This window comes from Triticum aestivum, chromosome 2D (genome assembly GCF_018294505.1).
Source record: "Triticum aestivum cultivar Chinese Spring chromosome 2D, IWGSC CS RefSeq v2.1, whole genome shotgun sequence".
In the NCBI taxonomy this organism is placed as follows: Eukaryota; Viridiplantae; Streptophyta; class Magnoliopsida; order Poales; family Poaceae; genus Triticum; species Triticum aestivum.
Window position 1 is genome coordinate 365194863 of NC_057799.1, and position 72089 is coordinate 365266951.

Genomic DNA, 72089 nt, shown 5'->3' on the forward strand with positions numbered 1-72089 from the left:
TATGTGGTAGACCAAGCATAAGTCATGCACGCAAACCTGGATCACGGTGGGCTTCTTCCTCTCTTCGTCCTTTAGATCCTTCTCTCGTCCCAGGACTGTGGTGTACTCAACATCTAGCCCAGCGACCCACTCATCATCTGAGTCTTCGAACATGCGTCTAAAGCGAGAAAGGCATCCTTTCACCGTCGCGGAAGAACGGGTGTAGATGACGTCGAACTCATTGCCGGTGATGGTTCTAACCTTGCACTCACCGCCGATCGGGGAGATTTGGGACGCCATGGATTTGGGAGGAGGGTTAGGATTAGTGGAACTGCCGTAATGTGAACGGACGGGATGACTAGGCGCGAACCGCCGTAGTATTGAAGGACGTGCGGGGACGAGTAGGAGCGAACTGCCAGCGTGCGAACGGCAGGGTAGTGTCTTTCCATTCTCCCTTGATACGGGCTTCCGAGAGCCCTTGGATTTGAGATCGAACGATTGCATGGCGTGATTCTAGACCTATGGGTGAATATCCTATCTTGGAGGGTTATTCTGCAAATTTCCAGCAACTTAGCATGCGACCGTTTGATCTCAGATCCAAGGGCTGCCAGCAGCCCGTATCGTGGTCGCGCCTACCACGACCGTCGCGTCGCTCGTGCGGTCGCGCCCTTGGAGATTTAACACGGTGCGTTAGGCTATCTGATGTTGGCATGTCATACATAGTCATCACTTAGTCACTCATACTACAACAAGGTTTTGGCTATAAGGTTGGCTATAAGTGTATTTTTTTACTTCTCTCTATCTCTTTCTTCGTACTCCCTCCGTCCCATAATATAAGAACGTTTTTGACACGAGTGTAGTGCCAAAACGTTCTTATATTATGGGACACAGGGAGTACTAGTATTTATTGCATTTGCCAAGGAGTGACCTCTTCCAAGGAAATGGTGTTGCTAAGTTTGCTTCATTTAATTAGCTATAGACTCAAAATTGTCTTTTCACCTAGGTACACGCGCTTAGCACCGTTTCTTCCTTGGGTCACCAAACTAGTCTCTCTCTTCTTGATTAACTTGCCACATCAGACTTTATGTCTATGTGGCAAGCTTAAGCACCTGTAGGAGCAAGTAAGTACAATAGTGCGCTTTACATGGCATTTTTGCATATGTGGAGGAAAGAGAGGCAAGGAAAAAGTGGAGAAGTGGGCTCTCATGCAAGAGCCAGCCTCTACTACATGGTGGAGCATTGGGAGAGGCACCTGTATGGAGGTGGTCAAGAATCGGGAGACTCACGCCGGTCGTAGCGCCACAATTAAAATGATAATGGCAAGTCAAATCACGGGGCCCCACCTGTCCAGCAGTAACTCGCTGTCAAATCACACAGCCCTACGTTTGCAGCAGCCTACTCCCTCATCTTCTCGCGTCTCTGTCGAACCGACTAGGCGGAACTGCCCCGCCTACCGCGCAGGAAAAGCCCGCGCAGTATACTCCCTCCATCTAGGTGACCAAGGTGGAGAGGAATTTTGATGAGGTGTCATAGAATTAAATGAAGAAAGAGAGAGAGTTGAGTACTATGAGTCATACATGGCAATAAATAAAGTACTACATGATACTAATATATGATACATGGCGCAGGAGTACTAAGTATTATTAATACAGTTTTGCTAGAACTCATCTAGATGAGATATAATTTGGTCTCATTCATCTTTTATAGCCATTGGATGTGATGCTATATAAGATGCGTGTGTGCTGACGTGGGTTGTATTTGTTCTTGTGCAACGAACTGACCACTGCATGTCATGTTTGATAGTCTCAAGTCATTAAAAGCATACAAGCCCCACATCTCTTCTTGGTTGATTCCTCTATTTATGTCAAAAAATAAGAAACAACGTGAGAGTTAATGCACCACGCCTATGTGTTTACTATTTGGTTTTCGTAAGATGACTTAATACTCACCTAGACGGAGGGAGTATTCGATTTGACAGCGGGCGCCGCAGTTCCCGATACGGCTTTAATGCAGACGAGGGAGGGAGTAGCGGTTCCCGATATGTTGAACGGCCAATGCATCCTCCTTCAATTAATGCATGAGGGAAGTAATGGGAGGAGGTCCGGGAAAAGAGGCTGCACGATGTGAATGCAACGCAGTTTGCCCTCATTGCCCTCATATAAAGGCACCCCTCCATTCCAATGCATCTACCACATTGTACGCACCTAAGCATTTGCCTAAGCACCTACACTAAGCACAAAAGAGCTCACTCCAGACCCATGGCGGCGATGCGCGTGAGCGGCCAGCGGCTGCGCCAGATGGTCCACGATGCCGGCCTGCGGCATGGCGCCGAGGATCGTCTCCAGACGGTGTTGGAGACCGGCTGGTGGATGGCCGCCGTCGACGCCAACTACGACTCTCAGTTGGACCAGATGATCATTGCCACCAGCAACAAGTTCACCGTCCTCAAGAAGCTCGCGGACGACATCGCCGTACTCCTCCAGCCCGCGCGGCCGGGCTCCTCATTGCGTGCCACCCTAATTGGCCCCATGGCCTGAACCTCTTTCAAGCACTGGTGGACCTGCAACTGCCCGCCGACGCCACGAAGAATGTCCACCAGGAGGTCGCGCTCATCGTGAGGCGCCTCGCCCTGCAATAATTCGTCGACCTACACATCGACGTGTACGAGCAAATCGTGTACATAGGTATCTACAAGGCCAGTGAGGACGCTACGACGTTGGCCTTCCTCAACCGGCTGGAAGCCTTGGATGCCTTTGCTGAGAAGCACCTCGACCTCGCCACAAAAGCCGCCGCTCCTTAGCTGCCGGTCGGTGGCCCGGCGCACTAAGTTGAGGAGGAGGAGGTCGTACGTTCGTGGATCCGTCTTTCTTCTTGCCTTCTGTAACCACCACTGCGATCGCATCATCGTGGCCTTAATTCTTATTATGCTGTTGCATTCTCGTTCCAGTCAATACCGACATGTGCGATCCCTTTGCTTAATTATATGCATCACTGTAACTAGTACTCCATCCGTCAATTTATAAGTTGTGCTTACCTTTTCCATCAACTTCGTGCAACGCGCGGGCATCTTGCTAGAAACACTAGAATATGTCTATATAATCCATATGTGATAGTCCATTTGAAATCTCAGAAAAGAAAAATATTTAGGTACGGAGGGAGTAATATATTAGGAGTATATCAAAACAATAGTGATTTCTTTCAAGTTTGTGAACAAATACTACTATTCTACTACTTTGGATCCGTCGCAACGCATGGGCACATTGCTGGTAAAAGGAAAAGGCCTGCCGCGTTCACGTCGCACCCCCACACGCCCGGGAATCGGGAGTACAACACGGCCCGTCCGGCACGACACATAGCTTAGGGAAGGCGGGTTGCCTAGCATTTTCACTTTCATGTGGGACCGCCGTTGAGCAAACCGACACCCCGCCCGCCGCCGGGTTGGAAAACAAAAACGAGGGGAAGATCTAGCTGTAGCACAGAAGCCAAGAAATTTGGTGTCAGACGGGGCTCGTTGATAGAGTAGGAGCATTCCGTACTAGTACTACTCCTACTAGTACCAAGTTTGTACTCCTAATACTATATTACTAGTACTACCACTATACAACTAGTAGGTACGTGCACGGCACAACATCGTAGGAACAAAAAACGGGAAGATCTTGTTTTGGGTGATTTATCTTTTTTTCAATCAACGTAGTATGAATAATATGATGTGGGGGCACCCATGAAGCTTATGTGGCTTGGTTGCATGGCTACGGAAGGTTAGAGAAAAATAAATAGATAATGTGTTTAGATATACTTTGGATCCATTGCAACGGACCGGCACATCTATATCTATACCCCCTATATAGTGTGTGAAAAACATTGAAAGTTGGTCGTTGGATGAAGCCAATCCGACGGTACAAAGATGGCAAATCCGAGCATTACTGGCCGTTGGATATCATCCACCAGATTCTGCCACATGTATAATGTAGAAGACTCCATGGTTGAACTTAATTCATGATTAACTTTGCCACAACTAAGCTTAGGCAAAGTTATTAGTTCTTCAAAATGAGAGCCACAAGTTGGCAAGCCTAAGGGAATCTTGCCACATTTTTTGTGTGTATGTCATGTGGGGCCTTAGTGTGGCTTGCCTAAGGTGTGGCTTGAACCAAACACTCACCTAAGTTAATCAAACTTGCCTAACCTTACATTCCACCAGATTTTGCCACATGTTAGAATCCAGAAAGCTCCACATGTAGAAGCATAATGCACAAACCACCAGAATCTCATGCGTGCAATGCACGTGTACCTTACTAGTACTAGCTGGTAGTAGTAAGCACGAGCTCGTACTGCGGGAGCACCACAATGCCTGCCGCAGGAGTTACATTTCCCTCTCGGGGCCCACGGGACCGAACTTCAGTGGCCTAGTGCCTCGCCTATGAGTCAATGACATGCGGACCTTAAATGCGGCTGGCCCACATGTCATTCTCATGGTGGTGGCGTGGTTCGCGACTCACTCGTTCAAGATGAACCGGCCGGTGGTGGCAGGGCCGTGGCGAGGGTGCCACAGCTGGGCGTCAGGGCGTTACGAGGCGTAGATGGCCACACCGGCGGGTACTACCTGTAGTACATAAGTACTCCAGCTGAGGATTGATGCCCGGGACAAAATGTGTCACAGCCGCTGGATGAAAATTCGATGGTGCGGGAGTACGGATTAGAGCACAACAGCGGAGTAGGCAAACCGCGTCCAATCGGGTGTGTCTGTGGTAGAAAGGTGATGGTCGCCGCAGTTCAGCTGGCCCGCATGTCATGCACACAAAGGCAGAGGAGTGGTGGGGCCGAGAGGGATGAGGGGCACGTCGGGGGATGAGGATCCCCTGACGCGAACAATCCTACCATTCTGTCACTGACATGTGGGACCCATAAGCGTGGGTCCCAGCTGTCAGCGAAGGAAAGGCAGGGCAAGGCAGTGATAGCCATGTCAGAGGATCCATGTCCACGTCGGGGGACGTCGTGCCGTGGGTTGGAGCGGCGTCGTGGGAAACGCGTGTGGGTGTGGTAGTGGTAGAAACAAGAAACGTGATGGTCGCCGTGGTTCAACTTCCATGGACAAGCTGTCATGTCTGCTGACACATGTATATCAAAACTAGAGTGTTTATATTTCAAGCATGTGAAGAAGTATTATTCTACTACTTTGGATCCATTGCAACGCACGGGCCAGCACATTGGTAGTAGTAGTGTCCATCTCTATCTCTAGAGGCCTTCCCTCGTTCATCCTTTTCTCCCACAAGATAAACTACTCATACAAATGCATCTTGATGTTCCGTGGAACGCACGAGGATGTTTCCTTGGGGGTCTCTCCAGCGCAGCGTGGCCGTAGTTGCAAGTTGACGCCCCTTGAGATGCCGACGTTGAGGGGCACTCGGATTTTCTCCGATGAGCAGGTAAGATGAGTTTGCTCACGTAGTAAATGCATTCTAAAGACTACTTCCGTGTCCATTTCCTAATTCTCCCCCTGCCCACTGTTTCACAGGTTAGGCTTGGTGCGAGTGGAGATTGGCTTGCATATGTACGGGAGGGTACCAACATCAATTTGCAAAACATTTACAACGGTGACACCGTTCCCGTAGAGCCTTTGTCCAACATTGGGATCAGCAATGCAATGGGCCATCGCATGAATTGGTACGATGGAACCATGGTGAGATTGAATAAGATAGCACGAACCTTGCACATGGTGGTCAAATGCAGACCATGCTGTCTGCGGCCGATTTGTTGCCGTATGAGTAGGAAGACGCTGTGCTTCTTTCTAACCGCATCTTCGCGGTGACAAACCAGGGGACTTATTTTGTATGGGACACATCCTACGATATACTCCTCTCTCCTAGTTTATTTGTTTTGAATCTTTTCGTTTTATAAGTTACAAATTCAAATTTAGAGCTCCCCATCACATGTTGAGATTACAATGTCCATTAAATCGTTGCGTGCATGTATAGTAAAGAAACAAATCTCGAGTTTGGCACGAGTTCGTGCTGCGGGAGCACCACAAGCCCTGGCGTAGGAGTTACATTTCCCTCTCAGGGCCGTCAGGACTGAGATTCAGTGCCTTACTACACCTACCTTTGAGTCAATAACATGTGGACCCGATAGGTGGCTGGTCCACATGTAATGCTCCCATAGGCAGAGGGGCAGTGGGGCCAAGAGGGGTGAGCCACAGGTCCGGGGACGTGTGGTTTCTTGGGTTCGAGCGGCGTCGTATGAGGGGTGAGCCGCATTTTAGGTGGCCCACGTGTCATGCACACAAAGGCAGAGGGGCGGTGCGCCCGAGAGGGGTGAGGCGCACGTCGGGGGGCGTGGTGCCGTGGGTTGGAGAGGCGTCGTGGGAATCGCGAGATGAAATGTGATGGTCGCCGTACTTGAACTTCCATGGACAAGCTATCATGTCTACGGACACATGCACTGCATACCGATCACTGGAAGGAGTAGCAGAGAAAGCTATATATGCGGATAAATAGTTCCTTATAGTCAAGCGGACCCATGCTACTACTCTGTTCCAAAGACACGCACACCATCGAAATAGTCCATCTATATCAATATACACCGAGAGGGAATAATTTTTTTTACAAGAGATGAAATAGTTCATCCATCCATAATGCCCTCCTGCTGGTGCAGCCTTTTCTTCTTCTTCTTCTTCTTCTTCTTCTCATTCTCTGTGGGAGACGGCTTCGCAACAAGCTCTTTGGACCTTGCAGCTATCTCGAAACTCACATGGGCATCGAGGGCAGCATATTTTATCCGCTCGTACGTCAAGGGATAATTCTCCCATCCAGACGACCTTAATGCCACCGTGTCGTCACCCTTCTAAAGATTTGTACCGAGCACAAAATTTGCTACGTCGAATAGGGATGGTGTCCGTTTATCACAATCTTCTACATGAATTTTGATTCTGGTTTGTAGGTCAGCGATGCTTTACAAATCAAGGTTGTACGGCTCCAGCTTCTGTTTGTCCCCTTCGATGGCTGCCTCACAGAAGTATACGTCCTCCCGAGACAAGAAATCGTGAAGCTCACCTGGTATGGAGGGCGAGTGTATGGTGTGGTACACCAAAACATCATCTTCGAGGCACAGCTGAAGGACGGCGGCGCGCTGGATCTTCCCAGGGGCACGCTTCGTGTACTCTGCGTCGAGACCGATGACCCTCGTCTCTACCTTTTCGAGGGAGTTGGATAGATTGTTGATCCACTGCCGAACAACCCTTGGGTGGACGGTGACGGTGGAAACTATGCGAATCGAGCCTTCGACGAGGACATGTTGGACGCTAAAAACCTGCATCTCGATCTCTTTTGCCATTTGGAACCGCTGGAACGGAGGGCTATGGTTTGGAGAATTAGGACTAGATGGCTAGTCTAACTGAAGTAGTGGATGATTATTTAAAGAGGTTAAAACAATGTGAACGCAGTGGGGTTTGGATGCAAATGAAGACGAAGGGGAGGTGAAGAAGCCGAGGAGAATCGGTTCCCGATGGAGAAGTAAATGGGAGAAGTGGCATGCAGGCAGTTGATTAGACGGCTAGGTAGACTAAACGAAAAGGCTATGCGGGTAGACTGATGAGTCGTACCTATTCGTGTACGTGCCCATCCTTGCTGATAGGTGGGACCTAGGCAAACAGATAAAAAAATGTGTCATAGTTTTTTTTGAGCGCGTGAGTGGGAGACACAACATTCTTTGGTTAAGGAATAGTCCCTCCGTTTAGGTGAGTATAAGTCACCTTATGAAAATCAGGTTTTCCCAAAACCTTTAGGCGTGGAGCATTAACTTCCTGCTCGATCCCCTCCCTGCCTCGTTAGCCAGCGTTCTCTTCCTCTGCTGCTGCGTTCTACCTTTCCAATTTTCCTCTTCTCAAGTGTGGAACGATCTGCATGCCGTCCTTGATGCACCAGAACAACCACTGCATGCATCGTGGCAGGGCGTTGATTGGGCATGCACAAGAATTTGGTTCTGCTCGCAATATGGATGATACCTGAAGATGAGGTGAACAGGCATGCTAGCGCGGGAGACCTATTTCCGCTATACAATACTGGAGTACTCATGTTCCTACTACTACTACTACTACTACTACTACTACTACTACTAGTAGTAGTAGTAGTAGTAGTAGTAGTAGTAGTAGTAGTAGTAGTAGTAGTAGTAGTAGTAGTACAACTGTGGTACTCCCTCCGTCTAGGTGTGTAAGTCATCTTACGAAAACCAAATAATCCCAAAACACTTAGGCGCGGTGCATTAATTTCTATCTCGTTTCTTGTTTCTTGACATATGAACCAATAAGAGATGAGGTGTGTGCAAGCTTTTAATGACTTTAGACTACCAAACACAACATGCAGTGGTTAGTTCATTGCATGCAATGCTATTAATTAGCAAATAAACATTAAGGTCTCTTGTTTTCCCCACCTCCTTGGTCACGGCGCACAACCTAAGATGACTTACTCACCTAGACGGAGGGAGAACACTTGATGGTCAAAATACTATTCATCCGGTCCTCACAGTGAAGTGACAACACCTTGCGCCTGACACTAGTCCAGGCGGCGTGTTCGGGTTACCAAAGTCAGCCTCACCCTGTGCACTGTGCAGTCTGTCACCGCCATTGTACAGCACACTGGCGCCTCGCCTCGTCTCCCTCTCCGCTCCCATAGCACCACTCCATCTCCATCTCCGTCTCCGTCTCCATCTCACTGTGCCCCCGTGTACCGTCGCCTCACTCGCCTCCCCCAGTACCACTATTCCCTCGCTAGCTGCTCCAGCACCGACATCCTTCTCCCCCGTAAATCAAGCCCCCTTCCAAACTCCACCATGGCCGAACGCGAACCGCGCATCATCCATATGAGCCGCTATTGGAGCAATCTCCCCGGTGACATCCTCGACCTCTATTGTTCGTGTATGGATATGTTGAGCGCCCTGCGGCTGGCTGCATGCTCGAGGGACATGCACACGGCCATCGTCGAAGCGAGGCCTAAGCTTTTCAAGACACCCTGCTTGCTGCTATCTGGTCTTGCGAGATTGGCTCACCATGATACGGAGGCGTGCATGATGCCCCTCGACTTCAATCCGATCTCCATTAGCCGAAACTTCTTTGCTGGTACGTAGTGGGTCACCGTACATCATTTCCCTCGACATCGATCCGATCACCATCGCCCGAAACTTCTTGGCAGGTATGTACTAGGTCGGCATGAACTCCCACTGGATGGCTTCCTTCAGAGAAGACGGTAAAAAGTTGGTGCTCGTGAACTTCCAGACCTCCCATGAGATTATCCTTCCTCCGTTGGATTATATAGGGTATTACCATCGCGGTCCAAGTCATCTAGATTACTACGTCAGTTGGATGGACCTTGTTTTGCAGAAGATTGTAATCTGCCAAGTGCCCACACGACATGCGAATTACGCAGACTTCAAGCTAATTGCCTTGTTCGACCGCGGACTCGCCTATCTTTACGCCGGTGCCTTCTTTAGCTGGAGACAACTCGGCTCGTAGTGGATCATCGTCAAAGCTGATACACACTTCTGTGATGCTATTGAACACAACGGCATCATCTACGCGATCGACAAAGCAGATGGCACCACGTATTGCTGGGACGACGCGTGTAAGTTGTTTCCGTCTCATGTTAATGATGACGCCATGACACTGTTTGAACATTTTGTGATGATTGGCATATCCCTGTTTGAGCAAAATTTGAGTAGAACTATGGCAATGTATTAGAGACGCCATAAATCAGCTATATTTGGAATGAGTTAATTCATGCGATTGTGACCATGTCATTACAGCCAATTTGTACCCTGAATAATCAAACGGTTAGGAATATATGGATATTATCCTTATTTTACAGTAATTTATATACTACTACTAAATATGAGTGTGTATCAATGGCCATGTTAGTTTCCTCATTTTCATGATGTAGAAACATGCACCACACTGTTGGTTTCATCTAACCATACATTAGGGAAGTAAATGTGCATATGGAGAACTCTATATTTGGAAGTAGTGAAATCCTGCAATGCTTACCATGTGTGCATAACTATATTCGCCCTTCAGCAATCAATGGCTAGAATAATATCCTCACAAAAATTTTGCCCACAGAACACGAGTATATAACAATGCATGGTCTATTAGTTACCTTGAAGAATTTGTTTGTGAGGACAGAACAGGATTACTCCTTCCGTTCCCAAGTATTTGTCTTTCTAGAGATTTTAACAAGTGACTACATACGGAGCAAAATGAGTGAAGCTACACTCTAAAATATGTCTACATACATCCATATGTTGTGTCTATTTGAAATGCCTAGAAAGACAAATATTTGGGAACGGAGGGAGTACATAACATGCATGACATGGTAGTTTCCTGTGAAGAATTGATTGCGAGATAACATGAGTATAACCATGCATGGCACTTCTATATTTTCGAACCCAGTATACATTTCCCTGTATTTTCCTCCCAGTTCCAACAGGGACATATCAATGCTGTTTCTTGCATTATCCTACTCATACTCTGAACTATGCTGATCTTACATTAACAATGCCTGTCCTTTGTGATATGATGCAATGTCCCTACACACTACAGGAAACAGGTAATTTGTCGTCTGTGGATCACAGACGGCAAAGACCTAAATCTAGACGGCAAAGACTTTGGCATCAGGAAGTAGACGGCAAACTCAGACGGCAAAGATAAGTCGGCAAAGAATAATTTGCCGTCAGCTTTTTATCGGGAAGACGGCAAAGACTTTGCCGTCTGCCAATCCCAATAACACACGGCAAAGCAATATCTTTGCTGTCAACCGAAACAGAATCTTTGCCGTCAGTTGATCTAATTTACAGACGGCAAAGATTTTTTTAATTTAAAAAAAATCATTGGACATTTTTTTGAGGGAACACAGGACATTTTCTAAAACATTTCTCATGGCATTCTTCATAGATCAATTTACACAAGTCTATTACAATCGGTTCACAAAACACCTGGCCATAAAAAATTGGCAGCTACAACATTGTTTGTATATACATTTACAAAACTCAACATCAATATTTTCAATAATCTATACATTCATGATACAGAGAAAAAGGGACAAGCAACTCTGTCGCCCTGCTGCAGACCGCACCGGGCACGGGCCAGCGCCTGCCGGCAGCCGGTCGGTGTCTTGCACCCAATGGAGACGAGCAGCAGCAGCCCTCCGTGCCCGGCGCTGCTCCATGCGACGGCCGGTGAGGCGAGTGAGGCGGGCTCCGGCAGTCGGACAGGACGGGCGGAGGCGGGCACACGCGGGCGGCGCTCAGTGGCGCGGGCGGAGGCAAGCTCCGACGGGCTGCGTCCAGTGGCGCGGGCGAAGGCAAGCTGCGGCAGGCGGAACCCGGTGGCGCGGGCAAAGGCAAGCTCCGGTGGGCGGACACGGGCGGAGGCGGACGCGGGGGCGCTGTACCTCCTTGTCCTCCTGGCCGTCGACGTCGTCGTTGGCGCCATCGTTGGAGATCGCCGCTCCCGGTTGGCCTTGGCCAGCGTGGCGTCGAGGAGCGCCCTCATTCCGGCGAGGGGACGCCGCGGGGTCCGGCGAGGGGACGAGGCGGGGTCCGGCGAGGGGAAAGTGGATGGGGCCGGCGCCGAGGTGGTGGCTGGCAAGGCGAAGTGAGGTGGTTGCGGGCGCTGCCCTTCTCGATTTGGATCGAACAGAGAGAGAAACGAGAGAGAGAGAGAGAGAGAGAGAGAGAGAGAGAGAGAAACGAGAGAGAGAGAGATCGCAGTGGGGTGGGCCGCTCGGGTGGATAAGGACAGAGCAGTAGCACGTGGGTGCGTGGGGCGCGGGGGCGCGTGGGTGCGTGGTGCGTGGGGGGCACGTGAGGATGTGTGGCTCAGATCCTGCCATCTCATCGATCCATGTGATCGATCCGTGTATTGTGTTTCTTCTTGGCCGTCTGCGTTTTTTAATATAGATGGCAAACAGCATACTTTGTCGTCTGTAATAAAAAACGCAGACGGCAAAGATCTTTGCCGTCTGTGTTTTTTTATTATAGGCGGCAAATAGCATACTTTTCAATCTGTAATAAAAAACGCAGATGGCAAAGAGTTTTGCCGTCTGTGTTTTGTATTACAGACAGCAAAGAATGCTCTTTGCCGTCTGTATTTTTTTCGCAGACGGCAAAGTCTTTTTTGCCGTTAGTTTTTCTTTGCCGTCTTCTCATGACGGCAAATCCACTCTTTGTCGTCTGCTCGACGAAAAGCTGACGACAAAGACGCCTCCTGATGGCAAATTAGCAGTTTCCTGTAGTGACATTACTGCCCTTTGTAATCACGCCACCTTTGCCAAAAACAGGGAAGCACAATTGGTTCCTCGCTACGGCAAAAGACTGATGACCATTCGGACCCATGAGCCGGAAAAGTTATATTGCAAAAACCCCACTGTATACAAGCACCGTGTAATACGTGAGTATCCAGACAGTGGCTGCTACGTCTATGAGCAGGATACTAGCTTGCTGGGGCCTTTAGGATTTTTTAGTTGGAGGCGGGTAAACAGCCTTGGTTCAGACTCTCTGTTTCTCGGACTCAATTATCGGATTAACCAGGAGATCACCGTTGGCAAGGACCTTGATGGCAGAGGGGCTCTGTTTGCTATGGAAAACTGTGTCTACACGGCGAGCCCTAGGAGTTCGGGAGCAAACTCCCCTGATTGTCAACGATACAGCCTGCAGCCAAAAGAAGGTGAGAATGACAAAGGCATCCGGATTAACTTTGATCCTTGGATGTCTCAATTACGACAGGAAGTGATGTGGTTCAAGCCTTCAGGTTGATAGGTAATTGGGCTGTTGCATCGAAAGGTTGGAGTACTGGTGTCTCCGGATCACTGGTCGCTGAAGCGGGGCTGCAAATTATGATGGTGTTGGATCATCTCTTCGAATGACTTTGTTGTCTTTGCTGCTGGTTCTGGATGGGCAGTTCTTTCTTTTGTTATGCATATTCCTTGTCATTTGGCCATCCTCGTCTATGTCACTCTTACTATGTAATAGTTGCTTCTGTTTAGAATGTCATTCTCGTCTGGATCACGAGAGTCTGAGCGCTGCAGATGGGTGTGTTTTGGTGGTGTAGCAAGACTTCTTATGAACTATCATGTCTTGCTGTTTATGTCAGTAGTAGTCACTAGTCAGTGTTTGAATGTTGTATATATTGTTGTTTCGAACTGTTTATTGTCTTGAACTAATGGTGGGCTAAATGAGGGCATCACCATTCTCCAGTGTTCATAGTATATCTCCTTTTTCAAGTTATATAATTTGAGCTCAGTGTCTTTTCGATGATGTACACTTGCTTGGGCCAGTGAGGTGTCATTGAATATGGGCCGAGTAGTAACGCAATGCCAAACAGGTCAATTATGACTCTCAGGCCGGGCTCTCAAAAGATCCTGAAAAAAAAGGCCGGGCTCTCCAAAAAAGAAAGAATAAGGACTCTTAGGCCGACATGTGGGCGCCACCGGTGTTTTCATGCGCTTGCACGCCGAGAGCATATTGGCGTGTGCTGGAAATTCATGCTACCTTTTCATCCCCAGTGTCCCGCCCCTCCCCCACCTCTGGAATCTCGATTCCTACTCCAGTTCCCCCAAATCCCCCTCCTGTACTGCCTGTACTCAAGCGCACTATCATGTCGCCGGTCAACGCGGATCTCCGAGCCGGAGATCCTGAGGTCCGTCCTGCCTTCGGTCGCTGCGTGTTGTCGCTCAACAGTAGCATGGCGGTGCTTGACGACCAGTTTGCCGGCAAAGTGCTGATGGTAACCATCAACGGCGACCAGCCTCCCGTCTCGCCAGACGACCTTGTCAAAGCTCTTGGCATTGCGCACGGCATCCAAATAAGTGACTTTCTCGTCGAAGTCTAACCGCCACCGGCTGATTTCTTCGTCAGGTTCTGGACAACTTTCGACTGCAGTCGTGTGTTCGAACCTTCCCGGCGTTTGTTCTGCGATGGCGCGCTGGTGAGCTTTGATCGGTGGCACCCAGGATGGGGCTCGGTGCCCTCTGAGCTTGAGTTTTTAACAAAGCTTACCTTCCACGGCATGCCTCGACGTGCTTGGAACAGCGAGTCGATGAATGAGCTTATCAACGACCTTGGAGGTGAGCTCGTAAGTATGTTTGTTCCTCCAGACAGCTGGGCTCTGACGGTTATGGCATGGATGAAGAAGCCGTCCACCATACCGAAGGTGATTGGTGTTGAGATACCGGTGCAGGAACCGGGGTTTTACTATTCGTCGCCACCAAGGGCACTGCGGACCACGTTAGGGATGTACCTGTATCGAGTGTTCGTGCATGTCAAAGAACTGGTGAATCCATCAATCGAAGTCCGGCGGCCGCCACTGGTGCCAGGGTCCGTCGACGACGTCCATTACAGGAGTCAACGTCAGACTTTCCCCGTGTTGCTCGGAATGATGGATGGCACAAGGCCTACTCCATCGCGCGGCGGAGGCCACTGCTTCTTTGGGAGAAGAGGCAGGGATAGCTGCCTAGATGTGCTCTAATTTGAGGTAACAACTGAATATTGTCAGATACTAGTTAAATCCGAGCTATGGGTGTGAAGCACTGATATGCCAGTACATTTGATTGTGACCTGTTCTAATTTTGTACCTGAACTTTTTTTAGAAAGGGCTGTACGTCAACTTAATGTGCTAGCAGAACTTATTGTGTTCTCTGTCTGTTTTCTTTGCACAACATTCAAGATATTTCCCCGTCATTGATAAAGATGACGAACCATTATGTACGACTTCGTTGGTTTCAACATAGCCCTTCCCGTAGCGATCGAATGCTTCCATCCTGATTGTGCCGCCTGCGTGAAATTTTTGTATGCAAGTTCAGTGTGCTATGATGTTCTATATGATTGTGTCAACTATATAAGTTTTTACTGAGCATCAGCAATGCATATGGCTGAAAGATGTATTTACGAGCATCGACCGATGGGTCTCTCTCTCTCTATCTCTCTCTCTCTCTCTCTCTCTCACACACACACGCACACACACGCGCACACGCACAAGTGGGACCCGTTGAATTATTTATTTGCTCGTGATAGCTTTTAATTGGGTTCCACTGTAATCTAACTTTTTTCTTAAGTTATTAATTGAGCTCAGTGACTTCAAAAAGTTGTATAGAAGCCTTGTTTGGGCCTTTCCGGCGTCACTGAATGTGGGCTGAGTAACCATGTTAGGTTGTACTGTATTACACAGGCCATTTTTTCAACATCAGCAATGCAACTGGGCCGACAGTTGTACACAATATCCGGGTCAACTTGTTATTCTCCGCCCCGCTGGGCTGCAAACTTTCCTAGGAGATATGCATTAGGCTGAACAAGAAAATGGACTTTAAGAAATAATAAATGGGATGTAAGTATAATAACTGGACAGTTACTATGCACCAAACACGTAATTAATTTGAAAAATATATTATTTTTGGAATTTGAAAATTTTAATTTCATTACTTGTTGCGCGCGCAATATTTCGTTGGATTTTAACGTAATACAACTTATTTTGAAATTATATATAACCTGACTAGAAATTTCGGATAAAAATATTTCGGATCCCATCAAAATGTGGGATTTTTTTTTAATTCTGTTTTGAGCGGTTGTTTGAAATTATTAATCGTTGTCCTAGCTAGAAGTTGGGCTGTACTTTTAACAAACTATAAATGGGCTGTAGTAAATTCCATTAGAATTAAAAAATGGGATGTACATTCTTACAAATCGCAAATGGGCTATATGTTCTCTGCCAAATCCGAGCTGTGGGCCTACTAAGTTGACGCGTACCAAGGGCTTTGTCATATTAGTCAATATAAATGATTCTAGCTGCAGTGATCGTACGATGTCCATCCAACGGCCGTAGTACTTCTTCAACCTCTGGTCTTCTTGCTCCAGCCGCCCAAAGCAGCGCGGGTCGTGTCGCGTGCTCCTGCATCCCGTGGCCGGCTGTGATGCCGCGGAGGCCTCACCGCCCCGTACTACTCCCACCGCTTGCCAGGCCATCCCTCTACTCACCCACACCCCCTGTTATTCTGCGGCGACGGCAGCCTCACACCGCAGCCGAACCAGTGAACCATCGTACTCCTCTCCGCGCGGGCTTCCACTGTTGCGTCTTCCCCGGCTCCGCATCGTCCCCTTCCTAGGCCTCGCCGTTGTCCAGACCACCGCCCTGGTGCTCTTGGCGCGGCGTGGTCAACGTGGTCAACGACCAACTTCCATCGGAAGAGTACTGTACATGGAGAGGCTGACAGCTGGGTCCAGGCGGCCGCAAGGAAGTGCCTCCTTATTACGCGCAAAATAATTATTCCTCCACCTGACAGCAGGGACCCATCGGACGGGCCACCTCATTTTGCGAAAAAAACGTTTCCCCCCTGACTACTGGGACCCACCGGACGGGCCAGCGTATTTCGCGAAAAAACGTTCCCCCCGCTGTCAGCTCGGACCCACCGGAAGTGCCTCCTTATTACGCACAAAAAATGAATACTCCCCCTGCTAGCTGGGACCCACCATGGTGGGAGGCTGACTTGTGGGCCTACTAAGTTGACTGGGACGGGGGCCATTGTCAACTTTAGTGAATATGAATGATTCTAGCTCCAGTGACCGTAGGATGTCCATCCAACGGCCGTAGTGCTTCTTCAACCTCTGGTCTTCTTGCTCCAGCCGCCCAAAGCAGCGCCGGTTGTGCCGCATGCTCCTGCCTCCCGTGCACGGCTGTGCTGCCGCGGAGGCCTCACCGCCCCCTACTATTCCCACCGCTGGCAAGGAACGACTTCCATCGGACGTGGACTGTACGTGGAGAGGCTGACAGCTGGGTCCACGGCCGCAGCAAGGAAGTGCCTCCTTATTACGCGGAAAATAATGATTCCTCCACCTGACAACTGGGACCCACTGGACGGGCCACTGTATTTCACGAAAAAATGTTTCCCCTTGACTGCTGGGACCCACCAGCTACATCTTCGCACGCAAGGAAGTGCGTCCGGGCAAAAAAAACGATTCGCCCCCTGACTGCTGGGACCCACCAGCTACATCTTCGCACGCAAGGAAGTGCCTGACAGTTGGGACCCACCTGGTCGAAGCGTACGTAGCGTTGTCATTCTGGTCGCGAACGTGTACGTACATATATACTGGTGGATGTAGAGGCGCGCACGTGTCGTAGTAGAGGCGCATACGTGTCGTAGTAGAGGCACTCACGTAGCATGTACACGTACGTACAGCGGCCAGGGTGCAAGAAAGAAAATACGGCCACATATGTGTACATACGGGCGGGGTCTCGAACGCCTACTCGCGCATACGTGTGGCCAAGGCTCGTGTACATGGCTGGGTCGGAACGGAGAAACAACGTCGTCGTCATGTTCATGGGGAGGCAACGGAATGCGTCGTGTTCATGGGGAGGCAACGAAATGCGTCGTGTTCATCGGGAGGCAACGGAACGCGTGTGAGCCAACCGGCTGGGTCGGAATGGAATGCGTGGTCGTGTTCATCGGGAGGGCTTGGACGGAACAGGCAATGGAAACGAGGCCTGGCGTACCGCACAACGAAGGAAACGGACCTCCTACGTTCGGAACGGGGTCCTGTTGATCGGGAGGGGTGTGGCGTACCGCAAAATGGACGAAACGGACCTCCTACGGTCGAAACGGGTGTCCTGTTCATCGGGAGGGGTGTGGCGTACCACAAAACGGGACTCCACAGGATACTGTTCACCTCCACCGTCGACCTCCTCCAGCCTCGATGGGCTACCGTCGACCTCCTCCAGCCTCCACGGGCTCCTCTTCATCCAGACTCCACCGCGCGCTACTCCACCGGCTACTGTTCAACCACCCCTCCACGGGCACCCCTCCACCGTCTACTGTTCATCCAGCCCTCCACACCACGGGGTCCTGTTCAACCACCCCTCCACGGGCACCCCTCCACCGTCTACTGTTCATCCAGCCCTCCACCACACCACGGGGTCCTGTTCATCCAGAGGCAACGCCACTGCTCACTGTTCATCCACCCGCCCACGCAATGCTCACTGTTCATCCACTCGATCGGCTTCAGTTAGCAGCAGTAGAGAAGGAATCGCTCGATCGGGTTCAGTTAACAGCCATCGATTGATCGCTCAGGTTCAGTAACGCGTAGCCTGCAGTGCAATCGCTCGGGTTCAGTTAGAGCCCAACGCCTCGCTCGGGTTCAGTTAGAGCCAACGCCTCGTAGACACGCGCGTACGTGTACGAGAGAAACGCGCATCGCTCGGTCCCCGACCTCCCACCATAACCGGGAACTCCCCGAAATTTTCCTCCCCCTCACCTCTACCACGGTTTTTTCCGTCATGGACGGCCCAAAGAATGTCATGCAGCTGCGTCTCCGGCCCGCCCAGGACGAACAACCCATTTTCTGTCATGATTTTTTGTCATAGAAGTAGGAGCCCACCACATCTATGATGATACCGGGTTTTGTCACAATTATCGTCATAGAAGTGTCATATGTATGACAGAAAAAAAATTCGTTCGGCCCAAAATGTCACGGATGTGTCTTTTTTTTGTAGTGGTGGCTACTAGAACTGGTAAAATGACTCAGGAACCTTTGTATCCTGAAGGCCACCCTAAGAGAATTGAGCAGGATTCTCAGAGAAATAATTTAGATGCACCTAGTCCTTCTAGAAAGAAGAAAAAGAAAAATGATAGGACTTTGCATGCTTTCCGTCAACCTGTTGTTGACACACCTAAGAATCCCAATGATATTTCTATTTCTGATGCTGAAACACAATCTGGAAATGAGCATGAACCTAGTGATAATGTCAATGATGATGTTCATGTTGATGCTCAACCTAGAAATGATAATGATGTAGAAATTGAACCTGCTGCTGATGTTGATAACCCACAATCAAAGAATCAATGTTATGACAAGAAAGACTTTGTTGCTAGGAAGCACGGTAAGGAAAGAGAACCATGGGTTCAGAAACCCATGCCTTTTCCTCCTAAGCCATCCAAGAAGAAGGATGATGAGGATTTTGAGTGCTTTGCTGAAATGATTAGACCTATCTTTTTGCGTATGCGTTTAACTGATATGCTTAAAATGAATCCTTATGCTAAGTATATGAAGGATATTGTTACAAATAAAAGAAAGATACCGGAAGCTGAAATTTCCACCATGCTTGCTAATTATACTTTTAAAGGTGGAATACCAAAGAAATTAGGAGATCCAGGAGTACCCACTATACCATGCTCCATTAAAAGAAACTATGTTAAAACTGCCTTATGTGATCTTGGAGCCGGTGTTAGTGTTATGCCTCTCTCTCTATATCGTAGAATTGATTTGAATAACCTGACACCTACTGAAATATCTTTGCAAATGGCCGATAAATCAACTGCTATACCTGTCGGTATTTGTGAGGATGTGCCTATTGTGGTTGCAAACGTTACTATTTTAACGGACTTTGTTATTCCTGATATTCCCAAGGTCGATAGTATGTCTATTATTCTTGGAAGACCCTTTTTGAACACTGCAGGGGCTGTTATTGATTGCAACAAAGGCAATGTCACTTTTCAAGTTAATGGCAATGAGCATACGGTACACTTTCCGAGGAAACAACCTCAAGTTCATAGTATAAATTCTATTGGAAAAATCCCATCAATTATTTTTGGAGGTTTTGAATTTCCTCTTCCTACTGTCAAGAGGAAATATATTCTTATTATTGGGGATGTGCATATCCCCGTTGAGGTAACATAGTGTTATTTGAAATTTCTCCGGTTCCATGTTATTCGGAATGAGTTTGTTAACAAGATATGATCAACCTTGTTAGTGGATTCCTTTTGATGAGCATGAGATGGATGAAGTTAGAAAGCACAACCTTGTATACCCTCCTTTTACTTTATGTTATTTAGAATGAATAAAGTAAAAATAGTATTTTCTGTTAGTTTTCTGAATTATCCGTGCAATAAAAAATACCCCGAAAATAAAAAGTTCTCCAAATGCCCCAAAATTGAAATATGATTTTTTTTGGAATATTTGAGATTATCTGGCACTGAGAACACAGCAGGGGGAGCAAGCACCTGGCCACGAGGGTCCAGGGCGCGCCCCCCTGCCTCGTGGGCCCACGGTGGCTCCCCTCCACTTATTCTAGCAACCACACACTCCTTCTTCCTCCCAAAAAAATCACCAACCAGCTCAAGCACGAGTTCTAGCTCATTTTGCTGCGATTTTCGATCTCCTAGCTCAAAGCACATCTCACAAAACAGCTTTGGGGGATTGTTCCTTGGTATGTGACTCCTCCAATGGTCCAATTAGTTTTTGTTCTAGTGCTTTATTCATTGCAAATTTGTGCTACCTAGGTGACCATGTTCTTGAGCTTGCATGTCAAATTCATATGGTTCCAAGTAGTTTTAATGCATGATATAATCTCTAGGCACTTGTAGGAGTAGTTGCTTTCAATTTTGTTGAGTTTGGTTCACTTTTGTTTTGAAGTTACTAAAAATTTCAGAAATTTTCAGAAAATAATGAAGAGATTTTTGAGGGGCTCTTCGAGCCGAAGCTCGAATGATAAGGAAAGTGAAGAAGAAGAAGAGAGGCCCAAGTATAACCTCCCTCGCATCATGGAAGTTCGGCCGTGTGAATGGCCTTGTGATGATTTCTTGAGAGCAGACGGGATTTATAATGATTTTTTTGAATTGGCTGAGAATGCAGGCCTCACCGACTTCCTCCGCGACAAACGCGAACAGTACCTCTTACTCACTAATATCTTTGTGCAAAATTTTCATTTCCATTCTAGGAGGTCTCCACCTTTGGTGGATTTCTATTTATATGATGAGTACAAGGAGATGCCCCTCTCTGAATTTTGTGAGGTTTGCAAGTTGCCTTTTCCGGGCAGCGTAGAGGAACCACATCGTGACGATGTGGAGGGGTTTATTGATACAATTGCTGGAAATGAGGAAAGTTTTCGATGCAAGAATCACTAGCATACATTTTCCTGTTTTATGTTATTTTGCATTATTTGCTAGTAGATGCTTAATTGGTTGCGGAAACTGTGGCAACCTAAGTGCCCCTGACATTGTTATTTTGTGCCATGCCTTGTTTCGTGATGACTCATTTAGTATGGGTGCTATTGTTGCAAAGCGGTTAAATCTTAACCGTACAAAGGGCCCCATCTTAGTAGGCATCTTCGCCTCGCGCCTCGCTTCATACTTTAATATACCTATTAGGCATTATGAGAAAGAAGAAAAATTGTTGCCTACTGTTCTTCTAGATTACAAGAGTATGGTTGCACATGATTTCATTGTTAAGAACAGGAAAAAGGAGCTTAACTATAGACTATTATTTGATAAAAATCACCCTGAGATTATTACCTTGCCTGCTCCTTCCTTGTTTGATTTATCTGCAGGTGAGTACCTTGTTCCTTTGGAGGCCATTCACGCCTACCAGAAGCCCACATCAGCTACAGAGCCAGATCTGGAACCACAATTTGTTCCCCCACGCCAGTCTGTTTACCGGTGGGACCCGGAGGAGGTTGCCAACCAGTGGCAACCCGAGGCTTCATCTCAGTACGACCCCAACTATAACTTTGGATATCCGCCAGGCCAGCCATGGCCATAGACCAACTTAGGCCAAAAGCCTAAGCTTGGGGGAGTACGCATTTCTCACTGACATTACATTCATGTTCACACACTCATTGCTAGTTGTCGGTGCTCATACTTTTTCACTGTAATATCCACGCTAGTTTATTTTCCTTCTCATGCTTTCTTCTTGTGTGTTTGATAAACCATAAGAAAAACAAAAAATTAGTTGTAGCTTTTAGCTAGTTTAATTTCTTGCTTTAGTAGTAATAATTAAAAGAAAACCCAAAAAGATTTCTTGTTCTTCTTTTGCTTGTTGGTAGCTTTCTCGTGTAAATAGTTTTATTTCTTTAATTTTCTTTGGGGGTCGATAGGAGAAGACCAAAATGAAAATGTTGAAGCGGCTCTTATATGCATTATTGTTGATTTAACCAAGAGCCCATATTATCTTGTCTTCTTCCTTGAACTGAATGCTTGCAGATTCCAGCTTAGTCCAATGCACGTGCACTATTATTATTATTCACATCATTCGGTCGTGCAAGTGAAAGGCCATAATGATGATATATGATGGACTGATTGAGATGAGAGAAGCTGGTATGAACTCGACCTCTTTTGTTTTTATAAATATGATTAATTCATCGTTCCTGATTCAGCCTATTATGAATAAACATGTTTGCAATGACAATTAGAGATTGTAGTTACTTATGCCATGCTTAATTAGCTAGGAGTTTATAATGGTTTACCTTGCGTGCCAACATGCTATTAAAATGGTTGTGATGTGGTATGATAGGGTGGTATCCTCCTTTGAATGATTCAAGTGACTTGACTTGGCACATGTTCACGCATGTAGTTGAAACAAAATCAACATAGCCTTCGCGATATTTATGTTCATGGTGGATTATATCCTACTCATGCTTGCACTCAATGTTTATTAATTTTAATGCATGTTCATGACTGTTGTCGCTCTCTAGCTGGTCGCTTTCCAGTCTTTTTCTAGCCTTCACTTGTACTAAGCGGGAATACTGCTTGTGCATCCAATCCCTTAAACCCCAAAGTTATTCCATATGAGTCCACCATACCTTCCTATATATGCAGTATCTACCTGCAGTTCCAAGTAAATTTGTATGTGCCAAACTCTAAACCTTCAAATGAAATTCTGTTTTGCATGCTCAAATAGCTCATATCAACTAGGGTTGTCTGTATCTTCTATGCTAGTCGGGTTATTCTCAAGAGGAGTGGACTCCGCTCCTCATTCACGAGAAAATGGCTGGTAACTGGGATGCCCAGTCCCATGCTTTATGCAAATCAAATCAAAATAATTGCAAACAAAACTCCCCCGGGACTCTTGTTAGTTGGAGGCACTCGTTGTTTCGAGAAAGCCATGGATTGATGCTTGTTGGTGGAGGGGGGTATAAACTTTACCATTCTGTTTGGGAACCGCCTATAATGTGTGTAGCATGGAAGATATCGCCTTCTCTCGGTTGTTATGTTGACAATGAAAGTATGCCGCTCAAAATATTATTTATATCTATTTCAAAACCGAGCTCTGGCACCTCTACAAGTCCCTGCTTCCCTCTGCGAAGGGCCTATCTATTTACTTTTATGTTGAGTCATCATCCTCTTATTAAAAAGCACCAGCTGGAGAACACCACTGTCATTTGCGTCCATTACTATTAATTTATATTGGGTATGACTATGACTGGATCTCTTTTACCATGAATTACAATGTTTAGTCAGTCCTTGATCTTCAGAGGTGCTCTGCATTTATGTTTTGCGGTCTCAGAAAGTGCTAGGGAGATACCATCTTGTTATATCATATTATGATTGTTTTGAGAAAGTGTTGTCATCCGAGATTTATTATTATTGCTCGCAAGTTGATTATGCCATTGATATGAGTAAACATGAGACCTAAGTGTTATTGTGAATATGGTTAGTTCATAATCTTTGTTGAAAACTTGAATGCTGGCTTGACATATTTACAACAACAAGAGCAAACAGAGTTTGTAAAAGTTTTTCTTTATCACTTTCAGTTTATCAACTGAATTACTTGAGGACAAGCAAAGGTTTAAGCTTGGGGGAGTTGATACGTCTCCATTGTATCTACTTCTCCAAACACTTTTGCCCTTGTTTTAGACGCTAACTTGCATGATTTGAATGGAACTAACCCGGACTGATGCTGTTTTCAGCAGAATTGCCATGGTATTATCTTTGCACAGAAACAAAAGTTCTCGGAATGACTTGAAACTTCACGGAGATTATTTTTGGAAATAATAAAAAATATTGGCGAAAGAATCAAGGCCAGGGGGGCCACACCCTGTCCACGAGGGTGGGAGGCGCGCCTGCCCCCCCCCCCCAGGGCGCGCCCCCTGCCTCGTGGCCCCCTGGTGCTCCACCGACCTCAACTCCAACTCTATATATTCACGTTCGGGGAGAAAAAAATCAGAGAGAAGGATTCATCGCGTTTTACGATATGGAGCTGCCGCCAAGCCCTAAACTCTCTCGGTAGGGCAGATCTGGAGTCCGTTCGGCGCTCTGGAGAGGGGAATCCGTCGCCATCGTCATCATCAACCATCCTCCATCACCAATTTCATGATGCTCACCGCCGTGCGTGAGTAATTCCATCGTAGGCTTGCTGGACGGTGATGGGTTGGATGAGATTTATCATGTAATCGAGTTAGTTTTGTTGGGGTTTGATCCCTAGTATCCATTATGTTCTGAGATTGATGTTGCTATGACTTTGCTATGCTTAATGCTTGTCACTAGGGCCCGAGTGACATGATTTCAGATCTGAACCTATTATGTTTTCATGAATATATGTGAGTTCTTGATCCTATCTTGCAAGTCTATAGTCACCTACTATGTGTTATGATCCGGCAACCCCGAAGTGACAATAATCGGGACCACTCCCGGTGATGACCATAGTTTGAGGAGTTCATGTATTCACTATGTGTTAATGCTTTGGTCCGGTACTCTATTAAAAGGAGGCCTTAATATCCCTTAGTTTCCGCTAGGACCCCGCTGCCACGGGAGGGTAGGACAAAAGATGGCATGCAAGTTCTTTTCCATAAGCACGTATGACTATTTTCGGAATACATGCTTACATTACATTGATGAATTGGAGCTAGTTCTGTGTCACCCTATGTTATGACTGTCACATGATGAACCGCATCCAGCATAATTCTCCATGACCGATCCAATGCCTACGAGCTTTTCACATATTGTTCTTCGCTTATTTACTTTTCCGTTGCTCCTGTTACAATCACTACAAAACCCAAAAATATTACTTTTGGTACCGTTACCATTACTTCCATACTACTTTGCTACTAAATACTTTGCTGCAGATATTAAGTTATCCAGGTGTGGTTGAATTGACAACTCAACTGCTAATACTTGAGAATATTCTTTGGCTCCCCTTGTGTCGAATCAATAAATTTGGGTTGAATACTCTACCCTTGAAAACTTTTGCGATCCCCTATACTTGTGGGTTATCATCAGGCTGATCTTCAACTTCCTCCACGTTGATGTGGTTCACCTGATCTCTGGTGAAGGGATTGGGCTTCTTCCCAGAGCTTCCATTTGGATTGCCATTCTTCTAATCAGAACAATCATTGGCATAATGTCCTATCTTCCCGCACTTGTAAGAGGTAACGTGACTCAGATCCTTCTTGGCGTGTGTTGCTAGGTTGGTACGGTTTTGGCTACTGCTTCCTCCATTCCCATTCCCATTCTTAGGGCCACTGTGGTTGTTTGGAATCCCTCCATTGTGTGTGTGGCCTCCATGGTTATGATGGGTATGTCCTCCCGAGTTCGGGGTAAAACGAGGCTTCTGCTGAGCTCCAGAATTATACTTCCCCTCTCCATACTTCCTTTTGCGGCTCTCTATCTGCTGCTGCTTGCCTTCAATCATAAGAGCCCTGTCTACCAACTCCTGGTAATTGGTGAATGTTGCCACCATCAACTGCATACTCAGCTCATCATTCAGCCCTTCCATAAACTTTTCCTGCTTCGCGGCATCTGTGGCCACATCATCCGGGGCATATCGAGCTAACTTACTGAAATCATCCACGTACTGCCCGACAGTACGATTTCCCTGGCGTAAGTTGCGAAACTCACGCTTCTTCATGCTCATAGCTCCAGTTGAGACATGTGCAGTGCGGAATGCTTGCTGAAACTGATCCCAAGTGACATTGCCTATGGGGAAAGTGGTTGTGTAATTCTCCCACCATGAGGCTGCGGGTCCATCCAGTTGGTGTGCAGCAAAGCGCACCTTCTCAGCATCTGTGCAACCTACGGTGGTCAACTCCCTTCCAATTCTGCGTAACCAGTCATCAGCAACAATCAGCTCGGTGCTACTGGAAAACACCGGCGGATTCAACCTCAGAAAACGGGCTAAGTTGTCAACTGGAGGTGGTGGCGGTGGGTTGTTGTTGTTGTTGTTGTTGTTGTTGCCTTGGTTCTGGACTAACAACTGCATTAAGGCATTCTGCTGCTGGATCAACTGAGTGAGCTCCGGTGGGAAAACAAACCGGTGTCACGTCTCGGAGGCATCTGATGGGTTTAGATGGAAGAGATTAGAATAGAGTGGGGTCTAAAGAAAAAAAAGGAAGTTCCCGCCCGACTGGGCCGAAGGCCCAGCCGAGCCGGCCTGCGCCGCCAACCACCACGCCTACCCGTGCTCGCGCCGGACTCCGCGCCGCCGCCGCTTGCCCCTTGCCCAAGCCGCATGCCGCCCCCCTCTTTAAATACCTCCCCCCCGGCCCCCTCTCCACCCCAAGCCACCGCCGCAGCCGCCGCCCCCCGCCGCCCGCAGTCGCCCACGCCGCCAGCCCGCGCCGCCGCTGCTCCTCCACCGACGCCGCTCGCCGATGCCACGCTGCCGTTCGCCGACGCCGCACGCCGCCGCACCCCGCCGTTGCCCGTCGCCGCCGAAGCCGCCGCCTCGCCGGGATCCCGCTCCCGTTGACCCACCGGTTTTCGTCGTGAATCCATAAAAACCGCCGCTGATTTTTCTCGGTTTTAGATCTAGATCGGTTTTATTTAGGGTTAGGGTTTTCTCGGTTTTTTTTCGGTTTTTCCGATCGGCTCTATTTAGCGAATGTTCAACCAAACGTCTCTGTTTGTGAACATTTTCGTTCGTTTGTCTCTTTTAGTGAACGTTTGTTCGATAGCGTTTTCTTTTTATTTTATTTCCGGCCAGGGACCCATCCACGATTATTTTTATCGCAGATTAGCCCCTGATCTTCAAACCTTCGCAACTTTTTAACCGTTCGTCCAAATCCAGTGAAACCAGCGCCAAAATCTTCGCCTTGAACCCCTCTTTCCAGTTAATCAACTTGAACATGGTTTTTACAAACTAAAAATTTGGTTTCAAGCAGATTTGTTTTCGAACTTCTTTTGATCGTAGTTTGAGTTTCGTAGCTCCGATTCAATTTTTTTTTGAGAATCGAAGTTTTTCAGTTGAACTTTCAATTTGGACTTTCTCATCTGAGTTTTATCCTTGCATCTATGCTTGATTGCTTATGTATGCTATTGTTTGTTTGCGATAGAGTTTCCGGAGTGCGAAGCGTGCTACTACGAGTCTTTAGGGTTTGCAGATCGTCAGCAAGGCAAATAACACTTTGATCATACCCCTTTATTATCCAGTTTTTATGCATTAGTTCCCATCCTCAAACATTTCATGGTTAGGACTTTTAACATGTGGGTACTGGGAAGTAGTTGATGAGGTAAAACCTATTGTCCTTTATTTCAAACCCTGGGAGTTACTTCTACGTTATGATTACACTGTTATGCTATGCTCGTAGACGTGGTTTGGTTTGAGTGATTCATGACAGATGTGAGAGATTATTATGAACTAAGGGTTTATTTAAGGTGGCTACTTTAATACACATCTTGGTGGATTGTTTGTGGGCACCCGGGGAATCCAATGTTGTCAGAGGAGATCCCGGGGAATCCGTGTGATCATCCTATGGTTCACCACCCAGGCTCAAAGGGATCATAAGATTATTCATGCTAGAAACTTCCATGTGCAGACAAAAGCCATTATGGGCTCTGGCATAGATGAGTATGTTGTGTGACCTGTTTTAGTGGTAGACTAGCAGATGTAGGGGATGTAGGTGGTACGGTCTACCCGTCGAAAGAGTTAATGCTTTTGAAAGACTGTGTCTCGGTCATCCGTTTCTCAAACATCATGTAATGCAAGAAATCCAACGGAGGAGATCGAGTCTTGTGGGGAAACGTGCGCAAACCTCTCCAGAGTGTACAAACTAATCATGGTTAGCCGTGTCCCCGATTATGGACATCTTGAGTATCTGGTACTTGAATTATTAATTTTATCTCATCACTCTTAATTTAATTTGATGGGTTATTAATATTGTTTAATTGGGATTGAGATGGGGTTTCCATTCTCAATATTTATCAACCAACTTTTTAGTTAACTAAAATATATTCCTTTGCAGTAGGGAAAAAATTGGCTCTACGAAAATGATAACCATAAAGACTCCACCAGCCATATATGCATGTAGATATAGTTGTTATCTTGTTCATTGCTCTATAGTGTTATTTTGCAAGCATATTCCATGTGCTGACCCGTTTTCGGGCTGCAACGTATTATGTTGCAGACTTTTCAGATGAAGAGTAAGGTGCGCTAGGTCGTTGTCGTGCACTCAGCTATGCCGTTGGAGTTGATGGACTCATTTACCTTCGATGCTTCCGCAATTATCTTATTTAGATGGCCTTAAGCCATATTATTGTAATAAGTTCTCTTTTGAGACATTCGATGTAATAAGTGTGTGATTGCACTCTGTTATAAATCCTTCAAGTACTGTGTGTGTCAGCATTACCGATCCAGGGATGACACTTATGCACAGAGATTTGACCGTTTGAGGTCGGATCGCTACAAGGAGAGGCCCATGCCACGTCTTCACACCGGGGGCAGGGCCGAGGGCTTGGCGTTGGGTCATCCGCGCACCTCCCGCCAAGCCCGCACGCTCCAAGGGCTCCGCCGACTCCATCTGCTTGGATTGCTTGGCCCGGTGGGTGAGGGGCTCCTCCACCTCGTCTCTGTCAAGAACGACAAACAAGGATGGCTCAACAACTCAGCAAGCGCTTGTTGCCATAAAAAGACAAATAGAAGGAGAAAGGAAGGTGGGACATCAAAAGCATCTCCTTACTCTAAATCAATGTGCATGGTGCCCAGCGCGAAGCTCATTAGAGGCGGAGTCGCTCTGCCCCTTTTCAGGGGTGGGGGAGCGGTCCTTCCCGGCAGCATCAGACCTTTTGGAGAAGCAAGGGTCTCTGGCGCAGACGAACTGCTCGACGAGCTCAAGTGTGACTGGGAGCTGGAGTCACCTTCCTTGACCACTCGTCGCTTGCCGGGAGGAGTCTTGGCCTCGGAGAGACGAGAAGAATGGCGATGCACCACACCCATCCCGTCGCCTTTGGAGGCAATCTTCTTCACCTTCTTGGCGGGCCCAGGGCTGGGGTGGCTGCTCCCTGGCCAGGCCGCCTGCGAGGACGGAGTTCAAGATCCAGTTCTGGGGCCTGAGGACCCGAGGCAAGCAACTCTTCCCCGGGCTACTCCACCTCATTGGTGTCATCCTCTTGCTGGGTGTCCGCTGCCACTGCGTATAAAGCCTCAATCCCGGCAGGCTCGTCCTAGGCAGGCTCATCCCCGGTAGGCTCATCCTCGGCGGCCTCTTCCATGGCTCGTCCCTTGCTCCTGCCGTGGGAGGACCCCTCACCTTCATCTTCCTCTTTCTCTTCCTCATCCCCTCTTCTGGGCCTTGCTTTCCCGGCGGCCCGAAGTGCTTTGTCCTCCTCAATCCGCTTCTTGATGAACGCCGCCTCCACCTTGGAGGTGCGCTTGAACATGTTGGTCTCCACCCTGGTAGATCTCATCATCAAGGTCGGGTAATTGCCAGTCGCCCTCAAAACCATAAGCGTTGCAATCTGGCATCCATTTTAGAATCTGGTCTTGGGCAGAGTAGATGTTTAGCGGGACAACACTTGCGGGCAATTTGAACGGCCCAATGTTGCCGAATAGCTGTTCGCACAACTAGCCATGGCCGTAAACCGACAAGTTATTGGCCAAGCCCGGGTACTGTCGCATCCTGTCCGCGGCGTCGCCGTACAGCCAGCCAAACCTGTCCCTTTTCTGCAAGGGCGCGATGCAGTGTCGGAGGAAAACGGCCCCCACCTGCTCGATGGTTAACCCGACGGCTTTGAGATGGATGATTTTGTTTAGCACCAGGCGGAGCCTGTTGTCGATGAAGCCTACCTCCCTCCAATCGTTGACATGCATAATGCACTCCGTCCGTGCCCGACGAAACTATGGGGCGTCCAGGTCCTGGATCCAACACCAGTCTGTCCTCCATTGTTCCCACCTGCCGCGCTGTTGCCCCGGCAGGTAATCCCAAATTTCCCTATTTTCCCGTGGGATCCAGCTACGTTCCCCGAGCTAAACCTTGCTTTCCACTCATGGAACGAAGAAGTGCCAGAACATATCCACATTGGGGGCGACCCCAACAAAGTTCTCGCACAAGTGGGCGAAAATCACCATGCATGCCATTGCATTCGGCGTGAAATCCAAGAGGTGAAACCCATACACCATCACCATCGCCTCATAGAAATATGAGAATGGGGGGCAGAGGGCACAAAAGAAGTACGGACAGAAAAACCGGTATGAATTCGGCGGATCTTCTCCACTTTCTGGCAAGACCACGAGCGTCCCATGCTCCTTTGGAACTTCCGCCCCCCACATATATCCATACCTTGCGACCAAGGTGTTCTCATCCAAGCTCGACGGGAAGAATACCACGTCTCCCCGCCGCTTCTTGTCCAACTCCGCTGCTCTCTTCTTGTTCCCTTCCGCGACTACTGTCTTTGCGGCGGCCACTCGCTTCCCCTTGTCGGCAGCAGTCTTCTTTCCCATCCTTATGGGCAATGGAGAGATGGGGTATCGGGTGAGGCGACTGGGAGCTAGAATGGGCGCGAAGCAACTGGGTGACTGGAGGAAGAAGATGATGGATGAAGAAACGGGTGTGAATGAGCCGCGCCCTTCACGTTTTTCCTTTTTACGAGGAACGAGCGTGGGAGGGTGGCTCTTCGGTACTTTCTCTGAGAAAGTTACTGCTCTTTCTACATTAACTGCTACAGTCCCATGACCCCACGACCTGCGGTAATTCCACGGAGTGGACGGCGAATGGACTTGTCATCATAACCGCTGCGCGTGCAGCACCCCCTCGACACGTGTCCGTGCACTGTTTGGGGCTTAACCCAAAGTGCCATTGTGGCTATCTAATCACTAGATAATGATTGTTTTGCCATTGTGGTAAACCCTTGACCTATAAAAGGAGGACCGAGGCAACCATAGAAACGATTCAGACCTTTGTACACTCGTACGCACGTAGCTGCTCTCGTCCCAAGGTAACCTTGCCGGGCTTGAGTGTTGTGCATTAGCCATGGTCCTCTCATCAATCCACCAAAGCAGGAGTACGGTTTTACGCCTCACGGCGGCCCGAACCTTGGTAAAACAATCGGTCTCATCTCTGTCGTGTTGCTCCACGGCCTCCACTCTTTGTGCAACGTCGTTGCTCCCCTACCGAACCACAAGGAGCCCAATGGCTCCATAGGTGACCGTGTCGAACCACGACATCTGGATGTTAAAACTTTCGTTCTGGGACAAGGGAATTTTATGGGAAAAGAACATATAGAGGAATTTTTCAATTGTGTAGGCAATTTGCCTCTCGTTGACACTCCCATACTTAAAAGAACTAAAACTTATGCGGAAGCAATTTCAGCACTAGTTCCGAAATTTGAAAGTAGATTTATCCGTACTCATCCGACCTTGCAAAGATTGTTTTATGTGTTACCCGTTATAAAAGATCCTTAGGCTAATTAAGAAGATAGCTACCCAAGTTCTTAAGAATGAATTTGATCACATAGTACGGGAAGCTAGGGAAATTTTTGATCCTTATGGTATGAGCTGTGAAAAACTGGTAATAGATGAGATTATTTACAATAGTGACTATAATTTGAGACATTTGTTTGGAAATAATATAATTTTTGATGAAAAACTCGAAAAGAAAATCCCCGTTTTAGATATGATCCAGCAAGTTTTCAAGGATGTTAATCAACAATATTCTTGGATCGTGGCAGGAAATCAAAAGGCATACTAAGATGGGCAGCTTAATGATCCCAAAATCTCTATGGATAATGTGTTTCAAGTTATCTTTGCAAAACCTCCCGACGGGAATGCATCTATGAAAAACAATACCAAAGATGACAATACCTAGATCTAGGTTTTATGCATAGCTAGGGGCATTAAACAATAGCGCTTGTTGGGAGGCAACCCAATTTTATTTTTATGTTTTATGTTTTTGCTTCTGTTCTTGAATAATTACACATTATTTCCTCTGTAGTAACTGTGTTTTAATGTTTTTATTTAGTCTTTGAGCCAAGTAAAGCCTTTGGGATAGTTTGGTATATCATTGATTTGATCTTGCTGAAAAACAGAAACTTTTGAGACCAGTAACAAAATTGTTTAAAATCACAGAAGCGTGATAAAATCCTGAAGTTTTTACACAAGATTGATATATGAATTGCCTCTATTGTCCCAATTTTTCAGAATTTTTGAGTTACATAAGTATTTGAAGTTTACAGATTGCTACAGGTTGTTCTGTTTTTGACAGATTCTGTTTTCTATGTGTTGCTTGCTTATTTTTATGAATCTATGGGTAGTATCGGGGATATGAACCATGGAGAAGTTGTAACACAGTAGATATTACACCAATATAAATAAAGAGTGAGTTCACAACAGTACCAAAAGTGGTGATTTATTCTTATACTAACGGATCTCATGAGTTTTCTGTTGAGTTTTGTGTTGTGAAGTTTTCAAGTTTTGGGTAAAGATTTGATGGACTATGGAATAAGGAGTGGCAAGAGCCTAACCCTGGGGATGCCCATGGCACCCCAAGGTAATATTCAAGGACAACAAAGAGCCTAAGCTTGGGGATGCCCCAGAAGGCATCCCCTCTTTCGTTTTCAATCCATCGGTAAATTTACTTGAGGCTATATTTTTATTCACCACATGATATGTGTTTTGCTTGGAGGCTCTTGTATGATATGAGTATTTTCTTTTCAGTTTGCCACAATCATCCTTGCTGTACACACCTTTTGAGAGGGACACGCATGAATCGTGAATTTATTAGAATACTCTATGTGCTTCACTTATTTCTTTTGAGCTAGGCAATATGCTCTAGTGCTTCATTTATATCTTTTTAGAGCACGGCGGTGGCTTTATTTTATAGAAATTATTGAACTCTCTTGCTTCACATGTATTATTTTGAGAGTCTCTAAACAGCATGGTAATTTTCCTAGGTTATGAATTTAGTCCTAATATGATGGGCATCAAAGAGGGATATAACAAAAACTTTCATATAAAGTGCATTGAATACTATGAGATGTTTGATTCCTTGCATATTGTTTTGTGATATAAAGATGGTGATATTAGAGACATGCTAGTGAGTAATTGTGGATTGGTAGAAATACTTGTGTTAAAGTTTGTGATTCCTGTAGCATGCACCTATGGTGAACCGTTATGTGATGAAGTCGGAGCATGATTTATTTATTTATTGTCTTCCTTAGGAGTGGCGGTCGGGGACAAGTGATGGCTTTTCCTACCAATCTATCCCCCTAGCAGCATTCGTGTAGTAATTTGTTTTGATAGCTAATAGACTTTTTAATAAGTATGTGAGTTCTGTATGACTAATGTTGAGTCCATGGATTATACGCACTCTCACCCTTCTAGCATTGCTAGCCTCTCTAGTACCGCGCAATTCTTGCCGGTGCATTAACCCCACCATATACCTTCCTCAAAACATCCACCATACCTACCTGTTTTGCCATTTCTATAGCCATTCCAAGATATATTGCCATGCAACTTCCACCATTCCGTTTAATATGACACGCACCATCATTGTCATATTGCTTTGCATGATCATGTAGTTGACATCGTATTTGTGGCAAGGCCACCGTTCATATTTTTACATGTCACTCTTGAGTCATTGCACATCCCGACACACCGCCAGAGGCATTCATATAGAGTCATATTTTGTTCTAGAATCGAGTTGTAATTCTTGAGTTGTAAGTAAATAAAAGTGTGATGATCATCATTATTAGAGCATTGTCCCATGTGAGGAAAGGATGATGGAAGCTATGATTCCCTCACAAGTTGGGATGAGTCTCCGGACTTTGTGAAAAATAAAAGAGGCCAAAGAAGCCCACCAAAAAATGAGAGAAAAGAGAGAAGGGACAATGTTACTATCCTTTTTCCACACTTGTGCTTCAGAGTAGCACCATGATCTTCATGATAGAGAGTCTCCTATGTTGTCACTTTCATATATACTAGTGGGAATTTTTCATTCCATAACTTGGCTTGTATATTCCAATGATGGGCTTCCTCAAATTTCCCTAGGTCTTCCTGAGCAAGCGAGTTGGATGCACACCCACTTAGTTTCTTTTTGAGATTTCATACACTTATAGCTCTAGTGCATCCGTTGCATGGCAATCCCTACTCACACTACTAGGGAAAAGCCTAGTAGCAGCACGGGTTTTGGGTGTATCAGTAGAGCGGGTGCCCGCGCTACTGATACGGTGCCACAGCTAACTTGTAGCAGTAGCGCGTGTTGACACATGCTACTGCTATACATGGTAAGCTATAGCATGCGTTGCAGACAGCATTACTGCTAATTATCTGTAGCGGGTCTTATACCCCCACGCTACTGCTATTACTTTCAAAAATAAAAAAGTCTCGATCCCATGCGTGTTGTCAATGGCAGCAGTGGTTCGATCTAGCAACGATTGGCGTCGCCGGAGGCATGAACGGACAGCGGAAGACCAGATCCGGCGGTGGCTATTGATGAGGGCCCGTTTCTATGGTAGAGCCCGGCCGCAGCGTGGGGCTCCTCTTCCCGACCATGCCAGATGGCTCCAGTTCGTCCATGGCGACGACCTGCACGGGCATGGACATGGGAGGGTGAGTCAAACCAGAGGGACAGAGAGAAGAGGAAAACCATGGGAGAGAGGAAGGTGATGGAGGGAGCAGCGGAGCTAGTCACCGGTGGTGAGGTGCTTCGGTGTGGTGGCACGGGGCGGCGGCCTCCTAGACGTCGGTGGAAGATCGGCGAGCTCCTAGACGCCGGTGGCGCGAGGCGGCGGCTTCTTTCGGCGCCACGAAGGAGGATGGGCGCATCGGCAAGAGGTCCATGTGAGAGCGTATGGAAAGCGAGAGGAGAGAGTGGTGGAAGAGATGAGGGATTTGGGGGAGGAGATGGGGATTCGGCCGAGGATATGGCGACTTCACCTATCTCGTACTTAGCAGTAGCGAGGGGTATAAAACCACAGTACTACTATCAACTTACGAATAGCGCAGGTTTATACCCCTCGCTACTACTATGGCATGTTTCAGGGGCACGGTAGAGACCGCTTAGTAGTAGCGAGGGTTAAGAACCCGCGCTACTACTATCAACTTAGTAGTAGCGAGGGGTAAAAACCGCAGTACTACTATCAACTTACCAATAGCGCAGGTTTATCCCCCTCGCTACTACTATGGCATGTTTCAGGGGGCACGGTAGAGACCGCTTAGTAGTAGCGAGGGTTAAGAACCCGCGCTACTACTATCAACTTAGTAGTAGCGAGGGGTAAAAACCTGCACTACTAGTAAGTAGCAGTAGCGAGGGGTATAAACCCTCGCTACTAGTAAGCGTCTGCCTGTAAGCTTTTCCCTAGTAGTGTCACTCACATTGATATCTATTGATGGGCATCTCCATAGCCCGTTGATACGCCTAGTTGATGTGAGACTATCTCCTTCTTTGTGTCTTCTCCACAACCACCATATTCTATTCCACCTATAGTGCTATATCCATGCCTCACGCTCATGTATTGCGTGAAAGTTGAAAAAGTTTGAGAACATCAAAAGTATGAAACAATTGCTTGGCTTGTCATCGGGGTGGTGCATGATTTAATACTTTGTGTGATGAAGATGCAGCATAGCCAGACTATAAGATTTTGTAGGATAACTTTATTTGGCCATGTTATTCTGAGAAACAAGATTGCTTTATTAGTATGCATGAAGTATTATTTTTTTGTCAATATTAAACTTTTGTTTTGAATCTTATGGATCTGAATATTCATGCCATAATGAAGAAGATTACATAGATAAATATGTTAGGTAGCATTCCACTTCAAATATGTTAGGATGCTTGATACGTCTCCAACGTATCTATAATTTTTTATTGTTCCGTGCTATTATATTATGTGTTTTGGATGTTTGATATGCATTAATATGCTATTTTATATTATTTTGGGACTAACCTATTAATCTAGAGCCCAGTGCCAGTTTCTGTTTTTTCCTTGTTTTTGAGTTTTACAGAAAAGGAATATCAAATGGAGTCCAAACGGAATAAAACTTTCGCGATGATTTTTCTTGGACCAGAAGACATCCACGGAACTTGGAGTTCAAGTCAGAAGAGTCCTGAGGGCTCCACAAGCCCTCAGGGCGCACCCTAGGGGAGGAGGCGCCCCCTGGCTTGTGGCCCTCCCGGGAGTCCACCGACCTCCCTCTCAGCTCTATAAATCCTCAAATATTCCCCAACATCAGAAGCATCCACGAAAATACTTTTCGACCGCCGCAAGCCTCTGTTCCCGTGTGTCGGTGCCACAAACCCTGGGTCTGTTGCCCAGACTGTGCACATGCACGGGAAAAGGATTGATGCACCAACCCAAATCAGAGTGCAAGGAACCAAGAGCTTCGAAGGACCAACATGCAGATCAAGAGGACCGAGATCAAGCCAGAGAAACAAGATGCCACCAGTAGAAAATCCTGCCTTGACGAGCAGAGGAGATTGACAAGGACAGGGTCACCACCGGAAGAACACGTCCAAGGCATCCCGGCAGGGCCTGCCAGGACTCACGGAGGCAAAACGACCTCACCCAACCAATCCACCAGGACCCACGTCGACGATCAATGCGGTGTCGAGCCGCAAAGTGACTAAGTGGCAGCCATTTGCCACATAGCGGCCTTTCTCTATGGGAAATGCCACCCACGACACCCGTCCTGCAACGTGTCAAGCGAGCAGGTGTGAAGCTAGCAAAACAGCCCGGCAGGGCTTGCCAGGCAAGCAACGATGTGACATTGAGCGGTGCATTTAGTGTGCCATGACAGCCTGTAGAGTTAGGTATGATAGCACTGTTTTCTATCTTATCAGTCCATAATGACTGTTTTGCCATTGTGGTGACCCCTTAATCTATAAAAGGAGGCCCGTGGCAACCGTAGAAAGGGTTGGAAGGTTGGAAAACACACACACTCATACGCGCGTAGCCACTACTGCCCCTGCTGAGCAAGTGTACTATGCTCCGCCACCATTCTTCCACCATGAATCCACCAAAGCAGGAGTAGGGTTTTACGCCTCACGGCGGCCCGAACCTGGGTAAAATTTCCTCTGTGATCGTTGCCGCACCGCCCCACGTTCTTCTGCTCTTTGTGCAACGCGATATCCCCCTGCTGAACCAGCAAGGGGCCCTTGGTCCCATAGGTGGCCGTTGTTTCCCATGACATCTTTGGCGCGCCAGGTAGGGGGATCGCTTGCGCGAACCTGAAGGCATACACAGCGCGTCATCTTCATCACCGTCTTCACCTTCGACGGCGCCATCTTCCATGGCGCACAAGAAGAAATCCAGTGCTTCGGCTCATCCATCCACCTCGAAGGCTCCGCCGCCCGCGGCCTCTTATGCTGCGGGGGATGCGGAGGCATGCGAGGACGTGGACGCTGCTGGGGATGTAGTCTGTGCAGGCGGCACCATCACCACTTCCCCCATAGCCGACGCAAGAGCAGGAAACATCGAAGGAGAACAGCATCAGCAACGCCCCGATGGCCATGCTCCACAAGGTACGGGTGAAGGGGTTACTCCATCCGCACCCCTTCCTCCCGCTGACAGGCACAGCCGCAGCAATGGCGCTCGGTCCGGAGCGAATCACCGCCCTCCGGCCGCCACCACCACAGGAGCGACCGCAGTGCGTGCGCCTCCCCGGGACAGGTCGACCAAGTCGCTGCGCCCCGCGGAGCCGCTAGCCCTCTAGCGCCTTTGCCGCACCACCCTGCCATCTAGGTGGCCGCCCCGCAACAGCGGGGGTGCGGTGCTGCCGCCGCTGGCACAATTAGGAGCTAGGCGACAGTGCGATCTACTTCATCATCACCGATGCCAAGTACAGCCACGGAGGCCATGGCGCTTGCTAAGCTGCTGCTGAGGTTTCCGCCAGCCTCTGATCAGATGGATGAATGGTGTGCCCCCATCCAAAGTCTGCTCGGTTTCGTCGAGGCTGGGGGCTCACAACGAGCTGGCCCACCACGGCCTCCTCAAGCGACGACCACGGCTCGTGCTCCTGGCCATACGGAAGTGGGAACCCCCACGGTGTAGTCCCCGCCATGACGGCCAGCGCGAGCATAGCTGAATCAAGAACCTGATGACGTCTCAATGGCCTCTTCTGACCCTGAAGCACGTCCAAGCTGGCGGCAAGCCCTGGAGGATAGGCGGGTGGGAGACGCGCGCGTCGTCGTCGAGCGACGCCACAACGAACACTGGCGAACCAATGGGTGTGATGGCCCCGACGTCGACGAGCCTGCGCTCGGTATTGGCGTGCGCCTATCTTTTGAGGTGGGGTGCCCTGCCTTTACTCATGAGCTGCGGCAAGTCCGTTGGCCATCCGTTCGCACATTCAAGCCAGAGATACCCGAGAAGTATGATGGGAGGCTGAACTAGGCAGAGTTTCTGAGCATCTACACCATCGCTGTTCAGGCTGCCGGGGGAAGAGATGAGAAGGTGTTAGGCAACTACTTCCCTTTGGCTCTCAAGTCCAATGTGAGGTCTTGGCTAATGCACCTGCCGGAGAACTCCATCTCGTCATGGGATGACCTGTGCCATGAATTCATTGGCGCCTTCACTGGCGGCCATCAAGAGCCAGGTCGACCCAGTGACTTGCAGCTCCTCCAACAGAAGGAAGGAGAGACCCTCCGTAACTATTAACAGAGATTCAGCAAGGTCCATAGGAACATCCCAAATATCCATCTGGCAGTTGTGATAGCTCCCTTCCAGTCCAATGTGCACAATCGCTGGATACGTTCCAAGATGAACGTGCAGTTGCCCAAGACTGTGAAGGAGCTCTACACCTTGGTGGATAAGTGTGCTCGAATGGAGGAGGGAAGGAAGTTGCCCGGAGAGGAAGATTGCACCAATGTCAATACAGAGGATGATGATGAATCAACCAGTCAGAAGAAGACCAACAAGCGCAGTAAGAAGCAGAAGGATAAGGCAGTGATGATTGTTGAAAGATTGGGTACACCTAGTACCGACAAGGAGGCCAAGGCTGAGGTCCCTGATACGTCTCTGTCGTATCTATAATTTTTGATTGTTTCATGCCAATATTATACATGTTTTATATACTTTTGGTAACTTTTTATATGATTAATTGGACTAACCTATTGATCCAGTGCCCAGTGCCAGTTCCTGTTTTTTGCATGTTTTTTGTATCACGGAAGATCCATATCAAATGAAGTCCAAATGCAATAAAATATTACAGAGAATTATTTTGGAATATATGTGATTTTTGGGAGTTGGAATCACCGCAAATGGAGGTCCACATAGCCCACAAGACACCAGGGTGCGCCAGAGGCCCCTGGCTCGTGGTGGTGGGTTGTGCTCACCTCGTACGTCGGTTGGAGCTCTACTTCGGGCACAAGGATGCTTATATCCGGAAAAAAAATCATGTTAAATCACAGCGCAATCGGAGTTACGGATCTCCGGGAATATAAGAAAAGGTTTTCGGCCACATCTGAGAACGCGAAACAGAAGAGAACAGACAGGGAGATCCAATCTCGGAGGGGCTCCCGCCCCTCCGCCGCCATGGAGACGAAGGAACAGAGGGGGAACTCTCCTCCCATCTAGGGGGAGGCCAAGGAAGAAGAAGGAGGGGGCTCTCTCCCCCTCGCGCCCGGTGGCGCCGGAGTGTCGCCGGGGCAACAATCGAGACGGCGATCTACATCAACAATATTGCTACCGTCAACACCAACTCTCAACCCCTCTATGCAGTGTTGTAACACCCCTTCTTCCCGATGTAATCTCTACTTAAACATGGTGCTCAACTCCATATATTATTTCCCAACGATCTATGGTTATCCTATGATGTTTGACTAGATTCGTTTTGTCCTGTGGGTTAATCGTGATCTTGGTTGGTATGATTGTATATTTTATTTATGGTGTTGTCCTATGGTGCCCTCTGTTCTCGTGCAAATGTGAGGGGCCCCCGCTGTAGGGTGTTGCAATATGTTCATGGTTCGCTTATGGTGGGTTGCGAGAGTGATAGAAGCTTAAACCCGAGTAAGTGGGGTATGACGTATGGGAGTAAAGAGGAATTGCTACATAATGCTATGGTTGGGTTTCACGACCTTAATGATTTTTAGTAGTTACGGATGCTTGCTAGGGGTACAATCATAAGTGCATATGATTCAAGAAGAGAAAGTACGTTAGCTCATGCCTCTCCCTCATATAAAATTACAAGAATGATTACCGGTACTTGTTATCGATTTCCTAGGGACAAATAACTTTCTTGTTGACACAAATCTTTTACTAAACACCTAACTTTTATTATCTTGCAAAGTACCTCTAGTTTTATTCTTGCAAAGCAGTTCTAGCATCACTCCTACAAACTAGTTTCATACTTGTTTTCGGTAAAGCAGACGTCAAGTGTGCGTAGAGTTGTATCGGTGGTCGATAGAACTTGAGGGAATATTCGTTCTACCTTTAGCTCCTCGTTGGGTTCGACACTCTTATTGATCAAAGAAGGCTACAAACGATCCCCTATACTTGTGGGTTATCAAGGCCTTTTTCTGGCGCCGTTGCCAGGGAATTATAGCGTGGGGTGAATATTCGCGTGTGTGCTTGTTTGCTTTATCACTAAGTTGTTTTTATTTCCTGTTCTAAGTTGTTCTCTATCTTTAGTTATGGATATGGAACATGAAACACCAAAAAAATTAGTTGTACCTACTACTCATGGAGATGGGGAACCTCCTAAAACCCTCGATGCTTGTTATGTGAAAGATATTATGCACTACTTTGATAATCCTGAGAAAACCCCATTCAACTATATAATGGGAGTGACGTTGGATCAACGTGAATACTTTAGGGATTATCGCTTGACTCATAAAGGGAAATTGTTACGGGATCAAATTCATATATTGAAGCGGTATGCTTGGAATGCTCCAGGATGAATGCTCCACATCTTCCCTTTTCATGCAAATTTAATGATAATGAAACCTTAGCTTCTTCTGCTAATGGTATATATGATTATTATGATGTGGAATGAATAGAATAATTTTTTTCTTTCAAGGGTGCACATGAAATTGAATCTTTGTTTGAAAAGTTTGAAGATTTTGATGATTTAGTTAATAGACCTGAAAATTTTGCTATCCTTAAATATTGCTATGATAATTATAAATACAATTACGATATTGATGTATTTATTGAGAATAACTCCGCTATCCAAGAAGAGACTAATATTTTGCAGGAGTCTATGGAAGAAGAAATTGATGAAACTGCGAGCTCATTAGATGAAAAAGATGATGAGGAAACCGAAGAACAAACGGAGGAAGAGCGGATTAGCTACCCGTGCCCACCTTCTAATGAGAGTAACTCTTCAACTCATACATTATTTAATGCCCCTTCGTTCTTACCGAAGGACGAATGCTATGATAATTGCTGTGATCCCGTTGATTCATTTGAAATATCCCTTTTTGATGAACTTGATGTTTGTTATGCTTGTGGCCAAGATGCCAATACAAATTATGCTTATGGAGATGAACTTGCTATTGTTCCTTATGTTAAACATGAAATTGTTGCTATTGCACCCACACATGATAGTCCTATTATCTTTTTGAATTCTCCCAACTACACTATATCGGAGAAGTTTGCACTTACTAAGGATTATATTGATGGGTTGCCTTTTACCGTCGCACATGATGATTTTGATGAATATAATATGCATGTGCTTGCTGCTCCTACTTGCAATTATTATGAGAGAGGAATTACGTCTCCGCCTTTTCTATGTTTCCAACACGATAAAATTGCAAGAAACTACTTATGCTATGTATTGGCCTTTACATGATGTGCATGAATTGTTCTTGTATGACATGTCGATGCATAGGAAGAGAGTTGGACTTCGTCATTGCTTGATATATGTTGCTTTGTGCTCACTACTAAATTCCAAATCATTGTTGATTCAAATTGGCTTTGATATACCTTGGGATCCGGGTGGATTCATTAATTGAGCACTTTATGCCTAGCTTAATGGCTTTAAAGAAAGCGCTGCCAGGGAGACAACCCGGAAGTTCTAGAGAGTCATTTATTTTTGTGGAGTGATTTCATAAAGTTTAAAAACAAAAAAATATAGAGGGGAACCTAAAACTTTTCAAAAAGGAAAGTGAAAGTGAGAGAGACGAGCATTGTTGAAGTGGGGGGAGCTCCTTAAACTTTGTTCATGCTCACGGAAACTTTGTGAATCTTAATTACATAAACTTTTCAACAATAATAATTATCCCCTTGTACAATTCCATTGTATTATAAAAATAATGTGCCAATGTTTCCCTTTAGGATGATTAGATTGCTTGTTGGTATGTGTGGTCCAGAAACAGAAAGTTTGTGTGTAGCGCGTGAATTTTCATTTTTTACAGGAACGTCAAACAGTTCTGAAAGTTTTTGCGAAGTCTTGCTATACAAATGTTTTACGTTGTCCTAATTTTTCAGAATTGTTGGAGTACCAGAAGTATGGTAGATGTTCAGATTGCTACAGACTATCCTGTTTAAGACAGATTCTGTTTTTGATGCATTGTTTTGCTTCTTCTGATGAAACTATCGATTCTATCGGTGGTATAAGCCATGGAAAAGTTATATTATAGTAGCTACAATGCAAAAAAATATGAATTGGTTTGCAACAGTACTTAGAGTAGTGATTTGCTTTATTATACTAACGGATCTTACCGAGCTTTTTGTCGAGTTTTGTGTGGATGAAGTGATCAAAGATCAAGGAGGTCTCGATATGAGGAGAAGGAGGAGAGGCAAGAGCTCAAGCTTGGGGATGCCCAAGACACCCCAAGTAAATATTCAAGGAGACTCAAGCGTCTAAGCATGGGGATGCCCCAGAAGGCATCCCATCTTTCTTCAACAAGTATCGGTATGTTTTTGTTCTCGTTTTGTTCATGTGATATATGCAAATCTTGGAGCGTCTTTTGTGTTTGTTTTTCACTTTTCTTTTATGAACCACGCTGGTATCAAACAGTCCATGGTTGATTCATAGAATGCTCATTGCACTTCACTTATATCTTTTGAGTGTGGATTTATAAAATGCTTCATGTGCTTCACTTATATCATTTGAAGTTTGGATTGCCTGTTTCTCTTCACATAGAAAACTGTTATTTGTAGAATGCTCTTTTGCTTCATTTATACTTGTTAGAGCATGGTATTTTGTAGAAAGAATTATGTAGGAGATATGCCCTAGAGGCAATAATGAATGATATTATTTATCTCCAAGTTCATAATTATGTTTATGTTCCATGCTATAACTGCTATGGTTCTCGAGTCTGCAATCACACAAGGCTTGGAGGAGACTCATATGCACGTGTGGAATAATAAACGGTAAGAAGTATTCTTAGTCTGGCCTCTAAGACTAGCTCAAGTGTTGCATGATGGTTCTGTTTTCCTGATCATGGGCATGTCCATGCCAGCAACTTTGAGGGCACAATGTTAAGAGAACATTTGTGTTGAATCGACCCGGATGGATGTTATGCTATGAGATTCATTCGTCACAAGTTTATGGTTGATAACACAGAGATGGTTAATGTTTGCATAATTCCTTAGACCATGAGAGTATCGAGTTTCTTCATAGTTGCTTCATGAACTTTGGGGTTTGTTAAACGTCATCCGTAAATGGGTGGCTATTACGGCGGCTTACGGGTTCATGGAAAAGTATGTCAAGTAACTTGATAGCTCAAGATTGGGATTTGCTCCTCCGACGATGGAGAGATATTCTCGGGCCCTCTCGGTGTTACGGTATCCATAATCGTCTGGCCAGACACCTTGTGATTTGATCACTGGGATGCCGGAACACGGAAACGAGAAAAGAGAACAAAACCGGTAACGAGGTAACTTGCATGGTGGACAAATTGTTCGTCCACGGGGATGCAATAAATCTCACCTCGGGTGTTTGTGACATATCGCGAAGCAACAGGAATAGCTCACTGCAACTGGAGGTTCACTCGAATATTTATTCGTGTGGGTATAGGGGTCAATATGGGTGTCCACGGCTCCGATGTTGATCATTGATCGGAAGTGGTTCCGGGTCATGTCTATACTTCACCGAACCTATAGGGTCACACGCTTAAGGGTCATCTATCTGCTGAATACTAGACAGGGAGTCTGAGAGAAAATCACCGAAAAAGTTTTGGACACTGGAAAGGTTTCGGACAGCGGAAAAGTTCTGCAGAGAGAGGTCATCGAATGAGTTTCGGTGAAACCGAAAAGTTGTTTCGGGATATACTATTAAGTCAAATTGGTTTCGGCACATGCCTGATTATTCTTGGAGGGTGCCAGAGTCATTCTGGAAACTTTCTGGAATTTTCCGAGATAAAAGCTGGATATGCTCCGGAGCTGCCGGAACCACTTCGGATGCTTTTCACAGATTAAAATCACTAATCCGGAATTGTTTCGGAACGCGTTGAAAGTTATTTTAGTGGGCACTGGAAATGTTCTAAGCCCACATAAATATTTTCAGTTCGAACGGACGCTGAAAAATGCGTCGTGAATAGTGAAAGTGCTTTTTGGGATATTTATGGAAAGCCACCTTTTGGGGCTTTTCCCGAAAGGCTTCTAGAAGGACTTGGGGATCAAGGAACCCTCTTTGAGGGGCCCCCATGAAGGTGGGACGTTGGAGGGCGCACCTCCTCCATGGGGCTCCACTTGTCATCCCTTTATGCCCTTTATGCCCTTTATGTGTGACATAAAGTGTGGGCATTTTGGGTTTTTTCATGTGTCCCCTACCCCTTGGGATTTCCTATAAATAGAGGTGGAGAGGCACTCTCCACACTCACTCTTTCTCACATACAAGTGCCATTGCAATGATCTGGCTTCTCTCTCCCTCCCTGCGAAATAGTTTTGTAGAGCCGAAAGGCTGTCTGGGTTCCGGTGGGAACTAGTTCTGGACGGCGAAGCCCTGCCGGATAGATGACACCGTATGTGTGCAACTCTGTAGAGAGATCGTAGTTTCGGACTTAGTTAGAGAGTGCCTCCCGAAGGGCTGTCCGTGTGACCGTCCGAGTTTCAATAGTCGTCCCGAAGGGCTGTCTGAGTGGTCGTTCGAGTTTTGAAGGTCCTCCTGAAGGGCTGTCAGCGACACCGTCCGGGGGACTCTCCGACCACCTCCGGGAGGGCTGTCCGAGGGGCAGATGAGGGTATACATCCTCGCGGTTGGGAGGTTGTAAATCCTAGCTGCGGGGATCTGCACCGCCGTTCGTCATCGACTACTTCCGCTGTGCTACGAGTCGGTAATGAAAAAGATCAAACCTTGTATGCAGTCTCCATAGTGGTCCTGGGCTGGTGCGTAGGTCGGAAATTTTTTGTTTTCTGCCGCGCTACCCTACAGTGGCATCATGAGCCGTGCTATGCGTAGATGCAGGTTGCGATCTAGAATACATAGAGATGTATGGGTGTTGCACAATATAATTTGTAGTAGATGAGTTCTATTACTGAAAATTATTTGTGCGGGTAGCAGATGAAATATGTTACCCGATGTTCTTGTTGCTTCCCTGGAATTTGCATATTTCTGATCTTGATAACGACATGGTGGATTTTCAATATTCTGGCAATCTGCGATCCTGATTGATCAACGAAGTGCTAACAGTTCGTTGAAATCCACCATAGTTAGAAAGAAAGATGAAATTTCGCAGACAAAAGGGCAATGCAGATATGATCTGCACGGGGGTCATGCGTATGACGAAGTTCAGTATGGGGCTCGAGATTTTATTATCTCGTGTTTCATACACCCCGCAAAGTTAATCTAGCGACTTGAATTATCATACATGATGATGGATGTTGGTAGCTTCGGTTTGGTTCGAAACCTTAGAAGCCACGAAAAACAAGTTTTTGCATGAACCGATTAGAAACGTCTAACTTGGTTTTGCAGGAGGGTTTGCATGTGCATGTGATGTGGTATAGCAGTGCTCATAATAATTTGATTATGTATGAGATGACTATATAATGTAATTAACATGACCTGCGTGTCATGATTCAGCATGATGGCTGGAGCCATATGATTGCACTTTAATGACCTACGTGTCAACCTTAAGTAATGCATTAATTTTATATGCTATGGACATAGCAATATTATCTGGTGCATCGACAAGGTGGTGGCAATCTTCGCGAAGGTGAACACCGACGCGAATGCCGAAGAAGAAGAAATGAAATACTTCTCCATCAGAAAGGCCTATACCATATCATGCTATTATGAATTGCCTGAGATGTTGATCCCTTATAATGCACCCTTCTTGATTGCGCGGTAGTCGCTTTTTATTAGGGTGATCTCTCACTTCAAAATATCAAAGTAGTTAGTGTTCACCCAACTGTAGCACCGTCTGAAATTCGTATCTTTTCGGGGTGCGCCATGTACACATGAGCACGAACGAATCGAGAGGAATGAGGCGGGTGAGGTCAGACCTCGCAGCAAGATCACTTGGTTGTCTTTGACGTTCAGGCAGGAGAGTCCTGAGCTCGGAACACACCCATCGAAAGATGAACAAGAATCACATAGAGATGTGATCGGCAAGTTGGCCTACCGATTGAAATTCGTGTCATCAGTGATGAACCCGTCAATGGCATCGCATAGAAATATGGATCTTGAATCACTCTAAATCAATTATGAGAGATATTGATTTGAGTGGGAGTGCACTGTTGAATTAACATGTTTAATTCTCAGTGCAATTAATTATGAACACTGTCTAAGTGTTTCTTGCAAAATAGTTGTAGAATAATGGCTCGCGTTTCCACCTTCCCTGTTAAAATTGAATAGCTGTTAAATATCTGGTTAAAACTTTACGATTGGTAACGTAATGTGAGGATTGTCCTCAAGAGTGCCGAGAAGGACTTTGTCCTATCGCATGCTTTCTGTATACTCCCGCTAAATGCAATGGATGATGAGACTCTCGTCCTTCGATCCAAAAGCTAGAATTCCGTTGCGGTCAAGTGCAATATGTTTGCTTCCATGAAACTCGAACTTCGAAAGTTTGGGATAGTTATGTGATATTCATGGAACTGAAAATTAATTTTCAGATAGAAACAAAGGCTGAAAGATATGAAATATCCAAAGCAATGTTTGTTTGAAAATTATTAGTAAAGTGTTTACTATGCATTAGACTGATAAGAGAGGGATCTAGAAGAACGCCCGTCATATGATGAAAGGTGAATAAAACAACAACTTACAGAGAAAGGAAGTGTCCAAAGGGTGTTAGTATGACTTACACGCCTAGGAAGTCCGGGGCTAATGCCACTCTTAAGTTGGGTGCTTATTTTGTGAGTAGGAGAAATACTAAAACTTAAACTGTTAGAAGTATAAAGGCACAAAGAAAGATGACTGGAATATCCAGCTCATGTATGAATGTCATACGAGTTAGTGATGTATAGAAGGCTGGTCAGAAGAAATAGTTCTTGGGAATTATGATTAAACTTGTTAATCACTAATTCTTGGGTATTGTGAGTTGATCACAAAGATACCCGCTCGATTGCATTCTGTTGCGAATCCATGCAAGAACTACTACCGCCTGAAAGACTAGCCAGGAATGAGGTTTTGATACACGATGGGATCATAGTAAAAGTTACTATACCTTCCATCGGTGTATTCCCTATGTATTTATTTTCATAATTCATTATAGAGTTTTACACACTCTAGCCCTTTGTGTAAGGTATCTTGCAAAAAGGTTGTTCATAAGAGAACTTTTGATGTTCAGTATTATGAATAAACATAAGGGCCATACTTTCATTATGAATGAGATGTATGTTATGAATAATGATATTAATATATTACCTCTGTGTTTACTTTCATAATTCATTTTAGAGTTTCATACACTCTAGCCCATTGCACAATGTTTATTGCAAAAGGCTTGTTCATAAAAGAACAATTGTTGTTCAGTATTATGAATAACATGAAGGGCCATGCTTCCATCCAAGATGGGATGTATGTTATGAATATTGATGGTAAAATGATACATCCATAACACTGACGCTAAATGTCGCAAGACTATGAGAATACCACACATGTGTGGCACTGCATTTGGTCACACTGGAGAAACCGCACGGAAAATTTCCATTATGATGGATTTTGAAGTCGTTTGATTTTGAATCATCTGACACATGCAACTTTCCTCCGAAAAGTGAAGTGACTGAAATACCGTTCACAAGCCATAAGGAACGAGCAACAAACTTATTGGTGATCATACATTTTGATGTGTGTAGTTCAATAAATGTTGTTGCAAGTAGTGGATTTATCTATCTTCAGAAATGAATCAAGTAGATATATGGATATTTGCTTGATGAGACGTAAGTCTGGATCTTTTGAAATCATTCGAAAGGTTTTCAAAAATGAAGTAGAAGTTATTGTAACAAGGAAATTATGTTTCTACAATTTGATTGCAGAAAGGAATATCTGAGTTACAAGTTTAGCGAATGTCTGATGAGTTGTGAAAAGAGTTTCATAACTTACACCTCCCGGAACACCACTATGAGTGGAATGTCTGTGAAGATGTAATCAAACCATTTATGACATGGTAAGATCAAAGATGACATAAATAAATTTGCCATTATCACTTTTAAAGAGTAATGCTTTAGAGACTGCGGCTTTTACACTGAAAAGAGCTCCATCAGGTCTGTTGAAATGACGGCATGGTATGGTACGCCCAACCATGTTATATCTTTTCTTAACATTTGGAATATGGGGCTTGTGTAAAAGGTTACAAACCTATTCCAAATCAGACAAGTGCTACTTTGTAAGTTATCCCAAGTCATTGGGTATTCCCCCACCACTATACCGAGGCAAAGGATTTTTGCCACAAAACGGTATGCTTTTAAAGAGAATAGTTCTTGCAAAAGGGTAAGTGGGAGGACAGTGCAACTCGACGAGATAACAAGTATCTTCGTCATTAGGTCAAAGAAAAGGAACCTTGGAAGTGATTCCAGAGTTTCCTACTGCGACTGATACGGAAGCCTCTACATTAGATGTATGGACTTCGGTCGAACTTGCAGCTGAACAACGTAGGCAAAGCTCGTGCAAACCTCTCAGGTGCGCAAACGAGATATTGTTGTTAGACAACAGTATACCTATGATACACAAGGAAGCGTTGATGGGCCCTGACTCCGGAATTGGCTAAATGCCAATATAATCCGAGATAGTTTCCATAAATGATTCAAGATTTAAATCTTGATAAACCCTCCGAAAGACTTGGAGTCTAACGGATTGTAATGGGACTATAAACTGATATGGATAAAATGTTTTATCCATTAAGCTCGACTTGTTGCAATAACAAGTTCAAGGAGTTGACTACAATGAGATTGTCTCACCGTAGCAATGCTTAAAGTCGGTTTGGGTTAAACTAGCAATTAATACATATTTCAAAACGTGAGATATGAAACATGGATGGCAAAAGAATTTCAATGAAATGGAAATACAACCTTGGACTTGTATGTGATACAATCCAAAGTATTTTGTCGGTCCAGAGGATGCTAGTAAGTATGCAAGCTTCAGAGTTCCAGCAATGGACAAAAGAGAGCAAAGTGGAGTTGGAATCTTCATTTTTGATGGAATGGTCAAAGGGTTTGACTTCATCAATGGGTAACGAAGATGCTTGTGGTTTCAAGAAAGTAAGTGGGAGCATAATAATATTTCTAAAAACCTTGTGTGCTTGACACATTGTTAATTGGCAATAAATTTCTTCACACAAATTAGGACTTCATTTGAAAATAGTTTTTCGATGAAGTGCTTGGGCTAAATAGCCTTGATATTAGGCATAATGATCTATGGAGATAGATTTACCTAATAGGGCTGAGCAAAAATACATATTGACAAGATGCTAAAACCGTTTAGCACTAAGAACGACAAGGAGTGATTCTTGCCGAAGTCACATGGAAAGAGTTTTTGCAAGAATCGGTGTCCCAAAACACTGATGAGCAAAATACATGATGGAGATTCCACACACTCATGTGTTTGGATTAATCATGTATTCCATGGTATGTAAAACAACCAGATATGTCCAATACTCCCAAGCTGTTGCGAGTATAGATACCAAAGTGATCAAAAGTACTGATCATGGGACAACAGTGAAAAAAGGATCATTGAGTACTAAAGTAGCACTGATGACATGTTTTCTCGCAAGTGGAGATCATGAAGAGTTCGTTGTAAAAGGTTACATCGATACAATCTTCATCATTTCTCCATGCGATTTTCGATTTAAATTGAGGGTTTTGTGTAACACACAATATGGTGGTGCAGTTAGTTGGAAATTGTTCCAAACAAGTTACTGTGGCGAATTATATAATAGAGGCGAAGTATGTTGCCGCTTTAGAAGCGACAAAGACAAAGATGTTGAATCATATAGTTCATTCATAAACTTAGTATGGTTCCAAGAAGGCTTTGGTCAATGGGACACTATTGCTGATAGTTGCTCCATAACTCTGTCTGAGAATCAGGTTTCGACCAATGATTCACATATATACAAAGCCATGTCCGCACAAAATATGAATTTTGTGAAAGCGTGAAAACGCGAGGATATGCAGAGATACACACGGAGCTGAAGTTGTCAGATCCGACGGACATCAGGCTATACCACATGCGAAGCATTTTTTTATACCAGTATGTCGTAGGTGTAAAGTGCATTAGCATTAACTAGATTATTGACTCTAGTGCAAGTGGGAGTCTATAGGAGATATGCCCTAGATGCAATAATAAATGATATTATTTATCTCCAAGTTCATAATTATGTTTATGTTCCATGCTATAACTGCTATGGTTCTCGAGTCTGCAATAACACGAGGCTCGGAGGAAGACTCATATGCACATGTGGAATAGTAAACGGTAAGAAATATTCTTTGTCTGGTCTCTAAGACTAGCTCAAGTGTTGTGTGATGGTTCTGTTTTCCTAATCATGGGCATGTCTATGCCAGCAACTTTTAGGGCACAATGTTAAGAGAACATTTGTGTTGAATCGACCCGGATTGATGTTATGCCATGAGATTCATTCGTCACAAGTTTAATGGTACATAACACAGAGATGGTTAACGTTTGCATGATTCCTTAGACCATGAGAGTATCGAGTTTCTTCATACTTGCTTCATGAACTTTGGGGTTTGTTAAACGTCATCCGTAAATGGGTGGCTATTACGGCGGCTTATGGGTTCATGGAAAAGTTTGCCAATTAACTTGATAACTCAAGATTGGGATTTGCTCCTCCGACGATGCAGAGATATTCTTGGTCCCTCTTGGTGTTACGGTATCCATCATCGTCTGGCCAGATACAGTGTGATTTGATCATAGGGATACCGGAACACGGAAGCGAGAAAAGAGAACAAAACCGGTAACGAGGTAACTTGCATGGTGTACAAATTGTTCGTCCACGGGGATGCAATAAATCTCACCTCGGGTGTTTGTGACATATCGCGAAGCAACAGGAATAGCTCACTGCAACTGGATGTTCACTCGAATATTTATTCGTGTGGGTATAGGGGTCAATATGGGTGTCCACGGCTCCGATGTTGATCATTGATCAGAAGGGGTTCTGGGTCATGTCTATCCTTCACCGAACCTATAGGGTCACACGCTTAAGGGTCATCTATCTGCTGAATAATAGACAGGGAGTCTGAGAGAAAAACACCGAAAAAGTTTCGGACACCGGAAAGGTTTCGGATAGCGGAAAAGTTCTGCAGGGAGAGGTCATTGAATGAGTTTGTTTCGGGATATACTATTAAGTCAAATTGGTTTCGGCACATGCGTGATAATTCTTGGAGGGTGCCAAAGTCATTCTGGATACTTTCTGGAATTTTCCGGGATAAAAGCTGGATATGCTCCAGAGCTGCCGGAACCAATTTAGATGCTTTTCACAGATGAAAATCACTCATCCGGAATTGTTTCAGAACACGTTGAAAATTATTTTAGTGGTTACTGGAAATGTTCTAAGCCCACATAAATATTTTAAGTTCGAACGGACGCTGAAAAATGTCATCGTGAATAGTGAAAGTGCTTTTTGGGATATTTATGGAAAGCCACCTTTTGGGGCTTTTCCCAAAAGGCTTGTAGAAGGACTTGGGGATCAAGGAACCCCCTTTGGGGGGCCCCCATGAAGGTGGGACGTTGGAGGGTGCAGCTCCTCCATGGGGCTCCACTTGTCATCCCTTTATGCCCTTTATGCCCTTTAGGTGTGACATAAAGTGTGGGCATTTTTGGGTTTTTTCATGTGTCCCCTACCCCTTGGGTTTTCCTATAAATAGAGGTGGAGAGGCACTCTCCACACTCACTATTTCTCACATACAAGTGCCATTGCAATGATCTGGCTTCTCTCCCCCTCCCCGCGAAATAGTTTCGTAGAGCCGAAAGGCTGTCTGGGTTCTGGTGGGAACTAGTTCTGGACGGCGAAGCCCTGCCGGATAGATGACACCATATGTGTGCAACTCTGTAGAGAGATCCTAGTTTCGGTCTTAGTTCGAGAGTGTCTCCCGAAGGGCTGTCTGTGTGACCGTCCGAGTTTCAAAGGTCCTCCCGAAGGGCTGTCCGAGTGGCCATTCGAGTTTTGAAGGTCCTCCCGGGCTGTCCGCGACACCGTCCGGGGGACTTTGCGACCACCTCCCGGAGGGCTATCCGAGGGGCAGATGAGGGTATACATCCTCGCGGTTGGGAGTTTGTAAATCCTAGTTGCGGGGTCCGCACCGCCATTCGTCATCGGCTCTACTTCCGCTACGCTACGAGTCGGTAAAGAAAAAGATCAAACCTTTTATGCAGTCTCCATAGTGGTCCTGGGCTGGTGCGTAGGTTGGATTTTTTTTTCTGCCGCGTTACCCTACAAATTAAACTCTCATGCTTCACTTATATCTATTTAGAGAGTCAACAGGAATTGGTCAATTGCATGGTTAGTCATAAAATCCTACATAAAACTTATGGATCACTGAATATAATATGTTTGATTCCTTGCAATAGTTTTGCGATATAGAGATGATAATATGTGGGAGGTACCAGTAAACGGTTGTGGTTAGCAAGAATATTGGTGTTAAGGATTGTGATTCCCGAAGCATGCACGTATAGTCTCTCATTATGCTATGAAGTTGGAGCATGATTTATTATTGATTGTCTTACTTATGAGTGGCGGTCGCGGACGAGCGATGGTCTTTTCCTACCAATCTATCCCCTAGGGGCATGCGTAGTAGTACTTTCCTTCGAGGGATAATAAACTTTTGCAATAAGTATATGAGTTCTTTATGACTAATGTGAGTCCATGGATTATACGCACTCTTACCTTTCCACAATTTGCTAGCCTCTACGGTACCGTGCATTGCCCTTTCTCACCTCGAGACGTGGTGCAAACTTCACCGGTGCATCCAAACCCTGTGATATGATACGCTCTATCACACATAAGCATTATTATATCTTCCTCAAAACGGCCACCATACCTACCTATTATGGCTTTTCCATGGCCATTCCGAGATATGTTGCCATGCAACTTCCACCGCTTCCGTTTGATGACTTGAGCATTCATTGTCATATTGCTTTTCATGATCATATAGCTGACATAGTAGTTGTGGCTCAGCCACCGTTCATCATTTTTCATACATGTTATGCTAGATCAGTGCACATCCTGGTACATTGCCAGAGGCGTTCTTATAGAGTCATACTTTGTCATAGGTATCGAGCTGTAATTTTTATTTCTTTTGAGTTATAAGTAAATAGAAGTGTGATGATCATCATTATTCATTTTTAGAGCAGTGCCCCAGTGAGGAAAGGACGATGGAGACTATGATTCCCCCACAAGTCGGGATGAGACTCCAGACAATGAGAGAGAGAAAAAAAGGATGAGAGAAAAAAAGAAAAAAATAGAAAAATAGAAAAAAGAAAAAAGAAATAAATATATAAACAAAGAGAGAAGGGGCATTGTTAGTATCCTTTACCACACTTGTGATTCAAAGTAGCACCATGTTTTTCATTTGGAGAGTCTCCTATGTTGTCACTTTCATATACTAGTGGGAATTTTTCATTATAGGATTAGATGCACACCCACTTAGTTTCATTTTGAGCTTTCATACACTTATAGCTCTTAGTGCATTCGTTGCATGGCAATCCCTACTCCTCGCATTGATATAGATTGATGGGCATCTCCATAGCCCATTAGTTAGCCCCGTCGATGTGAGACTTTCTTACTTTTTTTCTTCTATATATTTACCCCTATCATCATACTCTATTCCACCGGTAGTGCTATACCCATGGCTTGCGCTCATGTATTGCGTGAGAGATGAAAAAGCTGAAGCGCGTTAAAAAGTATGAACCAATTGCTCGGATTGTCATCGGGGTTGTGCAAGATAGATACTTTGTGTTAAGAAGACAAAGCATGACAAGACTATATGATTTTGTAGGGATAGCTTTCTTTAGCGTTGATATTTTGAAAGACATGATTGTTTGTTGGGATGCCCGAGTATTGATGTCTTTATGTCAAATTACAGACTATTGCTGTGAATCACTCTTGTCTTTATATTCATGCCATGATTAGATATATGATCAAGTTTATGCTAGGTACCATTCCACATCAAAAATTATCTTTTTTATCATTTACCTACTCGAGGACGAGCCGGAATTAAGCTTGGGGATGCTAATACGTCTCCGTCATATCTATAAATTTTTATTGTTTCATGCCAATATTATACAACTTTCTCATATTTTTGGCAAGTTTTTATTTGATTTATTGGACTAACCTATTGATCCAGTGCCCAGTGCCAGTTCCAATTTGTTGCATGTTTTTTGTATCGCAGAAAATCCATATCAAACGAAGTCCAAATGCAATAAAATTTTACGGAGAATTATTTTGGAATATATGTGATTTTTGGGAGTTGGAATCACTTCAAACGGAGGCCCACACAGCCCACAAGACACCAGGGCACGCCAGAGGCCCCTGGCGCGTGGTGGTGGGTTGTGCTCACCTTGTACGTCGGTTGGAGCTCTACTTAGGGCGCAAGGAAGCTTATATCCGGAAAACAAATCGTGTTAAAATCTCAGCCCAATTGGAGTTACGGATCTCCGGGGATATAAGAAACGGTTTTCTGCTAGATCTGGGGAACGCGAAACAGAAGAGAACAGAGAGGGAGATCCAATCTCAAAGGGGCTCCCACCCCTCCGCCGCCATGGAGACCAAGGACCAGAGGGGAAACTGTCCTCCCATCTAGGGGGGAGGCCAAGGAAGAAGAAGAAGGAGGGGCTCTCCCCCCCGCTCCCGGTGGCGCCAGAGTGTCGCTGGGGCAACGATCGAGGTGGCGATCTACATCAACAATCTTGCTACCGTCAACACCAACTCCGTCCCCCTCTATGCAGCGGTGTAACACCCCTTCTTCCCGTTGTAATCTCTACTTAAACATGGTGCTCAACTCCATATATTATTTCCCAATGATCTATGGTTATCCTATGATGTTTGAGTAGATTCGTTTTGTCCTATGGGTTAATCATGATATTGGTTGGTATGATTGTATATATTATTTATAGTGTTGCTATATGTGAGGGGCCCCCATTGTAGGGGGTTGCAATATGTTCATGGTTCACTTATGGTGGGTTGCGAAAGTGACAGAAGCTTAAACCCGAGCAAGTGGGGTATGACGTATGGGAGTAAAGAGGACTTGATACTTAATGCTATGGTTGGGATTCACGACCTTAACGATCTTTAGTAGTTGCGGATGCTTGCTAGGGGTCCAATCGTAACTGCATATGATCAAAGTAGAGAAAGTATGTTAGCTCATGCCTCTCCCTCATATAAAATTACAAGAATGATTACCGGTACTTGTTATCGATTGCCTAGGGACAAATAACTTTCTTGTTGACACAAACCCTTTTACTAAACACCTAACTTTTATTATCTTGCACATTATCTCTAGTTTTATTCTTGCAAAGTAGTTCTAGCATCACTCCTACAAACTTGTTTCATACTTGTTTTCGGTAAAGCAGACACCAAGTGTGCGTAGAGTTGTATCGGTGGTCGATAGAACTTGAGGGAATATTTGGTCTACCTTTAGCTACTCGTTGGGTTCGACACTCTTATTTATCGAAGAAGGCTACAAACGATCCCCTATACTTGTGGGTTATCAGTCCCTGGCAAGGAAGCTGCCGTGTGCGCTGATTGCCGGGAGGCCACGGGTGCCAAGAAGGCGGGGAAAGGTGATGGGTTGTATTGCAAGATTCATCGGCACAAAGGCCATGACCTTCAAGAGTGTTATCAGGTTGAGCAGCTTGTTAAGAGGTAGAGAGCGGAATATGAGAAGCGCGGCAAGGAAAAGGGTCAGAATGTCGCTGGTGGTAAGGGCCGAGGCGGTGAAGTAAATCGCCCCGACAAACTCTTCCGGAACCAAGGAAAATCCGCCAGAGGTCGAGATAAGGTAACCTGTGATGATGAGAGCAATGGAGGGGATGAAGAGGAAACGAGTGAGCTGGAGTTTCAGAAGGCCACTGACGCCCTGTGCATTGACCGAGGTGCATCCTTGCACACCTCTCACCGCCAGCTCAAACGGTGGGCATGAGAAGTCAATGCCGTGGAACCAGCGCCAGAGGCCCGGAAGCTGGTCAAATTGTCACGCACGCCCATCATCTTTGACGAAGAGGATCATCCTTGTTAAACATACTAGGGTTTGGAACACTGCACGATACCCTTGGTGGGTACGGCTGTCATATATTTATAAGAGGGAACCGTACAAATACATGTTATGTTACAACACGTATATCTACTATATACTTAGTCTAACACCCTCCCTCAATCTTAACAATATCCTGAAACACTCAGAAGGTTAAGATTGCGTCGACATCCTTCAAAAGAAGGCAAGGGCAAAGGTTTAGTGAAAATATCAGCAAGTTGATCCTTAGAAGAAACAAACTTGATCTGAAGGAGCTTCTGAGCAACACGTTCCCTCACAAACTGATAGTCAACTTCGATGTGCTTCGTTCGGGCACGAAATACTGGATTGGATGAAAGATATGTGGCATCGATGTTATGACACCAAAGGACAGGTGGCTGAGTTGGAGAGACCTTCAACTCTTGAAGCAACAACTGCACCCACATGATCTCAGCCGTGGCATTAGCAACTGCTTTGTACTCAGCTTCAGTACTACTCCGAGACACTGTAGCTTGCTTGCGAGCTTGCCAGGCGATCAAGTTAGGTCCAAAGAACATAGCATGTCCCCCTGTGGATCACCGATCATCAGGACTACCAGCCCAATCACATTAGAAAATGCTGAGATCAGTCCAGAAGATGCAGGTTGAAGATGGAGACCATACTAACCAGTGTGACGAACATAGTGCAAGATGGGCTTAACAGTTGACCGGTGAGGATCACGCGGTGCATGAAGGTACTGGCACACATGGTTAACTGCAAATGATATGTCTGGTCGAGTAATGAGCAAGTACTGCAGCCCACCAACAATGTTGCAGTACTAAGTGGCATCCTCAGGAGAGAGCAAGTCACCAGCAAGAGCTGTCAGTTTGTCTGTGGCAGACATGGGAGTCGCAGCATCCTTGCACTGCAACATGCCTGCACGATGGAGAAGATCCTGGGAGTACTTCTTCTGAGTAAGAGTCAAGCCACCATCAGAATGAAGTACCTCCAGACCCAGAAAATAATGCAGTCTCCCAAGATCCTTAACAGCAAACTCAGCACCAAAAGAGGACGCAAGCCGATCCGTAGCAGCAACGGACGAACTGACAAGGATGATGTCATCAACATGGACCAGAATGTACATAGTCACCTCAGGTCGCTGAAGAATAAACAAAAATGTGTGTGATGTAGAAGGCAGAAACCCATGCGCACGAAGAGCAGCACCAAGACGTGCATGCCACGCATGAGGGGCCTGCTTCAGACCATAGAGAGCCTTGACAAGATGACACAAATGATGTGGATGAGCAGGACAAAACCTGGCGGCTGACGCATATAAACCTCTTCTTCCAGAACTCCATGGAGAAAAGCATTCTGAACGTCAAGCTGTCGAAGCGACCATCCTTAAGTAACAGCCAAGGAAAGAAGAACACAAATCGTAGTTGGTTTAATAACAGGACTGAATGTGTCTTCATAATCCATGCCATACCGTTGTTTGAATCCCTTGGCAACTAGGCATGCCTTGTACCTCTCAATGGAGCCATCAGCATGTTTCTTCACCTTGAATACCCATTTGGAGTCAATGACATTGACACCAGATGGAGGTGGAACCAGACGCCAAGTCTTGTTTCTTTGAAGAGCATGGATCTCCTGCTCCATCGCAGCACGCCAGTGTGGAATGCCAAGTGCTGCCTGAAAAATGTCATGGTTCAGTCAGAGGATCAGCCTCAGCATGCGCCACACAGGCCGCAAGCCACGCGACAGTGCCGTCAGTGCGCTTCTTCGGTTGGAATATGCCACTCTTGCTGCGAGTATGAGGACGCAGGATGATAGGCGGAGGTGGCGGTGGAGCTGCCACCACAGGGGAGCCACTGTCCATCAGCGGCGAGGAGGACGCGCCTATGGGTGAGTCAATGATCGCGGCCGGTGGCACGGTCAAGGTCAGCGCCGGGCCTGGAGTGGTCGGCGAAGACAGGCCAGGCGTGATCGGCGACGGCGGTCCAGGCGATGAAGACCCACCCGAAGCACCGACCGGTGAGGCCGTGCTACCTCTTGAGCATGCATTGGTTTCCCCTTGAAGAGGAAATGGTGATGCCGCAAAGTAGCGTAAGTATTTCCCTCAGTTTTTGAGAACCAAGCTATCAATCCAGTAGGAGGTTACACGCAAGTCGTCTGGTACCTGCACAAACAAATAAGAACCTTGCAACCAACGCGATATCCCTTCACGGCCACTTGCAAAAGTGAGATCTGATAGAGATAATAAGATAAATATTTTTGGTGTTTTTATGATATAGATTGGAAAGTAAAGATTGCAAAATAAATGGTGGCAGAAATAGCAAATTGATAGGAAAAAAATATGATGGAAGATAGACCCAGGGGCCATAGGTTTCACTAGTGGCTTTCTCTCAAGATAGCATAATCTACGGTGGGTGAACAAATTACTGTCGAGCAATTGATAGAAAAGCGCATAGTTATGAGAATATCTAGGCACGATCATGTATCTAGGCATCACGTCCGTGACAAGTAGACGGAAACAATTCTGCATCTACTACAATTACTGCACACATCGACCGCTATCCAGCATGCATCTAGAGTATTAAGTTCATAAGAATAGAGTAATGCATTAGGCAAGATGACATGATCTAGAGGGATGAACTCAAGCAATATGATATAAAGCCCATCTTTTTATCCTCGTTGGCAACAATACAATACATGCCTTGTTGCCCCTACTGTCACTGGGAAAGGACACCGCAAGATTGAACCCAAAGCTAAGCACTTCTCCCATTGCAAGAAAGATCAATCTAGTAGGCCAAACCAAACTGATAATTCGAAGAGACTTGCAAAGATATCAAATCATACATATAAGAATTCAGAGAAGAACTAAATATTGTTCATAGATAAACCTGATCATAAACCCACAATTCATCGGATCTCGACAAACACATCGCAAAAATAATTACATCGAATATATCTCCAAGAGAATCGAGGAGAACTTTGTATTGAGATCCAAAGAGAGAGAAGAAGCGATCTAGATAATAACTATGCACCCGAAGGTCTGTGGTAAACTACTCACACATCATCGGAGAGGCTATGGTGTTGATGTAGAAGCCCTCCGTGATCGATTCCCCCTCCGGCAGAGCGCCGGAAAAGGCCCCAAGATGGGATCTCATGGGTACAGAAGGTTGCGGCGGTGGAAATAGGGTTTCATGGTGCTCTCAGATGTTTTCAGGGTATATGAGTGTATATAGGCGAAAGAAGTAGGTCGGAGGAGCCACGAGGGTGGGGGCGCGCCTACCCCCCTGGGCGCGCCTCCCTACCTCGTGGCCGCCTCATTGCTTCCTTGACGTCCACTCCAAGTCTCCTGGATTGCGTTTGTTCCAAAAATAACTCTCCCGAAGGTTTCATTCCGTTTGATATTCCTTTTCTGCGAAATACTGAAATAGGCAAAAAAAACAACAATTTTGCACTGGGCCTTTGGTTAGTAGGTTAGTCCCGAAAATAATATGAAAGTGCATAATAAAGCCCATTAAACATCCAAAATAGATAATATAATAGCATGGAACAATAAAAACTTATAGATACGTTGGAGATGTATCAAGCATCCCCAAGCTTAATTCCTGCTCGTCCTCGAGTAGGTAAATGATAAAAAACAGAATTTTTGATGTGGAATGCTACCTAGCTTAATTCTCAATGTAATTTTCTTTATTGTGGCATGAATGTTCAGATTCGAAAGATTCAAGATAAAAGATTAATATTGATATAAAAATAGTAATACTTCAAGCATACTAACAAAGCAATCATGTCTTCTCAAAATAACATGGCCAAACAAAGTTATCCCTACAAAAACATATAGTCTGGCTATGCTCTATCTTCATCACACAAAATATTTAAATCATGCACAACCCCGATGACAAGCCAAGCAATTGTTTCATACTTTTGCTGTTCTCAAACTTTTTCAATCTTCACGCAATACATGAGCGTGAGCCATGGACATAGCACTATAGGTGGAATAGAATGGTGATTGTGGAGAAGACAAAAAGGAGAAGATAGTCTCACATAAACTAGGCGTATCAATGGGCTATGGAGATGCCCATCAATAGATATCAATGTGGGTGAGTAGGGATTGCCATGCAACGGATGCACTAGAGCTATAAGTCTATGAAAGCTCAACAAAAGAAACTAAGTGGGTGTGCATCGAACTTGCTTACTCACGAAGACCTAGGGCATTTTGAGGAAGCCCATCATTGGAATATAAAAGCCAAGTTCTATAATGTAAAATTCCCACTAGTATTTGATAGTGACATCATAGGAGACTCTCTATCATGAAGATCATTGTGCTACTTTAAAGCACAAGTGTGGTAAAATGATAGTAACATTGTCCCTTCTCTCTTTTTCTCTCATTTTTTTTGTTTGGGCCTTTTTTTCTCTTTTTTTATGGCCTCTTTTTTTTTCTTTTTTTCTTTTCGTTCGGAGTCTCATCCCGACTTGTGGGGGAATCACAGTCTCCATCATCCTTTCCTCACTTGGGACAATGCTCTAATAATGATGATCATCACACTTTTATTTACTTACAACTCAATACTTAGAACAAAATATGACTCTATGTGAATGCCTCCGACGGTGTACCAGGATATGCAATGAATCAAGAGTGACATGTATGAAAGAATTATAAAGGTGGCTTTGCCACAAATACGATGTGAACTACATGATCATGGAAAGAAATATGACAATGATGGAGCGTGTCATAATAAACGGAACGGTGGTAAGTTGCATGGCAATATATCTCAGAATGGCTATGGAAATGCCATAATAGGTAGGTATGGTGGCTGTTTTGTGGAAGGTATATGGTGGGTGTATGATACCGGCGAAGGGTGCGCTGTATTAGAGAGGCTAGCAATGGTGGAAGGGTGAGGGTGCGTATAATCCATGGACTCAACATTAGTCATAAAGAACTCACATACTTATTGCAAAAATCTATTAGTTATCGAAACAAAGTACTAGCGCATGCTCCTAGGGGGATAGATTGGTAGGAAAAGACCATCGCTCGTCCCCGACCGCCGCTCATAAGGAAGACAATCAATAAATAAATAATGCTCCGACTTCATCACATAACGGTTCACCATACATGCATGCTACGGGAATCACAAACTTTAGAACAAGTATTTCTCAAATTCACAACTACTCAACTAGCATGACTCTAATATCACCATATTCATATCTCAAAACAATTGTCAAGTATCAAACTTCTCATAGTATTCGATGCACTTTATATGATAGTTTTTATTATACCCATCTTGGATGTTCTTCATATTAGGACTAATTTAATAGACAAAGAAAATTACCATGCTGTTCTAGAAGACTCGCAAAATAATATAAGTGAAGCATGAGAGATCAATAATTTCTATAAAATAAAACCACCACCATGCTCTAAAAGATATAAGTGAAGCACTAGAACAAAATTATTTAGCTCAACAGATATAAGTGAAGCACAAAGAGTATTCTAATAAATTCCGATTCATGTGTGTCTCTCCCAAAAGGTGTGTACAGCAAGGATGATTGTGGTAAACTAAAAATCAAAGACTCAAATCATACAAGACGCTCCAAGCAAAACACATATCATGTGGTGAATAAAAATATAGCCTCAAGTAAAGTTACCGATAGACGAACACGAAAGAGGGGATGCCTTCCGGGGCATCCCCAAGCTTAGGATTTTGGTTGTCCTTGAATTTTACCTTGGGGTGCCTTGGGCATCCACAATCTTAGGCTCTTGCCACTCCTTATTCCATAATCCATCAAATCTTTACCAAAAACTTGAAAACTTCACGACACAAAACTCAACAGAAAATCTCATGAGCTCCGTTAGTATAAGAAAACAAATCACCACTTTCCGTTACTGTAATGAACTCATTCTTTATTTATATTTGTGTTAAACCTACTGTATTCCAACTTCTCTATGGTTCATACCCCCCGATACTAGCCATAGATTCATCAAAATAAGCAAACAACATACGAAAAACACAATCTGTCAAAAACAGAACAGTCTGTAGTAATCTGTATCAAACGTATACTTATGTAGCTCCAACAATTCTGAACTAAATTGGTGGACGTGCGTAATTTGTCTATTAATCATCTGCAAAAATAATCAACCTAAAAGCAGTCTACAGTAAACAATGGCAGCTAATCTCGTGAGCGCAAAAGTTTCTGTTTTTTACAGCAAGATCATAAAGACTTCACCCAAGTCCTCCCAAAGGTTCTACTTGGCACAAACACTAATTAAAACATAAAACCACATCTAACCAGAGGCTAGATGAATTATTGTTACTAAACATAAACAAAAAGCAAGAAACAAAAATAAATTTGGGTTGCCTCCCAACAAGCGCTATCGTTTAATGCCCCTAGCCAGGCATTGATAATTTTAATGATGCTCACATCAAAGACAAGAATTGAAGCACAAAGAGAGCATCATATAGCATATGAAAAACACATCTAAGTCTAAAATACTTCCTATGCATAGGCATCTTATAGGTAAACAAATTATCAAGGCAAGCAAAAACTAGCATATGCAAGAAAGAAGTGAGAAACAATAACAATCTCAACATAACGAGAGGTAATTTTGTAACATGAAAATTTCTACAACCATGTTTTCCTCTTTCAAAATAATTACATGTGGGATCATATTCAAATTCAACAATATAGCTATCATAAAACATATTCTTAACACGATCCACATGTATGCAAAGTTGACACTCTTCCAAAATAGTGGGATTAACATTAACTAGAGTCATGACCTCTCCAAACCCACTTTTATCAAAAACTTCATAAGATTGAACATTCTCCAAATATGTGGGATCTAAAGTTGACACTCTTCTAAACCCACTTTCAATATTATTGCAAACATTACTATCAATCTCATATTCATCATGAGGCTTAAATAAATTTTCAAGATCATAAGAAGAATCACCCCAATCATGATCTTTGCAACAAATAGTAGTCATAGCAAAACTAGCATCCCCAAGCTTGAGGTTTTGCATATCATTAACACAATTGACATTAAGAGAATTTATAATAACGTCATTGCAATCATGCTTTTCATCAAAGGAACAATCATGTATGGGTGCAATAGCAACGATCTCATGTTTAACATAAGGAACTATAGCAAATTCATCTTCATAAATATTGGCATCATGGCCACAAGAATAGCAAGCATCATGTTCATCAAGGGATATTTCAATCAAATCATCGGAATCGTAATTATCTATAGATTCATGCATATCATTATTTCTTCCAAAGCAACGGTCATTCTCTCAATAAATTCTTTGACATAGATATTATGAGCATAGTTTTCATAGCAATATTTAAGTATGTCAAAATTTTCAGATTCGTAGAGAGTAATATCATACTTTTGAATCAAATAAGCAACTTCATAAGCACCCTTAAAAGCAACAAATTCTTCAATTGGTTCGATATCATAGTAACTATAAACACCCTTTGCATAAGAAGATAAGATTTCATTATCATTAAATTCACATAGGTAGGGAAGGTGTTTTTAGGGTTCTTAGAGCAACAAGTGAAATCATAAATTTCACAAAGATTCCAAGCATAACACAACAATCTGTTTATTTGATCCCATAAGAGTCTCCCTTTTTCAGACAAACCGTGATGCACAAAATGAGCATGCTCATCTAAAGATTTCCCATCAACTAAGCTACTTGGGGTTTCAGCACCAGCGCATAAGGATCGAAGATGATCCAAGTAGAAAACTTTAAGTGGCTCCATGTCAATAGATTTTTAGCATCCAAAGATGCAAGCAAATAGAAGGCACATGGAAACACCAACAAAGATACATACAGGAAGACGGCGAAGAAAAGGCAAAGGTGAAGTGAGGGAGTGGAAAACGAGAGGCAAATGGCAAATAATGTAATGCGAGGGAGAAGAGTTTGTGATAGGTACTTGGTATGTCTTGACTTGAGCGTAGATCTTCCCGGCAACGGCGCTAGAAATGGCTAGTTGCTGGGAGATGAAATCTTGACTTGACTTGGCGTAAGCCTCCCCGGCAACGGCGCCAGAAATCCTTCTTGCTACCTCTTGAGCATGCGTTGGTTTCCCTTTGAAGAGGAAAGGGTGATGCAGCAAAGTAGCGTAAGTATTTCCCTCAGTTTTTGAGAACCAAGGTATCAATCCAGTAGGAGGTTACACGCAAGTCGCCTTGTACCTGCACAAACAAATAAGAACCTTGCAACCAACGCGATAAAGGGGTTGTCAATCCCTTCACGGCCACTTCCAAAAGTGAGATCTGATAGAGATAATAAGATAAATATTTTTGGTATTTTTATGATATAGATTGGAAAGTAAAGATTGCAAAATAAACGGTGGCAGAAATAGCAAATTGATAGGAAAAAATAGGATGGAAGATAGACCCGGGAGCCATAGGTTTCAGTAGTGGCTTCTCTCAAGATAGCATAATCTACGGTGGGTGAACAAATTACTCTCGAGCAATTGTTAGAAAAGCGCAAAGTTATGAGAATATCTAGGCATGATCATGTATATAGGCATCACGTCCGCGACAAGTAGACCGAAATGATTCTACATCTACTACTATTACTCCACACATCGACCGCTACCCAGCATGCATCTAGAGTATTAAGTTCATAAGAATAGAGTAACGCATTAGGAAAGATGACATGATGTAGAGGGATAAACTCAAGCAATATGATATAAACCCCATCCTTTTATCCTCGATGGCAACAATACAATACGTGCCTTGCTTCCCCTGTTGTCACTGGGTAAGGACACCGCAAGATTGAACCCAGAGCTAAGCACTTATCCCATTGCAAGAAAGATCAATCTAGTAGGCCAAGCCAAACTGATAATTCGAAGAGACTTGCAAAGATATCAAATCATACATATAAGAATTCAGAGAAGAACCAAATATTGTTCATAGATAATCTTGATCATAAACCCACAATTCATCGGATCTCGACAAACACACCGCAAAAATAATTACATCGAATAGATCTCCAAGAGAGTCGAGGAGAACTTTGTATTGAGATCCACACAGAGAGAAGAAGCCATCTAGCTAATAACTATGGACTCGAAGGTTTGTGGTAAACTACTCACACATCATCGGAGCGGCTATGGCGTTGATGTAGAAGCCCTCCATGATCGATTCCCCCTCTGGCGGAGCGCCGGAAAAGGCCCCAAGATGGGATCTCACAGGTACAGAAGGTTGTGGCGGTGGAAATAGGGTTTCATGGTGTTCTCGGATGTTTTCAGGGTATATGAGTATATATAGGCGAAAGAAGTAGGTCGGTGGAGCCACGAGGGGCCCACGAGTGTGGGGGCGCGCGCCTCCCTACCTCGTGGCCGCCTCGTTGCTTCCTTGACGTCCACTCCATGTCTCCTGGATTGCGTTTATTCCAACAATAACTCTCCCAAAGGTTTCATTCCGTTTGTATTCCGTTTGATATTCCTTTTCTGTGAAATACTGAAATAGGCAAAAAACAGCAATTTGCATTGGGCCTTTGGTTAGTAGCTTAGTCCCAAAAATAATATAAAAGTGCATAATAAAGCCCATTAAACATCCAAAACAGATAATATAATAGCATGGAACAATAAAAAATTATATATACATTGGAGACGTATCAGGCCGCCGGCCCAGGTGACAGGGCCACGGGGTCAGGCGACCCAGGCGACCGCGATGCCGCCAGCCCAAGTGACGTGGGCGCTCCATCGGATCCACGTGCATGGGGCATGCACGCGCGATCAGCGCCGGGGCAGCCAGCATAGCAGTGGGGGCAGCCGGCGTAGCGATAGCTAGCACAGTTTAGGCCTCATCATCATCAAGAAGCTGAAGTCGGGCACCTCATCCAGTCCCTGCACCATGGTTAGGAAACAACAGCGGTGAATATGCAGCATCCACAAATTGATCAGACAAAACTGGAAAAGAGTGCAACTCGGTGACGGGAGTATCAGTGGGTGATGTGAGCGTGGAAAAGGGAAGACAGTCTCATCGAACACAACATCACGGGAAATGTAAACATGATTCATTGGAATGTGGAGACACTCGTAACCTTTGTGGAGAGGACTGTACCCAAGGAACACACATTTTTTGATTGATACTCAAGTTTATGCTTATTGTACAGACGAAGATGCGGCCAACACGCACAACCGAACACTCTGAGTAAGGAGTAATCTGGAGTTTCATGAAGCAACACTTCTAGAGGAGACTTCATGTGAAGAAGTCGTGTGGGAATACTATTTATCAAAAAACAAGCAGTAACAAAGGCATCGCTCCAGAATCGAAACGGGACAGAGGCATGTGCAAGAAGTGTTAGACCAGTTTCAACTATATGACGGTGCTTGCGCTCAGCTGCACCGTTCTGCTGATATGTATGAGGACAAGACACATGGTGTGATATGCCAAGCTTCTGAAAGAAGGTGTTAAGATTACGATATTCACCCCCCCCGTCGGACTGAACATGGATAATTTTGTGCTTAAACAACTGCTCAACATGTGCTTGAAATTGCATAAAGACATGAAACACATCAGATTTGCACTTAATAAGATCAACCCAAGTAAAGTGATTGAAAGCATCGATGAAACTGACATAATAGTTGTGACCACTGACAGAAGTTTGGGCATAGCCCCACACATCTGAAAACACAAGTTCGAGAGGAGCCTTAACAACACGACTTGGTACAGAAAAAGGCAACTGATGACTCTTGCCTTGTTGACAGGCATCACACACTAGAAAATCTTATTACTTGACTCAACGGGAAGACGATGACGATGAAGCACATGGCGCACAATGGGAGTGCCAGGGTGGCCAAGGCGAGAATGCCACTGCAACGATGACACCCGAACACCACTGAAAACTTGAGATACTCATGGCACATCAAGCGCTCGTGGCACATCAAGCGCATATAAGCCATCGCGAGCTCGACCACTAAGTAGAGACGTCCCTCGTGTCCCGGTCCTTAACAAAATAATGGAAAGGGTCAAACTCAACAAACACATTGTTGTCACGAGTTAAGTTAAGAACCGAGAGTAAACTACGTGTGACTGAAGGAACACGAAGGACATCAAGAAGACGCAAGGTTTTAGTGGTACGCGAAAGAAGAGATGCCTGACCAACATGTGAGATGGGCATACCTGATCCATTGGCAGTGCAGACCTGATCATGACCGGTGTAGGGCTGGCGAGTGGCCAACTTGTAAAGCTGGCTCGTCAAATGGTCCATCGCTCCCGTGTCCTTGTACCAGGCAGGATCCACAGAATATGAAGGAGTGAACCCAGGCTCTTGTGTAGCGAGAGCAGCTTGCTTCTTGTTACCCTTCCCATTGATAACAATGCCAAGGAAATCACGTTTAAAACGACGAAGGCACCGAGACGCCAAGTGCCCCTCAATGTCGCAAAACTGACACTCAACCCCACCACCACATGCCTCGCAGTAGAGCCGCTTGCGGCTGGCCGTTGGAGGAGCTGAAGCGGGCGGACGGGGCTGGTTGCCCGTGGATGGCGGCAGTTTCTACTTGGCACCACGGGCACCCCCGCGAAGAGCAGCGTTCGCAGAAGGGCCCTCCGTGTAGACTCCGACGGAGCGGCGAGCAGCGAGTTGCAGTTGTGTTGAGGAGGCGCGCGTAGAGGTCATGAGGCGGCATCGGCATGTCACGTCCATTGAAGTTTTCAACAAGAGAGTCATAGTCCTCATCAAGCCCATTGAGAATGAATGAAGTAAACTCCTCATCACGAAGAGGCTGCCCAATTGAGGACAGTGTATCAGCCAAATTTTTGAATTTGTTGAAGAAGGCCGTGACCGAGAGATCATTCTTCTTGACCTCACCCAGCTGATAACGAATGGCAGACGAACGTGCCAGCGACTACGAGGAGAAGCTGGAGTCGAGCGTGGTCCATGCATCCCGCGACGTCGCGGCAAAGACTACCATGCCGGGCACAGATGGAGTGAGCGAAGACTGAATAGCCCCCAGGATGGCTTGATCCTGAGTGATCCACCAACGATGAGCAGGGTTGGGGACCATGACGGAGCCACCATGGGATGAGGGTACCGGAACCATGGCCGAAGGGCACGGCAGCGAGCCATCAACATATCCCTCAAGGTAGTGGCTACGCATCAGTGGCAATACTTGAGTGCGCCACAGGAGGTAGTTATCAGCAAAGAGCTTCATTGTCACCAGGTGAGCGAAGTTGAACGGTCCTGGATCGGCCACCGGCTCTGAGAGCTGTGGATCAGGCGTCGGGACGACACTGTATGGAACCAGTGCATCGGCCGACGGAGGCACACAGGAGTGTTGGTGATGATCGTAGGGCACCGAAGGGGGCACGCCTTAAGGGAGTGCGGAAGGCGCGGCGTACGACGCAGGGGCGGCGGCGTAGGACGCCGTCGACGGTGCGACGTACGGCGCGGGGTACGGGCCGCCGTAGGGCACCTGTACATGAGCGCCATAGGGCCCCGAGACCAGCGGCGCGTCGGGGGACTGGGCCGGGGCAAGATGGCCACCGTAGGGCGCCTGTGCAGAGGCGCCGTAGGAGGGTGGCGGTGGAGGCACGCCATGCGACGGGATTGGGGTGACGGGCGCAATCGGGGCGCCGGCTGCGATCGGCTGCATGGGGAGCGATCGAGGGAGCGCGGGAGGACGTGACCCTGATGCAGCAGATCGGGCCCAGGCGAGCAGAGGTGACGCCAGGAACGGCGATTCCGTCACCAGGGTGGAGAGTGGCGGCACGGCGGCGGAGATCGACGCGGCGGCAGCAGAGGAGGCGGAAGCGCGGCGCGGATCGAATGCGTTGTATGATACCATGTTAAACATACTAGGGTTTGGAACAAGGCATGATACCCTTGGTGGGTACGGCTGTCATATATTTATAAGAGGGAACCGTACAAATACAGGTTATGTTACAACACATATATCTAGTATATACTTAGTCTAACAATCCTAACTGTACCACTGCGGTAGGGTGTTTGCCATTGTTGGTCTCTCCAACAATTCGCAACCTCAAGGTCACAAAAATGTTGGTGGACGGCGGGGCCGGGTTGAATCTGATTTCCCCGGGAGTTATCAGAAAACTTCAGATAGCAGAGGATGAGTTGAAGGTCACCGGCACGTTTTAAGGAGTTAATCTCGCCAGGAGTCATCCTAAGGGAAAGATCACACTGTTGGTGACGTTTGGGGGAGAGCTGAACTACCAGACTGAGAAGATTGTGTTTGATGTGGTCGACCTCCCCCTGCCGTACAATGGGATTCTTGGACGCCCAGCCCTGGCTAAATTCATGGCGGCATCCCACTATGCCTACAACACCTTGAAGATGCCTGGGCCGATGGGAGTCATTACCATCCCATTAGACGAGAAGGATGCAATCATTTGCGTGGACAAGATGTACCGGGACGCAGTTGCGGCAGAGTCAGCGGTAGCAGCAGTTCCCGCAAAGGAGGACAGAGGAAAGAAGAAGGATAGCAAGGACACTGGTGATACATCTCCGTCATATCTATAATTTTTGATTGTTTCATGCCAATATTATACCACTTTCACATATTTTTGGCAACTTTTTATATGATTTATTGGACTAACCTATTGATCCAGTGCCCAGTGCCAGTTCCTGTTTGTTGCATGTTTTTGTATCACCGAAAATCCATATCAAACGAAGTCCAAATGCAATAAAATTTTACGGAGAATTATTTTGGAATATATGTGATTTTTGGGACTTGGAATCAACGCAAACGGAGGCCCACACAGCCCACAAGACACCAGGGCACGCTCCAGGCCCTTGGCGCGTGGTGGTGGGTTGTGCCCTCCTCGAACGTCGGTTGGAGCTCTACTTCGGGCGCAAGGAAGCTTATATCCAGAAAAAAATCATGGTAAAATCTCAACGCAATCAGAGTTACGGATATCCCGGAATATAAGAAACGGTTTTCGGCCAGATCAGGGGAGCGTTAAATAGAAGAGAACAGAGAGGGAGATCCAATCTCGGAGGGGCTCTTGCCCCTCCACCGCCATGGAGGCCATGGACCAGAGGGGGAACTCTCCTCCCATCCAGGGGTAGGCCAAGGAAGAAGAAGAAGGAGGGGGGCCCTCCCCCTCTCCCCTGGTGGCGCCGGAACACCGCCGGGGCTAGGATCATGACGAGGATCTACATCAACAACCTTGCTACCGTCAACACCAACTTTCTCCCCCTCTATGCAGCGGTGTAACACCTCTTCCCCCCGTTGAAATCTCTACTTAAACATGGTGCTCAACTCCATATATTATTTCCCAATGATCAATGGTCGTCCTATGATGTTTGAGTAGATCCATATTTTCCTATGGGTTAATCGTGATCTTGGTTGGTATGATTGTATATTTTATTTATGGTGCTGTCCTACGGTGCCCTCCATCTTGCGCAAATGTGAGGGGCCCCGCTGTAGGGTGTTGCAGTATGTTAATGGTTTGCTTATTGTTAGTGTTGCGGGGGTGACAGCGGCCTAAACGCGGATAAGTGGGTTATGGCGTATGGGAGTAAAGAGGACTTCTTAATGCTATGGTTGGGTTTCATGACCTTAATGGTCTTTAGTAGTTGCGGATGCTTGCTAGGGGTCCAATCATAAGTGCATATGATCCAAGTAGAGAAACTATGTTAGCTCATGCCTCTCCCTCATATAAAATTACAAGAATGATTATCGGTACTTGTTATCGATTGCCTAGGGACAAATGACTTTATTGTTGACAAAAGCTATCCACTTTTATTGCCTTGCAATTTATTCGTAGTTTTATTCTCGCAAAGTACTCATAGTTTTATTCTTTCAAAATAGTATCATACTTGTTTTAGGTAAAGTAAACGTCAAGTGTGCGTAGAGTTGTATCGGTGGTCGGTAGAACTTGAGGGAATATTGGTTCTACCTTTAGCTCCTCGTTGGGTTCGACACACTTATTTATCGAATAAGGCTACAAACGATCCCCTATTCTTGTGGGTTATCAAGACATTTTTCTGGCGCCGTTGCCGTGGGGCAAAGGAGTGGGGTGAATATTGTCGTGTGTACTTGTTTGCTTTATCACTAAGTACTTTTTATTTTATTTTCTAAGTTGTGCTCTATCTTTAGTTATGGATATGGAACATGAAACACCAAAAAAATAGTGGTACTTGCTACTCATGGAGATGGGGAACCTCCTAAAACCCTCGATGCTCATCATGTGAAAAATATTATGCATTACTTTGATAATCCTGAGAAAACCCCATTCAACTTGATAATGCACTACAAAAAAATACACTTCCGTGATGATACGTGTTTGTCACAGTAGGTCATGTTTTCTGTCATGCATGTACATCCATGACAAATTTATGACAGAATCAAGATAGTCATACCTGTGCTGTCGTAGAAGTGTTCCATGACATTACCAAAATTATCATCATGGAAGTGTCCACTTCCATGACGATAAATCGCGCGTCACAGAAGTGCTTTCGTCAAGGGTGACTGACACGTGGCATCTACCGTAACGGAATGCCGATAAGCTATCGGGTCCGGTTTTGGATCCGATAACCCATTAACAGCCCTGGCCAATGGGGATTTTCCACGTGTAAAATCATCATTGGCTGGAGGAAACACGTGTCGGCTCACCGTTGGGACAGATGTCATCCA